This window comes from Heloderma suspectum, chromosome 3 (assembly GCF_057233095.1).
Source record: "Heloderma suspectum isolate Gila_16-S chromosome 3, 16-S_ref, whole genome shotgun sequence".
Taxonomy (NCBI): domain Eukaryota; kingdom Metazoa; phylum Chordata; class Lepidosauria; order Squamata; family Helodermatidae; genus Heloderma; species Heloderma suspectum.
This window is the reverse complement of record NC_139460.1, coordinates 265958833-266012014: the sequence shown is the minus strand read 5'-3', so window position 1 is coordinate 266012014 and position 53182 is coordinate 265958833. Positions and strand designations below refer to the sequence as shown.

General features: G+C 43.8%; 3 protein-coding genes across 5 annotated transcripts in view; 1 reads left to right on the top strand and 2 right to left on the bottom strand.

The window, feature by feature from the left end:
- Window positions 1-3287: 3287 nt before the first annotated feature.
- Window positions 3288-17114, top strand: ILKAP (ILK associated serine/threonine phosphatase). The gene is made up of 12 exons (XM_084846833.1): window positions 3288-3407; window positions 4186-4251; window positions 5494-5550; window positions 7174-7293; window positions 10188-10314; window positions 11446-11552; window positions 12386-12479; window positions 12951-13038; window positions 13475-13596; window positions 15697-15816; window positions 15960-16041; window positions 16822-17114. Exons 1-12 carry the CDS (start codon window positions 3353-3355, stop codon window positions 16960-16962), a joined length of 1179 nt encoding a protein of 392 aa, XP_084702959.1. The 5' UTR covers window positions 3288-3352; the 3' UTR covers window positions 16963-17114.
- A 2782-nt stretch (window positions 17115-19896) lies between these two features.
- Window positions 19897-33308, bottom strand: ERFE (erythroferrone). 3 transcript variants are annotated; one of them, XM_084846834.1, is made up of 9 exons: window positions 33009-33308; window positions 32462-32667; window positions 30419-30538; window positions 28413-28533; window positions 25342-25559; window positions 23981-24089; window positions 23220-23310; window positions 22763-22874; window positions 19897-22310 (listed from the first exon to the last, which is right to left on the bottom strand). In XM_084846834.1, exons 2-9 carry the CDS (start codon window positions 32636-32638, stop codon window positions 22212-22214), a joined length of 1047 nt encoding a protein of 348 aa, XP_084702960.1. In that variant the 5' UTR covers window positions 32639-32667; window positions 33009-33308; the 3' UTR covers window positions 19897-22211. The 3 variants fall into 3 exon arrangements, with proteins under 3 accessions (XP_084702960.1, XP_084702961.1, XP_084702962.1); XM_084846835.1 differs by having other exon boundaries at window positions 22763-22841; XM_084846836.1 differs by having other exon boundaries at window positions 22763-22841; window positions 32462-33308.
- A 9178-nt stretch (window positions 33309-42486) lies between these two features.
- The window catches only part of KLHL30 (kelch like family member 30), a 16191-nt gene continuing 5495 nt past the window's right edge, over window positions 42487-53182 (bottom strand). Inside the window, exons 3-7 of the mRNA XM_084842001.1 lie at window positions 51949-52035; window positions 51452-51607; window positions 50252-50440; window positions 48118-48263; window positions 42487-44081 (exon numbers count right to left, since the gene is read on the bottom strand). Of these exons, the coding sequence (XP_084698127.1) occupies window positions 43833-44081; window positions 48118-48263; window positions 50252-50440; window positions 51452-51607; window positions 51949-52035 (827 nt within the window). The 3' untranslated portion in view covers window positions 42487-43832. The remainder of the gene's footprint in view (window positions 44082-48117; window positions 48264-50251; window positions 50441-51451; window positions 51608-51948; window positions 52036-53182) is intronic.

Below are 53182 nucleotides of genomic sequence, written 5' to 3'. Positions count from 1 at the left end.
ATGACAGAGCAGTCCTGCTTCAGTGTTATTGTTTTACTAATAATCCTTGCATACCACTTAATATAATAAAAACTGGAAGTGGTTTACATACAAAAGTATAAAAAATTACTGCTAAGATACACTGTTAATAAACAATTACGACTGAAACACAGACAAACAAAAAGAAACATTGAAAAGAAACAATAAAACAGAGCAGCAACATGATAATCAGTTACAATCCAGGAAAAGCTGGCGTAAACAAGTACATTTTCAGGAGGTAAAAACAATGAAGGGTCCTGTGACTCCACAAAGACTAACGAACTTATTCTGCCATAAACTTAATTTTCTTATTCATCCTTAAAGTGCTGCAAGACTCTGTTGTTTTTGCCGAGATAGACTAACATGGCTACCCTCTAGAAATTCTCAGGAGGTGCTTCCCTTGTCTCCTTGCCTCAGGGTGACAGAATGGCTGCTGCCAAGTGACAAAGCATGAAAGCGTATAATGACCCCAAAGCCTCAGTGCTAGTCAACACAAGAACATCAGCAGCAACAGCAGATATGCATGTGACAGCTGAGAGGCAAGATTATTATTCCCATCAATTACAGTTGCTGCCTTTGGGAATGGTGAGGAATGCTGGTTTTTGTAGTTTTTTTGGTCTAAACATATGTAGGATTTCCCCCTTAAGGAATCTAAAAGATACCGTGTTGGGGTGCAATCCTATGCATGTTTAGACAGAAAAAAGTCCTACAACTCTCAACATGCTGCAGCCAGCATGGCTGGCTGGGGCCTGCTGGGAGTTGTAGGACTTTTTTCTGGCTAAACATGCATAGGATTGCACCCTTACTCATCTTTTTTTTTAACAGGACCCCTGTGCTGTTAACAGTGCATGACAGATAGCAGCCCATCACCTCAGCTTCTCATGGTGGAGAAAGCTACACTTGCTGCATTTCAACTTGTCAGGGAACTGTTCAATTCAAAGCACAAATTCCAGAAAAATATATGGTAGCTTTGTCAGAGCAAAGATAATAAGAGTCCTCCAGCTTCTTAACATGTATGCCAGAATAACCTCTAGATTCTACTAAGGAAAGTCCATTAAGTTCAATAATGCTTACCCAAGCAAATGAGCATAGAACTGCAGCACTAATAGCACAAACCTATGCATGTTCACTCAAAAGTAAGTCATTGTATTGTATGGGATTTACTCCCAGCAAAGTGTACATAAGCCCATATCTGTTAAATCTTAAGTATGACTGAACTCAGTAAACATGCCCAGGATAACACTGCATGTTACCACTGTTGTTCCTGAACATTTGGAACTCCTCTATATGGAGTTAGACCATTACCTAATCTAGCCCAGCCTTCCCCAACCTGGTGCCCTCCAGATGTGCTGAATTGTAACTCCCACAATTCCCAGGCAGCATGGCCATTAGAGGGCACCAGATCAAATGTATTTGTATATAGCAGGGATGGGCAACTTGTGGCCCTTCAGATGTTTTGGCCTACAACTCCTATCAGCCCTAGCCAACATCAACAATGGTGAGGGATGATGAGAGTTGTAGGCCAAAACATCTGGAGGACCACAAGTTGCCCACCTCTGGTAGACCATCACCAAACAAACATTTAAATAGATATCAATGGAAAGAACATTTACATAAAGCTAACACAAACCCAAATTTGAGGGCACCATGTGGGGAAGGCTGAGGTAGCTCTTCTAGGCTGCAGTTCTCCAAAGTCCCAGCAGTGGTACTTTTTTCCAGCCCCACAACCATAAATCCTCCTTTAAAACTGGAGATGACCAGGATTGGACCTAGGACCATAGAATCATAGAATAGTAGGGTTGGAAGGGGCCTACAAGGCCATCGAGTCCAACCCCCTGCTCAATGCAGGAATCCAAGTCAGAGCATCCCTGACAAATGGCTGTCCAGCCTCGTCTTAAAGGCCTCCAGTGTGGGAGAGCCCACCACCTCCCCAGGTAATTGGTTCCATTGCCGTATTGCTCTGACACTCAGGAAGTTTTTCCTGATGTTCAGCCGGAATCTGGCTTCCTGTAACTTGAGCCCATTATTCCGTGTCCTGCACTCCGGGATGATCAAGAAGAGATCCTGGCCTTCTGCTTCAGAAGCACATGCCCTACCGCTGAGCAATGGGCCATCTTGTTAATATTAATTTTGAAAAAAAAATCACAAGCGGTGCTGCTGCTGGAACGAGATGGCAACCCTGGCAGCCAGTGGTATCTCTGGATAGACATGGTGATGAAGTACAACATGCCACTTTTTTTATTTTTACCGTGACTAAGCAGCATAAGCAGCACAAGGGATGTTGTTATTATAACCAATCCGCCGGAGGGAGTGGGTGTTGTTCTTAACTCATTCTTGGTTCCTCCCCAAAAGCATAATACCCTCAGGCTGCAGCTACTGGCTCTTTCATATTGTTGTGGCTACTTTGAAGGAAAGGCACTTTTTCATGTTCAAATTATAACCATTATAATTTGAATCATAATGACTTTCATTATATCATTCTGACATGTCATATACCCTATCACAACAATATCAGGCATCATATTTATATCTACTATATCAAAGCATAGTGAATATGTCATATCATCCAATACGTCATTTGTTATATCATAATATAATGATAATATATACAAAAACTGGATTATAAACTAGCAATCAAAATCTTAAAACCGGCCGCAGTTCGAAGCGTGCTATTTAAAAAGTGACCTCCATCAAACCAACGGGGATTACTTCAAAGTAACTTCATTTGGAGTGGGAGTATCACGGGGAAACGCGCCACTATTTCCCTTTCGGAAACGTAGCGTGGGACAAGGCGCCCCCCCTTCGCCCACCGCCCACAAGCGCGCCGCGCCCCCTCCCCCACCTTCCCTTCTCCTGGCGTAAGCGCCGCCCTCCGGAAGCAGCGAGGGGGAGGACACAGAGCGCATCGCGCATCATCCGCGCCTTCGAGCGAAGGACGACCGAGCCGGGCGAGCAGCGCCTGCCCGTGATTGGCAGGGGACAACTCCTCCTCCTTGGTTGGAGCCATAGAGATAAGAACTATGGGGGCGGAAGACGGCTCGTACAAGTCTATAGCTAGAGCTTTCTAGCCCCGCCCTCCCGAGTGACTGACCTATCACAGGGTCACCTTTTCCCTCCATCTTCCCGCAGAGATAGAAGGCTGCTCTGACCACGCCCCTTAAGGCGAGCTGGTCGGACGTAAGACCTAGGTGACACCGCCTCGAGGGCGAAGGGCAGCCAATGAGAGCGGGATTCAGCCCCGCCTTACAAGGATGATTGGCAGCTAGGGCGGCCTTTGCGAGAGGAGGAAGCGGCTCGGGCCGGCCGCCGCCGCCGCCGCCGCGTTTAGGGCTGGATGGACCTCTTCGGGGACCTTCCGGAGCCGGCGCCTCCGGCAGCTGCAGCAGCAGGTGAGCGTGCGGCGCCTTCTGGAGGCCGGCCTCCGCCGTCCGCCGGGGGGCCTGGAGCCTTGGGCTGTCGGCCTCAAGCTCCGGCAGATGGAAGAGCCGGCTCCGAGCTCAGCCATCCTCCTTCCCGGGAGCCTTAGGCTCTTCTGCGCGTCCAGGAGGACACGCGTCCGCTCAGGGGCGTTCGCACGACCGCGTCCCCCTTCTCCCCAGGGGCCATCTGGCTGCAAGGGCGTTCTGTGTGTGGCTGTTGTTGGTTTTTAATTAAATAACACCCAGGATTAGCCCCCCTTGGCCAAACACGGCGCAACACGCATGCGCGTGTGAACCCACAAACACGCGCACGCAGATGCACGCGTCGCGTATTGACACTCAGGGGTTCGCCCGGCACGAGCTGCGTCTTCCGTTTGGCGTGCGGGGAAACAGGCACGCAGGTGGCTACTGCTGCTGTTGTAGCGATCACCTACCCAAACTCCGTGGAGCAGTAGGGACTCCTGCCAGTGTTGTAACGGTTGGCTGCTAGGGGAGGAGGAGGAGGTTTGGGGTGGGGGACACAATTGATTCGGGGAGGATGTTTAGACCTAAAAAAGTGCTACAATTTCCAGCATTTCCCAGCCAGCAACCCCCAGGGAGTTATGAGACTTTTTCAGTGTAAACATATATAGGATTGCGCCTTCGGTCAGGATAGAATCAGAGTTAGGATTACTTCCCTCCACCCACCAAAAATAAAAAAAATCTGGCCAGGTATCCCCTTAACTTTGTGTTCTGATGTGATTTTTAGAGAAAGAAGGACAGAAAGGACCTTTGCTTTTTGAGGATCTTCCATCACTCAGCAGTACTGATTTGGGTATGATTTTTGTCTACATCCTTTTATCGATCAAGTTGGCCCTTGCCCAAGGTTTCCCTGTGTGCGTGTGTGTATGTGAACTGCATCCTCCTGGTTTGCCTGTACTTTTGGCCTATCCCAAACACTTGCCCATGGCCGGTACTCCACCCCTGTACCTCTTTTAAGAAAAGAACAGAAGAGCCCCTCTCCTTGAGCTCTTCTACTTTTTTATGGCACTTCACCAAACCACACTTATTTTCTCTTCCAACCCCGTCTTCCTCCTGATAGGTAGGCCCTCACTCACAAGTAGGCCTTTAGTGCTGGGCAGGCTATAGTTCCTGCCCTTGCCTGGTGAAATATTTGCCTGAAGTGCCAACAGCCTCATGTTCCCCTCCTCTAGCCCATGATCAGCCCTCAGAAGTTTTTGTGAGGGGTGATCATGAAGACTGAGGCCGGAGAGAGTTAACACACTACATACATTTTAATTTGCTGTTATGACTTGCTAATGCCACTTATTTTTATGTATTTTAAATATTTTTATACACCTTAAGCCTTGGGCACGGAGAGAATAACAGCATAATCCAATACATGTTTACTTAAAAGTAAGTTCCATTGATTTTTATGGGGCTTATTAAGTGAGTGGTTGTAGGATTGTAGCCTAAGGGCGCAATCCAATCGATTGTGCCCTCAGTGATTGGAAGCCCCTGAACTCGGAACTTCGCCTCCCTGCTCTCCTGCCCTACATTTTTTGGTAAACGGGCTTTATCACCTGTCTAGCAGCGGCGCTTCAGAGGGCGAGGGAAGGAGGCTGGAGAGGCCTCAGGATAGCTCATACCCTGCCCTCTCCGGTCTTCTCCCCTCTCTGCCCACCGAAACACTCCTCCCCCCCGTTGATTTTCGGAGCTCGGAGGCCAGCTAGAGCAGTACTTTCTGTGCCAGCTGCAAGGCAGAGGGGTTCAAATCTCTGACCCCCCCCTTATGAGGTCGACCTTGGAGGGGGAGAGTCCCCAGTATCCTATGGCCCCTCAAGACAATGTCTAGGGGTCATAGGATTGCTCCCTAAGTGACTCTCCCTAAGTGACTCTAAGTGAATAAAACATTCCTGTTTTATGTGCTAGATTCCGTGGAATGTCCTGAACAGGCAAAACTTTAGGCAGTATTTTATCTTGGCAGAGTGGAATTTTGTTGATTTCTATGAAACTATCTCAGAATTCTGCTTGCTGTGGAATATGTCTTCTGGACATGTGTTCTCTTGTGTTTTAGGGGCAGGGGGCTCTTTGCTTTTTGATGATCTCCCACCTGCCAGCAGTGGATACTCAGGTGAGTAGTTGTCCCCATGTTTCTATTTTATCATTGTTTGCACTAATATAATTGGGCTACAGTTGAGAGTTAAGCATGTTTGAATCCCACAAATGCTGGTTAACCTTAGGACTGCACCAGATGCTCACAGGTTTACAAAGCATCCCCAAAGTAATGCTTTGAGGGAGGGTGAAATGGCCTTTGAAAACCACCCCCCTTTTACTTGCACTTTTAGCTCTTATTCATTGGCAGTTCACTTATCTGCTGGCTACTGGTTTAGCACCACTTTTTAGCTGAGACTGGAGCTGGCTCTTCCTGACTACATAATCCCAGCCAATCAGGGATCATATAGTTCAGGGGTAGGCAACCTAGAGCCTTCCAGATGTTTTAGACTACAACTCCCATAATCCCCAACCATTGGCCATGCTGGCTGGGGCTTATGGAAGTTGTTGGCCAAAACATATGGAGGGCAGATGTAATCAGTATGATAGCCTCACGTTGCCCAAATTAACTGTGCACTTAAGCCCTATTGAAATCAGTTGGGTTTAAGTTAGCTGGGCTTCTACGTTGTGCTCTAGCCTTGAGATTCACATGAGCTCGCTATCCTGTTTGGCTAACTATGACCTCTCTTTGGCTCTTGGACCACTATACTGTATGTAACATTGCCTCAGATGTGCTTCCAGAAGTTAATGTATGTCCCTACTTCTGTATTTGAAAAACTGCAAATAACAGGGCTTTTACAGAGGCTTTTTTAATTAGGAGAGTGAAGATAATGGTTATCATCTTGAGCCGTAACTGTTAAGGTTCTGAATAAGAATTTGGATGCACTGCCTCAGAAGCATTGCTGCTTGAATTCAATCCTGGCTGGGATTAGCTTCTTCCTGTTGTTGATGGCCCAAGGCATGCTCATACACGCAGGTGAAATCTATAGGTTTTTGGGAACTTCATTATCTGTGTGTTGATAATCAAGGGAACAATGTACTATGAGTTCTTTGCCTGTCAGAGGCTAGGTAAGGTGTTTGAATCCATTTTCACTGTGAATCCCTACATGCAAGGTATAATTGATAAGATATATATCTTTGATAAGGACTGTGCAACAAAACTATGCTTATGCCCTATTCTTACACATTTTCACTGAGAAGTAAGGCCCAGTGATTTGAATGGGGCATATTCCAAAGCCAGAGCTGGACTATACATTATGTGTGGACAGAGAACCCTAATGTACTTCCTTTGGAAAAGCAGCTTGGAGAGAGGATGGCTTAGTGGAATCACTGTGGGCAGGGAATAAGTTAAGCACATGCTCCAACAGCTTGCCCATTCCAAATTCACCTTCTCCTGAGGTTTTTTTTTCTTAATTTAGTAAAAAAAAAAAAAAAAATCTGTCTCATAGCTCATCCCTCCATGTCCATAGGACTGCAGCCTTAAGTTACAGGAAGTTCAAAGGCCTCAACTTTGACTTCAGCCTAATAATAATAATAAAATCAACATGAATTTTAAAGAGAAAGGGAATTTAGTCTAAAATAGTAGACTAGTAGAAGTAGCAAGAGTTATTCTATAGTTTTGTGGCATTGGAATTGAAAAATCATTCTAAATATGTGAGAGCAGAAGGGGATCCCTGATAATGGACAACATTTTGTTTTCCAGCTTCACATCCCACAGACCAAGTTTCCCTTCCTGTGAGCCATGGGAAGGGAGAGAAGAGGAAGTCCACTGAGGGAGAGAAGAATGGGAGTGAAGAACTTGTGGAAAAGAAAGTTTGTAAAGGTTTTCAGACAGTCTGAAGCCAAATATTTTTCTGTTTTAGGTCAAAGGTGAAATTGTTTCCTTAGGACAGTCCTGCTTGTGGTCATCCTTAGGAATGGGAGGGTGCATGGTTAGAGCCCTTTCCGAATGACCCACCTCTCTGAAGTGTGGGTTTCTCTCTCCTTAAAGGCACTACTCCAAGTCCTTTTTACTCCTGTGTTACTGTGGTGCCTCTGTTATATTTGTAAGCTACACTTCCTCCAAGGAGCTCAGGGCAGTCTACTGGGGGGAGGGGGGGTTATCCCCTTTTCTCCTCACAACGGCCATGTGAGGTAGGTTAGTGGTATCTTATTTTTTAAAATTAAATGTGTGGGTTGCCTTTCAACCAACTTGGTCCTCAGTGGCTTGCAGTAACAAACTAATATGCACAATTCAGAAGAAGACATCGTGGCTTACCTATATTGCCCAACAAGCTGAGTGGGGATTTGTGTGCAGGCCTAAGTATGATTTCCCTGTCCTCCCTGCCACACAAATGCTTTATGATGCCAAATATATATATATTAGTGTTGTAATATAGCCTAGCTGCCACCAGGCTGTACACGTTCCACCTGATTCTTTGTCTTCCCTCCTTAAGCATGTCTGGCTCATGGGGGAGGCTTCTTGGTGGATCTGAGCCAGCCTAGAGTGTGGAAGCCGAAACGCTGTCTTTGAATTTCCTGCCTGAATTGTGGTGTGATTGTGGTAGCCTGGTTTTAATTGCATCAGCTGCATTCACAGCAATAGTGGGAACGAGCGCATGTGTTTTCTGGTGAACCTGCGTAGCGTGGTGGCGAACAGAGTCCTGTCACAAGCTTCAGGAGTTAAGCATATTTAGTGGGTGGGTTCTAACTCAGTTGAAGAGCTTCTTATAACGTCGTATCCTGCCCACCTCTTTGCAAACGCCTCTTGGGAGCATGCCTACCTCAGAGCAGGAAGTTGCTGTCAGTCTTTTATTTTGTTGGCATTTTTACAGTACTCCAATTGCTGGTGTGTTCTGTTACATGACTTTTCAGAACCACAGGGACACTTCTGATGTTGCTGTCACATGATACGTCTTCAGCCACAGATGCCATATGTGGAGTGGTTATACAGTCAGGGCCAGAAATATTGGAACAAGGATAACTGTTTTGGCAGTTGGCCTCTGTACACCACCACATTGAAGTTGAAAGGAAACACACCCAGATGGGAGTGAAGTCAGGACTTTCAGCTGTAATTCAAGGGGTTTGGCAAAAGTGGGGCACTAACCATTCAGGAAGTGCAGCTAGTGGCATACACACACACCCCATTGTTGGTGGCTCATAAGTATTGGAATGAATGGCTGACAAGCAGCTGCATGGCCAGGTGTGGCCTGTTTCCTGGGTACCCCATGACCAGTCAAGCAGATAAAAGGCCTGGAGGTGGTTCTGAGTGTTAACATTTGCATTTGGTAGCAATTCACTCGAACTCCCAACATGAGGTCCAAAGAGGTGTCCATGCGAGTGAAGGAGGCCATCATTAGGCTGAGGAAACAAAATAAACCCATCAGAGAGATAGCAAAAACAATGGGAATGGCCAACACAACAGTTTGGAACATCCTGAAAAAGAAGGAATTAACTGGCAAGTTCAGCAACAGCAAAAGGCCTGGCAGACCACAGAAGACAACTAAAGTGGGTGACCACAGAATTCTGCTCATGGTGGAGAGGAACCCTTTCACAACATCTAGCCAGGTCAAGAACGCTCTTGAGGAGGTAGGCATGTCATTGTCAACATCTACGGTCAAGAGACAGCTTTATGAATGTAAATACAGAGGCTTCACAACAAGGTGCAAACCACTGGTAACACTCAAGAACCGAAAGGCAAGATTAGCCTTTGCCAGGAAACCCCTAAAAAAGCCTTCCCAGTTCTGGAATAAGATTCTTTGGACCGATGAAACCAAGATTAACTTGTACCAGAAGGATGGGAAGAGAAAAGTATGGAGAAGGAAAGGAACAGCTCATGATCCAAAGCATACCACATCATCTGTCAAACATGGTGGAGGCAGTGTTATGGCATGGGCATGTATGGCTGCCAGTGGAACCAGGTCACTGGTGTTTATTGATGACCTGACTGCTGAGAAAAGCAACAGGATGAATTCTGAAGTGTATAGGACTATACTTTCTGCTCAGATTCGGCCGAATGCTGCCAAACTGATAGGATGCTGCTTCATATTGCAGATGGATAATGACCCAAAACATACAGAAAAAGCTACCCAAGAGTTTCTCCAGGCAAAGAAGTGGGATGTTCTTCAATGGCCAAGTCAGTCACCTGATCTCCACCCAGTAGAGCATGCTTTTCACTTACTGAAGACAAGGCTGAAGGCAGAAAGACCCACAAACAAGCAGCAGCTGAAGGCAGCTGCAGTAAAGGCCTGGCAAAGCATCTCGAGGGAGGACACTCAGCATTTGGTCATGTCCATGGGTTCCAGACTTCAGGCAGTCATTGACTGCAAAGGATTTTCATCCAGGTATTAAAGGCAATCCTTAAGTTTGAAATGATGTTGGTTTGTTCCATTACTTATGAGCCACCAACGACGTGTGTGTGTGCATGCCACTGGCTGTCCTTCCTGAATGGTTAGTGCCCCACTTTTGTCAAACCCCTTGAATTACAGCTGAAAGTCCTGACTTCGCTCCCATCTGGGTGTGTTTCCTTTCAACTTCAGTGTGGTGGTGTACAGAGGCCAACTGCCAAAACCGTTATCCTTGTTCCAATATTTCTGGCCCTGACTGTAGTTTAAATACAGTTTGTGGTCAAGAGGTTTTCAGACTCCGTCTTTAACTTCATTAGGTAACCATTTTGTTTTGTTCAAAGAAGGCTCAGGGATTGAATCCTGCATGTATCTTTGCTTTGTCTCTCTTTAGACTCTGCAGGTATTCTTGGTCTGAAGGGTTACGTGGCTGAGAGGAAAGGTGAGCGTGAGGAAATGCAGGATGCCCATGTTATTCTGAATGATATCACAGAAGAGTGCAGCCCCCTGCCCTCTCAGATGTGAGTCCTACACTTTTATGTACTTCCCTTACTAGTGTGCATGTGTTCCCTTCCACGGTCTGCCAGGATGGCCTTTATGGCCTTTTGCGGAAAATGATTTTGAAGTTACTTTTCAATTGGTTTGATGACTAGAAACGGTCAGTGTGGGTTTTTTCTGCAATGCTGTAGTAATGCCTCTCTTGGCACTTGTGAGTTCAGCTTGGATTTGTTTCCCTGGCATTGAATGAGAGCAAATTTTTCAGTTCCACTAACACTCTTAACAAATTGTTTGTCTCAGATATTGCTAATTTTGGTAAGCACAACAGAAAATGAGGTCTAAGGAATCCGAAAAATCACAACAGAAATATCTTTTTCACTCTGGTTCCTCCTTAATGGACAAGATCTGGAATTCCGTACCTCTTAAGATTTCCACCAGTATCTCAAGACTGAGCCTAGGAACTGAGTGATCTGCTGTGTTTAAGTATTCCATGACTCGGGATGTAGTTTATTTGAAAAGGATTTCTGTTATCCTAGAATTGTAACAGTGAATTATTGGCTGGTTTCAGACTAACTTATCCTTTCAATTACCCCTTTATTGTCATTAGCTGGGTCTTCTGATGTTGACTGTGAGGGCTGCTTCTCACCCCAAATTCTGAAATAGAAAGTTCTTCCCACACGGAAAATAAATGTGAACCTCTATGTAGCATTGTTTTGCGTTTACAGTCTGCAAATGTGTTGTCTTCAAATTTCATGTGTGGGCTTGATGTACTTAACACTCCCATTCATCTGCATTTGCTTTGATTTCACCATCTTTGGGGTGGGGCTTGGTGGGGAGAAAACTGCCCCTGTTGAAGTACATGCTGAAGCGTAGAGTTATACTGCCTTTGTACAGATGCTGATGCCTTTCTGTGGCTGATGTATCGAAGGAGACTCTGGAACTTAGAAATATGAGATGTGCGTCCTTTGACTTGCTGAGGCTGGGAGTCTCTCTTGTTCATAAGTGTGGGCTACAGAAAAGATTAATTGTTCACAAGACCAATGGGAACGATGCATTTGAGATGAGTGGATGTTGTGCTTTCTGCAACTCTGTCTTCAGTTTCTTGGCCGCTTCCAGAATGGGGACAGTCTGTCAATGTGTATCTTCCCTTACAGTATGCGTGTCTCATACTTTGCTGTCTTTGATGGCCATGGAGGAGTTCGAGCTTCAACCTATGCAGCACAGAATCTGCATCAAAATCTGATCAGAAAATTTCCTAAGGGTAAGAGGTGGGGGAGCGCAGTGGTGCACAGTATCATTCCTCGAAGTCTCCCCTGCTGCATGCTCACTGGAAACTTGTTCTCACATAAAGCAGGGTTGGTGTTGCACATTGGAAGTGCCTGTAAATCACCGTGGTGGTTTTTTTGATTGGGCAGAATTGGTCCTGTAAAATTTATTATAAGAGTTTATTACCTGCTTTTCATTACAAAATAATCCCAAAGTGGGGTATAAAACGCAGTAAAATCATACAAGTATCGACCAATAAAACACGGGAGAACAGAAACACAGATGAATAACAGTGTACAAGATGCAGCAACACACATTCTTTCAAAGCCCTCGGTGAACAAATCGGTGTTTTGTTGGTGCCAAAATCTTGTAAAACTGGGTGCTGACAAGATATGTAGGGGGAGGGATTTCCACAATCAGGGGCCCTGTACTGAGAACACTCTCTCAGGTTGTCACGTATCAAATCCCAGGCAAATGCAGCACCGTCAAGGGGGCATCCCCACTAGATCTTAATAACTGGGCAGCTACATCAGGGAGAAGGTACTCCATCAGGTATCTTGGTCCTAAGCTCAAGCACCTTGCAGCTTGAATAGAAGTGAAGTATATCACTAAAAATGTGGGAGGTAATGAAGCTGTAGTAAGCATTCCCTGGAGAATAGATTGGGTAAAAACTGAGACTAAGCCGTTAATCTGAATTTTAGAGCTCATTAATTCCACAGTCATAATATGTGCTGAGAGCAAATTTGGCTGTGTTTAATACCTGTGCATGGCCTGCTATCAGGCAAGTGGGAAAAGTTACTGATCACTTGTCTGGGGTTTGTATAACAGGAGAAGTGCCCAGTGTGGAAAAGGCAATAAGGAGATGTCTTCTGGACACCTTCAAACACACAGATGAGGAATTTCTCAAGCAGGCTTCCAGCCAGTAAGTGCAACCTTGCCAAGTACGCGGGTGCCATGCTTTTGTCAGGGATGTTTGGGGCTGTATCACTTCAGAAGGTGTTGGGGTGGGTGCATCTTTGAACGCTTCCTCTATGTCAAACATTCCCTGCACATGGAAAGGTAGCATATCAAGAAGGGTTCTAACCTAGCCTTTTACCTAAATTGTCAACTAGCTTTCTGTTGGAAGGCAGCCTTTAGTATGTTTGTGGGAGAACGGAGGGTACTCCAACTTGCAATCCTCCATGCGGACTCTATTCCTTCAGAATGCAAGGAGAGCTGTACTACTTATGTTATCTGAACATGTGGATGGTCCTTGAGCCCTAATTCCAAGGTGTGCTTTCCATAATTCTGCACCTGCCCCCATAACTGTGCAGTTGCAATCTTGAATAGTTTGAAACCTGCATCAAAGAAGGTTTGGGCTCACCTTTTTGCCCCCAATTTCTGATGCCTGCAGGAAACCTGCCTGGAAGGATGGCTCGACAGCAACCTGTGTGCTGGTAGTCGATAATACTCTCTTTATTGCCAATCTTGGAGACAGCAGGGTAAGCAGCACTGGATGTTGTGGGTTCAGCTTGGATTTGCGTTCAATGAAGGTACCTTTCAGTTCCACTGACTACAGCAACTGTACTGTACCCACAGCCATTATCTTGCCATAGGTTCCCCAGGCGCCTAATCAGCTACCTCAGACGCTTTGTTGATTGCAGATATGCCTTGGAGCATCTCTGTGCTCCTTTGGATTTTCTTGGTGAACTCTAGGTGGTGCTATAGGCTCAGTGGTGGTGTCCTCCATTACTTTCTCAACTCGAGCTAACTCAGGAAATGGCTGGTGGCCATAGTATCCATCTATATGTTAACCCGGAATGTATGCAGTACACTATGCCTCTTAGAGCTTACTTAAGGGAGAGCTGTGTCCTTTGTACCCCAAGCAAGAGACTGAGCTTGCAGTACTTGCTCACGTGGGCTCTTCTGTCAGTGCAGGCGATCCTATGTCGTTACAATGAAGAGAGTCGGAAGCATACAGCCTTAAGTCTCAGCAAGGAACACAACCCAACTCAGTACGATGAGCGAATGAGGATCCAAAAGGCTGGAGGCAATGTCAGGTAACGAATGGAGGAAGCACAAAAGGAAGGCCTGGAGGGGAGTCTAGGGTCCCATTCTTGGAGGGACTTCAGTGTTCCAGTAGCTGCTCAGAAATATCCGGATTTCTGAACAACAGTTGAGACTTGGCGGGGAGGGATATCCCCCATGATGAATATATTCTTCTGTCATTTGGTGAATACCTGCTAATTGTATACTTTGTAGTGGTGCAGCTAGATAATTTCAGACCCTGGATTGAATGGTCCTACAGGGGGGCCCTTTAGGCAGCCATGTTTATTGCTTCAGTTGTAAAGCACATAACATTTCTCTCCCCCACCATGCGTCACAACTTGTGATATGTTAGAGCAAAAATCCCAACCCTGATGAAAAAGAAATACTCTGAGCACATGCAGTTCCTCATTTTAAACTCACTTAGGTCATGGCACCATAATGACCACAAGAATAAACTCATGCTTTCTTCTGCTACCCTGATGCTAAACACATTTACTTGGGAATAAGAACCATTTTATTGTAGAAAGAGGTAATAGATTTTTAAAAGTAAAAATAATAAATTGAGCTTCTGCAACTGTGTACATGCCTGGTTACCCACCCCAACAAAACATGTTTTAAAAAATAGGAATATAAAAGGGTGCTGTGGTGACCAGTATCCCCCCTGTTGGCCCCAGCACGCCCCCATCATCTAACGCTCTCTAAGGCCCCACCTGCAGCACTGATACAATGTGGGTTTGGGTTTTAAAAAATTGTTAGGAGCCATAATTTTAAATATGTCTTCACTTGAGCATATATAAGTAGTAATAACTGGGATGGCAGGTTAGTATGAAGATGTATGGTACCATAAAAGTATGTGTGTGGATGTATACATGTAAAATGGTCCTCACAATACATTCAGTCTTTTGGGCAAACAAACTAATTTTAAACGTTGCCCAAATAGCTTTAATTTAACTAGTTAGAAGCCAAATACATTGGTTTTTTTCTTGATGAGATACAAATCCTCGCTTTTCATCGAAGGTGTAAGTTAGCCTTTCCCAACCTGGTGTCCTTCCGATGTGTTGCTCAAGACATTAGCCATGCTGGCTGGGAATTATGGGAGCTATAGTCCGACACATCTGGTGGGCACCCAGTTGGGAAGGCTGGTGTAAGCCATGCTGCTTTTGAGTTCATTACATGACAGACAAGGCCAGAGATATTGCTGTGCCTTCTGTAGTAGTGCTCCCATGAGGTTTAAGGCACTGCCTCCTAATCGGTTAGGACAATGGTACATCTAACCAAGTACCGCTGCTTTGTGAAAGGAAAGAGCTCTCCAAGGACTGGAACAGAGTTCATGGCCAAACCTGGTGCTGGCGATTCTTTAAAAAAAAAAAAATGCCGGGGTGGGGGAGAGTACAGGATCAAGCATAGCTTTATATGTTTGTACATGGGCTTTCCTTATAGATGGAAAGCCCGTGTGCTACCACCAGGTCATGGCCCATTCCTGCTGACATTTGGTCTCATAATAAAGGATTTTCTATGAATTTGTGAGAGCTTCTCAGTAAACATGCTTAAACCCTATATATTTCTCTTGAGGAAGAAAATGCCACTTACACAAGACTGCTGTGTTGTTGCTTCTGCCCACCCCCACCCCCCCGCAAGCATCATCTTGGCCACACCAGTAGAACACGGGCACCCCACACACACACACCCAAGTTAAATGCCAGTGGGCTAGGAGACTGCTATAATGCTAAACCATTCATAAGCCAACCTTAAGCTACTAGATAAAAGAGCAGGGATTAATTTGTATTCTTAAATGTGGCAAAGTACTACTTTCAGATCAAAGTGTATTATTTTTTACTTGCATTCTAGCAGTAGAGTGTACAATGGTGAAAGGAATTGTGGAAGCCACCTGTGAATCATACAGGCTGGGCTGGGCTGAGCCTGGGTTGCTTTCTCCAGTCCGATGTTGGGCTACAATTTCTGTCATCCCTAGTCATTGACTATCCAGGCTAGGGATCATGCCTAGTGTTCTAGTTCAACAACATCTGGGGACCCAGGTCTGAGAGCCACTGCACAGCGTTAGGGTTTTAACCTTTTGACATGCTGAACCATCCCCTCTCTCCCCTCTTCAGGGAAGGGCGTGTTTTGGGTGTCCTGGAGGTCTCCCGTTCCATTGGGGATGGACAGTACAAGCGTTTTGGGGTCATCTCTGTGCCAGATGTCAAACGCTGCCAACTTACACACAATGACAGGTAAAACTGAACCAAACCAGGAAATGAGGAAAATATGAGTGGTTTCTCTCCATTAGTGGCTTCAAAAGAGCAAGCACCAGATTCTAGAAACTTCTTTTGTCTTAAGTATTTTGGATAAAATGTACTGGCAATTACTCTTCCAGGTTTATCCTGTTGGCTTGTGATGGTCTCTTCAAAGTCTTCTCACCAGAAGAAGCTGTGAACTTCATCATGTCTTGTTTAGAGGTGAGCGGAAGCTAGGGTTGTCCAGTCACTTGACTGGGAGATGCCACTACTTCTTAGGAAAGGGATGTGGAAGAGGAACCACACTTGAATCTGCATTCACTGCACTTGAAGGGATAACATGTCTATTCTTCCTACTTTATCTGCTTCCTGTGGCATTACTTCACCACCTCCTTACCAATAACTTTTCTTTGCTATTTGTTGAAGGTTTACACTTAAGTTTATTCATTGTAGCAAGTAATTATTGAGAGGCTGCTCACCTCTCTGGTCTTCTCCAGTTGCTGCCACACTTACGGTATCTACACTAGCAAGTTCAAAGCCTTGGAGCCAGTCCAGGTCTTAGCCTCTTTTGGATGTGAAGACTGAACAGTGGTCAATCCCTTTCCCTTCCTAAGGGCTCTGAGGCTACAAGCACAAAATGGCAGAACATGCAACCTCTGTAGCACACCTTTGTGGTAAAGAGGGCATTAGTGCTGAGGCTGCAGCATTGGCTATTTTATCTTCCCTCTATAAATGTAGAGGGGCAGTTGCTCTTTCAGCCTAGAAAAGGGCACAAGAGACCACATTGCTCTGTCTTCATCATAGGAGTGTGAGTGGGGAGGATCTTGCTTGTGGTGAGTTTTTAAAAAGCCTAAAAAACTATACGAGTAACTTACTGCAAGCCTGAGTTAGGAACTCTGGAAATCATTAAAGATACAAGTTGTCGGGACTGGTGGGGATATGTGCATTATCTCAGTAAAATAAGTAGAGGAAAACCACCCTGTGTGTTTCACTTCTCAACAGGACAAAACTATTCCTACAAGAGATGCCAAATCGGCCGCTGACGCTAGGTATGAAGCAGCCTGTAACAGGTTGGCCAACAAAGCAGTGCAGCGAGGCTCAGCAGATAACGTCACTGTGGTGGTGGTCCGGATCGAACAGTGATGGAAAGAATATGTGGAAGGGAGGTCCTTAGCAGCATGCAATGGATTTAATAGAATAAGTTAGTGTGTTTGTGAGTGTGTGTGTATGTAAGGTTTTGGTGGTCCCCCCCCCCCCGAATTGCCCTTATTTGTAAATAAAAGGTTTTTTTCTAACTGTTTAGATCAGTTCATTGTTTCATAGAATTGGAGCTGGATAGGGCCACCTAACATCTTCACTAGACAGACATAGACTATACTACAATCATGCTTAGCAGGTCCCCATACTACTGTCTCACTTACAAAACATGTTGTACTTCAGGTTCCAATACTCCCAAGTACAAAATAAATGCATTTTATCTTGGTTACAGAGGGGAGAGATACACTTAAATTGCAGCTTCCTTTAAAACACATGTGGGCAGGGGGGGGGGCCTGATCTCTTCCCAATCACTCATCAAGTATATTTTGAACAGAAGCTGCAATTTAAGCATGTCCACCTTTCATAACTGCCATGGGTATGTGTGTGGGTTTCTGGGTGTATACATATTATTCTCTGGTATAGGAACCAAAGTAGAACATGACTTGGAAGGAACAGCTTCATGAAATCCCCAGGAAATGAGATGCTTCCAACTTTTCTGGTGTGTTGTAAAAAAAAAAAAAAAAATCAGGCTTGGTGGAAAAATGATGGCAGAGAACTCAACGGAGGGTTGGGGGTTTTGTGATAACACACGAAGAGCAGTCTGAACAGAACATGACTCTGAATTGTACTGTGGATGAAGAAGTATGTGTCTTTGGCCACCTGCACACTTACTGTGAAGGAATTCACGAGGCTTGGATTCAGGCTGAATGCATACAACTATTTGTACTAAGTATGGATTATGGCGCTAACATGCAAAGCTGACTTGAAGTCCATTGGATTATGGAAAGGATTAGATTCTAGAGGCATGGACTAAGTAATCAAATATGGCACTGATGAACTTTTAAGGCTGCAGTCTTTATAACTTGAACGTAAATTCTGTTGAAGTTAGACTGATTTCTGAGTAAACAGAATTGGGCTGTCAATGCAACTGTCAGGTTGAGTTGGATCCCATATAGAGTAGAGCCATTTAAGTAGGACTTTGGTTATATCCCATTTATTTCAGTAGGTCTACTTTAATATGACTAAGTCTGTGTCCAACCCATTATGAATAACACACACACTCTCTCCTCCCTAGAATACTAGAATCCCCTAATCTGAACTGTACTAGCAGTAAATTGCTATCCTGTCTGAGGTTAACCAGGACTGAGCGTAAAAACAGAGTCCTGATACCTTCTGGCCAGTCATGCCCATAATGGCACAAAAAGGTTTGTCGGGAGAATACAAAAGTGATACTAATTTGTCTAAAGAGGAAAGAGCTGATGTACGAAGACTTGTGCCTTATAAGATTGCTTCTGAGTTCAAAACACAATGCTGTTTGCGATAACTGGCTATGAGTTTTTCTTTTCAGCAATTGCCCCTGCAGATAGTTTTAAGAATCAGTGTGGAGTTTTTAAAAAGCAGCTGTGGTTTTTACATGGAAGCTACTAAAAAGGGATTAGTCAGGAAAGTTTTGAGGTGCACACTTATACGCACACACAGAGAGAACGGGAACCCTGCTGGATCATTCTCTGCGCCTCTTAAATTGAAATAGTGTATTTTTTCTCCCCTGTATGCCTGTCAAAAGGTGACCATCAAAAGCTACCTTGCTAAACATAATGAAAGCCCAGTATGTACCTTATCTGTGATTTGGCAGTATAAAAATCAAGGTTATGACTTGATTAAGGGCTGGGTGTGCCTGATCTTGTCTGATCTCGTAAGCTAACAGGGTCAACCCTGGTTAGTACTTGGATGGGAGACCACCTGGGAATCAGGCTTCTTGCAATGAGCAGGGGGTTGGACTCGATGGTCTTGTAGGCCCCTTCCAACCCTATGATTCTATGCCTAATAAGTATCATTGCACTCACTACTTCATAAATGGGAACAACATCAGGCTATTCCTACAATATACACGTTCTGAGACCAGATGGTAATGTGGTTTTTTTACACTTTAATGTGGTTTGGGGTGGGCAGAGAGCACGTTAAGACACACTTCTGCACTACTGAATCTAATCATACAATCCCCATATGGCATGAAAAGAGTATCGTTAACAACTTGCAAGGATTCAGTCTCCCAAAGATTATGAAAAACAAATTTTGGGAAGTTCTTAGGGCTGGTTTACACATACATGTGTGTGACTTGAGATCTCTGCATGGCTTCGTTGGCGCCTGAATATGAACTGTGTGGAAAGCCATTGTGGATGAGGTGATGTATGTTGTTGTTGTTGTTCAGTTGTTCAGTCGTGTCCGACTCTTCGTGACCCCATGGACCATAGCACGCCAGGCCTTCCTGTCCTGCGCTCTCTCCCGGAGCGTGCTCAAGTTCATATTCATTGCATCCGTGATGCTATCTAGCCATCTCATCCTCTGCCGTTCCCTTCTCCTTTTGCCTTCAGATGTATGTTACTGGACCAATAATGGCTCACACATGCGTGTCGGCACTTGATGCTTTTAGTCAAATGACAAATATGCAAGTGATAATCAGGCCTTGGATTCTGAGTTCAGTTGTTTAATATCATCTGTGATAGCAGACCTGGTGTTGTCTTAAACAATTCACAGTGGTTGCTCTAGGCCTGGAAGTCAATGAACTGGGGAAATCATATTTTTTATTAGAAAATGTGTTCTCAAAACAACCCTTTCTCCATCGGAATTACAGAAAGCAGACTTCTGAGCTACAGAAGCCAATCAAATGAAGGGTACATAGAAATCTGAGAATGTGGGAAGAACCACAGTAACTCTGAAACCAAGTGGATGTCCCATGACTCATTTCCACCAAAGGTGTGCTGTGTTGTGACCTTTCCCCTGCATTTTGTTCTGTATTGCAAATCCACTAAGCAAAGACACTTTTTCTTGTGTTATAGCCTCTCTATTTTGCATATTCCAAGTAAATAAAACACATTTAACAGCAAGTGCATAAATATATATTCCTTAATATAGTACAATAAATAGAGCCGCTCATAAAATACTTCATAGCATGTAGATATTACACATTTGTGCATAAGGATTACAAAAGAGCTGCAGTATGAAGGCTAATACTGATCATGCTGCAGGGCAGGGCACCACCTTGGCCTTATCAGGCTCAAGGGCACTTCCAGAGCGAGAAGGGTGGGTGCACAGCTTACTCAGAATTTGCCATTTCTGAAACACATAGCTGTATCCAATAGCTTGATATGTTTGGCTGCCTAGAACCCTTTAGACCAGGGCTGGGCAGAAAGTAGCTCTCCAGATGTTTTGGACTTCCAACTGCCAGAAGCCCCTGCCAGCATGGCCAATGGTCAGGAATGCTGGGAGTTGACGTCCCAAACATCTGGAGATCTACGTTCTGCCACCCCTTTAAACCAAGGGAAGGGAACCTGTGGCCCTCCAGATGTTGTTGGGCTAAAACTCCCACCATACCTGACCATTGTCTATGCTGGTTGGGGATGATTTGAATTGGGAGTCCAACAACAACTGGACTGCCGCAGGATCCCCACCTCTACTTTAGGCCTTTTCTATTGGTGCTTCTGTCCTTAAATATACAAATTGGCTTTTGGAAAAACTGTCTTCCCCTGTTCTTTATGTTGCAAAGAATAATGGAGAGAAGCTTGAATATTCCCCAGCATTAAACAAAATCCTTGCATGTAGAAAGTTGGATGTTAACCAGTCTTCGTGGCTTGATAGCTTTTTACATGCAGGTTGTTTTTCACAGCGGGGAGTATTTAAATGTGCAAGTCCCCTCTGCATTCTGTAGCTACTCAATGCCTGGAAGGCAGTGCAACATGATTTTTCTTAATTGACTCCTTATAAGAAATAGCATTTTTAGAGCCTTGCACACTGAGGCTCTGAAAACAAATCTTGTTCAAGCTGATTTGGTGCTGGCACTCTACTGGAAGTTCCTCTTGTATCAACATTTCACAGGGTACTTTACTGAAAGTTTTTTTAATGATGGCTTGTAGGGAGTGATTATGTAAAATAGAGCAGCTGGGGAGACCTGTTACACAAGTATCTTCTCAGGCTAAAAGAGATAAGGGTGCGTGTGTGCGTCCGTCCCCCCATCTCTTTGGAAACTTAAAAAACAAACAAACACAAGAACAGGTCAAATGCCTGCCTACGTGCCAGGCTGGCTGTAGCAGTAGAGGGTGGTGCTGTGCTGTGTTAGATTTCTTGGATATCGTGCTGCAGTTCTGGCAGCCACAGAGAAAATAAAGACAATTACTAAGAAAGGGAAGTACCCTTCTCTTCCTCTGTCATGGCACCAGTGGATGTCTAAGCACATAACTTTATAAGCAAGCTCTGATAAAACTCTTAATCAGGTTCAAAATGAGTGACAAAGTATATTCTGCCTGTGTTTATGGGGCTTTCTGTGACTAGGACAGTGTTGTCTGACGGACTTTTAAGGTAAAAGAGATGAGTGGGCTAGCAGTGGACTTTGTAAACAACCCTCTATAAAACCTGACCCAGACTTGGTAGGTGGCAAATCATGAACAGTAACCTATTCCGTGTTGTTCGGAAGCTAAAGATGGCTGATATGATGCAGCACAAATCAGTAAGGGCATTCCACTTCTGGATTAGAAAGTACCAGACAGGTAGAAAATCCCACGCAAAGGAAAATCCGTGCGTGCGTGCGCCCGTCTGTCTGTCATCCTTAGTGGAATACCATGAATCAGTAAGATAGCAAAATGTCTTTAAATACATGAACTGGCTTTTGGAAAAACTGTCTTCCCCTATTCTTTATGTTGCAAAGAATAACGGAGAGAAGCTTGAATGTAAAATAGTCCTTTACAAAGCCTATTCTGCAACTATACTTCTAGAACTAAGACAGGTTTGAGACCCACCACTGAAAATAGACTGTGAAACTGAAGCATCAAACTGCAAATACTTAGTAATGGAGGGATTTCTAGGTTAGCTGCATCAACTCTGTATTTTATAATTCTGTATCCTATCATTCTGTTCAGTATGCGTTTGCTCAATTGTACCATGTGCTGTGCCAGTTTTCCTGAATGTGATCCCTCACCTTCATATGCCTAGCCAGTGAGCAGCAACATGGGTTTGCTTGCATAAACAGGAACTGTGCTCCTTATTAGTGTTTCCAATTCCATGGATTTCGTTGAAGGGCCAAGCTTAGCTTACGGCTGATGAAAGGCAGAGTTTCAGCATAATGATAGGCACCTGTGGACCAGTCAGTTGCCCAAGAGGACAGCTCTGAAGTCTGACCCTCTTCGCACAGTGAGGGAGGATCCTGTTGCATTATCTACAAATACCGAAGCATACTGACCAGCCTAGAACAGAGAAGCAAAAGGTGAGTCAGCAAGCTAAACAAGATAAAATAAATTTGGGTACTGCACTGAACACCAACTTTAGGATTAATTGGATTCATCTAGTCCCTACATGACCTTTAAAAATGTTGCATGCTTTACCCTTAGTAAATTGATTGATCATTTGCTTCCCCTAAAGATCTACAGTTGTTTGGTGGCTAAAAGAAGTTAGTATCTGTCGTTTAGGTTCAGGAGAGAGAAAAGCATAGATAGATGTTTGCAAGATTCATGCCATTAAGTTGGCCTCTGCTGTCCATATGGCATAAAATTGTCCCTGCATCTGTCCAAATAGGCAGCTCTCCTTAAGTTCTCTCCACTACCCTCAAGACTACCTCAATTCTTGGCTTTCCATTATGGTTGTTGGCCATTGATAGTGTTCACATATGTGCTCTTTTGTTGTTGTTGCAGATACTCACCTGTAGGAAGAGAATTCCATTGACTGAAATAGTGAAACGTTCGCTGTTTTTGTCCAAACTGCTCACTGTTTCCAGAGAACTGAAAATGAGAATACCAGTATCTTCATCAAAACTAATGGATACAAGAAAAAGAGATATCTCCTCTTTAATCCCTTAAAGTAGCCCATGTCACTTTGCTCCCAATAGCTGTACCAGTGGTCACTTGCTGTCTTTCCTTTACAAGTCTGATAAGCTGCATGTTGTCTGGGTATGTCCCTTTCACATGAGACGGTTATTGATTAGCTCTCTTCGGAGACATCACTTAAGATTAATATATATAATCATGTGATGTCCCAATCATAGCTAATCACTAGCTGCCCCATTTGAAAAGGACATCCAGGCTGATATGCACCAGAATTGAGTAAGAGAGTTGTAGCTATCTGCTTTCCCTGACTAGACTACTGCCAAACGTACTCACGTGTTTCGGCGGCAGAGTGACTGGACACAGATCAGCAAGCGCAGACGATCTCTGGCACGAGGCTGGTTCTTCTTTGGATGATCCCTAAGAACTGTAACAGGCAAGAGCTAATCAGGCTGAAACACAGATAAGTGCCTACTGCTAGAAAGAAATCTTTGGCTCCTCTAGCTAGACGTTATCTGACCTCATTGCTTTAGGGTGCAATCCTATGCATGCTTAGACAGAAAAAAAATCCTACACCTCCCAGCATTCCCCAGCCAGACTTTAACCTACATATTGCTCCAGTGCCTAAAAGCCCCATCCAAGTTTCAAAGCTGAGTTCTACTGCACTATACAACACACAAGCTAGCCTGTTGGCCTTCCTGTGACTATTTCGTTGCTGCCAAAAACTCTGAACAGATATTAGAGGTCCACTGAATAAACTGATAGGCACATTCCAACCCAAAGAAAGTACCACCTAGCCAAGTGGCATACATTTTATGAATTTTCCATTGATCCTTTCATAATCCTGCTAAATTTCTCCTTGCATTTTGGGTTCCATATTACCCAAAATTTTTACCGGAGAAGAATTGATAACTTCAGACTGCATTTCTTCTAGATCCATATGTCCAGAGTGTACAGAATTTACTTCCCCATATATATTTTTTAAAAAGAGAATGTTTGTTTGGTGAAGTGGAGGAAATGACCCACCAGCCCTTGGTTGCCTAGCATTCCTATGTTGACAAACCCAATTTTGCTTGCTCTTTGAGCTGGGTACTTACCAATGTGCAATGTGGCAGTGAAGATGTAGTATCCGCTGAGTGGCGCTTTGTATTGACCATTGTTAAGGTTTAGCCCTAGGCCACGGTGGAACATCTCCTCTTTTTTAGGCTAATACCAAACAGACAGAAATAATAACAACATGTGAGAAAATCATTCCAGCTTTCATTATTATGCATGGGGGAGGAGGTCTAAAGTAGGCCCCTCAAGTAATACAGTTCAGACACTAAGGGCACAATCCTATGCATTTTTAGACAGAAAAAGAGTCCTACAACTCCCAGCATGCCCCAGCCAGCATGGCTGGCTGGGGCATGCTGGGAACTGCAGGACTTCTTTCTGTCTAAACATGCATAGGATTGTGCCCTAAAATGCTTATCAAAGAGAAGAGCAACCAAATGTGAATCGCTCATTAACATACATTTAGTGCAATCCATCACTGGAGATAGCAAGTTGGATCCAGATTTAGTCATGCTTAGAGTAGACACACTGAAACCAATAGGAATTAAGTTAGTCATGGTTGATTTCAATGGGACTACTCTAAGCTTGACTAAGTCTAGATCCACCGCAGTGAATAGCAACGCGTCAAAGTTTTACAGTGGGGGCAAAGGGCTAGCTTTGTCCAACAGGAGTAAACCTAGAGCTTAAAGGTCAGAAGTCTCTCCATCAGTGATGTCAGCACTCAGCGTTTGTATTAGGCATTTTTTATATTTTTTTCAGAGGCTTCTTAAATTCTAGAAATCTAGGGTTTGGTTGTTTACTGTTTTTAATTTAAAAGAATCTCCAGTTGGAGAATATGCTTTAATAGGCTAGAAAGCAGAAGGCAAATTACCTATGATTATTCGAGGACCCTGACTCTGGTTTTATGAAGTTGGTTGTCTTGCTTTAGGGCAGAGGTAGGGGACCTCTTCCAGCCCAAGGGCCAAATTCAATTTCAGAGAAGCTCTTGGGGGCCACATTCCAATGGTGGGCGGGGGTCAAAGGCAAAAGGCGTGGGGTCAAAATACTAAAAATAGCATATTTTAGCTTAAAGCGCTTGCTGCCAGTAACGAAACCTTAGGAAATGCATTTCAACACTTTAGAACAGGGAAAAACCTGCCAAAGCCAGGAAACCACCAATCAGCAGTTGGGGAAAAGGGGTGGGGCCAGGGAAAGGGGTGAGGGCCATCTCAGGAGCCCTGGAGGGCCTGATTGGAACCCTAGGAGGGTCTGATTTGACCCACGGGCCCAAGGTTCCCCACTCCTGCTTCAGGGGTACTCAGGCAGAAGCCATCTTCCCTTTTCCTGACATTTGTAGACACTGGCTACTGCAAGAAAAATTGCACCAAACCAAGTAGAGATAATTCCTTTTCCCTCTTCTACTCACTATGTAATAGAATTGAACCTCTTGCATTGATCGTCGTTCAACTGAAATGTTTTTCTGGGTCCGGCAATGGAATGCTGCCTCCACTCGACCTTGCTCCCTGCTTTCTAGCAATGGCCCACTAATCTGGACAAGGAAGTTATCTTCTCGAGCTCTATCTTCTTCTTCCTGGCAGTTTTCACAGGCTTTCAGATTAATCCATTCCCGCTCCCTGATTATTCCTGAGTGACCAGAAACACAAAGCTACATGAGTGTGATAGGCCCAATCATGCTGTCTGCAGAATATCAAAACCTCACTCACTCATCTTCAAACATAATGAGAGAAGTGAATAAACTCAACATGATAGACTGTAACCTAGTACAAGGCGCAATGGAATGTGTTCACCTGTTTCTGAAACAGTAAGAAAAACAGAGTGGGAAGCATATTGGGCTCCTGATATCTCTGGCTCAGGCCCAAATGACACTGGGGAGAAGAGGTGGCTACTTTTCACCCACACCTACTCTCTAGTAAAAGATGCCACATGACATCATCCTCAAAGCAGCCTTGTACTCGCCTGGTAGCCACAGGCATAGAACTCCATGCAGGCAAGTATGTGGGCTGGTGGAGGAGAGATGGAGTGCTTGACCCTGCTTTGCACCCAGCACAGAAACCAAGTGAGCTGCTAGAGGAGAGAAACTGTATCCAGTATAGAAATATAGCTCTCCATCTCTCCTTTGCCAGCCTCCAGCAGGCTCATAAAGGTTTTTGCAGGCATAGTATGTGAGTTTATAAGGCTGCTCTCTAGAGTTCCTCCAATCTGCTTCACTTCATTGGCTGCTGCTTGGTGGTGGTGATGGTGAATCTTAAGTGTGATGATGCTATGTCTATAAAACAGCCTTCCTCAACCTGGTGCCCTCCCAGATGTGTTGGACTGCAACTCACATCCTGGCTGGGAATGATGTTGGCAGTCCCAACACATCTGGGAGGACACCAGGTTGGGGAGGGTTGCTAAAAAAGATGGAAAGTGCCATTACCAAAGACTTGGGGATTGGTGGGTGGTCTGCATCCCTTTAATACAGTGCTGTTCAAATGTTTTCAAGTGAGAATAAAACTTACTCAATCTTTTGCAACCCACCTGTAAACTAATGGCACCTTTCGAGCCCCACTTCCCCCCTTAACAGAAAATGCAAGAGAATAGCCCATCACTAGTGAACATTTCTGTTTTACTTTTCATTCTTAATGTTAATACAGGCATATATACAGGTAGTATGTATTCGAGAAGAATACAAGCATGACATAAAGGGAGGGAGAAAGTGAGCCCGTCTCTTAAAGGGGTTGTGGCAGATCAGGCAAATTTTTCCTGGTTTTGACCTTTAAAACCCTATACGGTTCCGGCCCATCCTATCTCGAGGAGTGCCTCCAGCAACACCAGACAGGCTGCTCAACAAGATCAGCCTCGGATGGCCTCCTCTCTGTCCTATCAGCCAGGACAGCTAGGCTGATGAGGACAAGGGAGAGGGCCTTCTCTGTGGTGGCCCCCACTCTGTGGAACTCCTTCCCTAGGGAACTCCGCCATGCCCCCTGTTTAATGAGCTTCTGCCACGCATTAAAAATGTGGTTGTTCAGGCAGGTATTTGGGGTGGCTTAGGGTATTTTTAGAAATATGATGTTTTAATGTGGAATTTTATTGTTTAAACTGTTGTATTATTGTACATTGCCCAGAGTGGCCGGGTGACCGCCCAGATGAGCGATTAAGAAATTTAATAAATAAATAAATTCATATTTGCATCATCAAACTATTAAGCTTGCTCTATGATGGTCTCTGGTTTTGGGAGGGCTTTAAATATATGTGGCTAATCAAGTAGCCCAGGGTTGCCTACATACCGGTAATGTCTTTTGAGAGAACCTCTGAACCAGGACAAATGCCACAGGGCCAGATAAAGGCCCACCTCATTGTGTGACCTGCCCAGAAACATGTCAGGAACACAACTCAGAGTTAGAAAAGCACCATTGCAATGTCTGGTTTGGCTTCGTTGTTCCTAAGTGCTAATGGCACAGCCTTCTGAAGTTATAATGAAAAGCCACCGCAGAACAAATAGGCAGAGGACTGGCCACCAACAGAGAAGACATCTTGTTGCTACCTAGATCAGGCAACTAGAACAGCTTCTTCAGCCCAAGAGAATGAGAAGAATGCCAAAGACCCAACTTAGAAGAATATGTAGTGAGCTATAATGGAGGCCATTAAAAAACTGGTTTGGAGTCTGTATGAGATGTTGGGAATGGCCCCAAGACATCTACAAGCAATGATTCCTTCATGGCACATTCATTTGTGGATGACAATATATTTATTATGGGTTAGATCCAGTTAAAGTTGGTTGCACTTAGGTCCTATTGAAATCAGTGTGAAAGGTTATTCATAACATAATTCAAGTCACATCGATTTCAATGGGAACCAAGTGCAACCAACTTAGTCTAGATCAAACCCTATATGTACAGATTGGCATGCCCAAGGGAGTCTTGGTTTCATTGGCCAATAGTTAACTAATTAGTTAAAAAACCAAAGATAGTTTATGTAGTTGGATCTATATTTTTCCACCAGAAAAGTGATGTGGATGTATTGGAGAGCATTGTATGGCTCATATCCTTTTTACAGCAGAGCCTTCTAACTCAGATATCACAGTCTTGGATGAATATTCTCCACTTTGTCAACGTTCACAATTTAGTGGCAAGTTTAGGGTGCAATCCTATGCATATTTAGACAGAAAATCATCCTACAACACCCAGCATTCCCCAGCTAGCACGCTGGCTGGGGAATGCTGAGAGTTGGAGGGCTTTTTTGGAGTTTAGAGAAATCTAAAATCATGTGACTTGGACAAAAATATATATGATTTCATATGCTTTAAGAGCATCTTAATCCTGACAATAGAACTGAAGAATTCTAAAACTAGAGTCTCAGAACCCAGAAGGCATATTATGTTGACCATAATATCAATAAAGTCACCTATTATTTTGGGCATGATTCATTCTTCTATGCATATAGGCTTAGTGGTAACACAGTATGTCTGTTTGGTGTGCAGTGGTTTCCATTCCTTACCTTTAAGTAGCAATCGGAATTCCCTCAGCAGCTTCTCCTGGGTGATTATGGCTCCAGGAGGTCCTGGTGGACCAGCACGCCCTGGTGGACCAGCACGCCCTGGTGGACCTGGAATGCCAAACTAGAACCCAAACACAGGACAATATTTTAGATATATGCCCCTGCTACCAAGCCTATTATCTGCCTAGTTGTGGTCAACTGTCCATGTCTATAGCTCCAAAGTTGCCACACATTTAATTAATCAGCTTGAAGAGCTACTGCAATCACTCTAGTATAGGAAGCAGGGCCAGCCCAAAACATTTTGCTGCCTGAAGCAAAATACAAGATAACACCCCCACCCTGCCAATTCCAAAAAGCTGAGTGGACTGGCTCAATAGTTGTGACAGGACAGCATTCTCCACTGGACCTGAGGCCAACAGGGTAGCTTAGGAGGCTCCAAGGCAGGTCACGTGGCAAATACAGTTCTATCCATTCTGTGCCATTCAGCATCTCCTGCCTGAGATGGCCACCTCACTCTTTTTAATGGTACAGCTGGCCCTGACAAAAAGGGAAAAGGGCCATTTCCAGTGTGTCATTTTTATACTGCAAAAGGACATAAGTTCATAAGTTACACAATGTGACCTGTAATGTCACAATGACTCCGCTCACCACCTCAACCACTCATGAGTTAACTAGTATGCCGAGAATCTCAGAAGTGAGAGAGCATAATGTGTCCAAAGGACTCTGAGACACAGGTGTTAGTCCTTTTGTAGATAATCTTTGTGTGAAACTAATAATGTTAAAAGCCATGGTAAGGGGCTAACTAAGCTACATGTTTCATGCAAACATATGTAACTGAGCCCCAACAGCATTTTTTCAAAAGCTGCTTCAGGAGGGGAAGAATTTAGAGCAGAGAACTGGTGAATGACAGGGAGTGGATGCTTAACCCTTTGCCTGCCATTTCTCTATTCTAGATCACAGACACTCCAGTGACTCCCTCCCTGGGTTCCCAAAGCACATATGTATTTGAGTGTAATGTAGCTAGCATTATGAAAAGAGGAGGAGAAATCAGGTTCCAAAGTAACAAAACATTTTAAAAGAGGAAAAAGAAACATAATCCAGGTCAATGGTTTTCAAACTCAATAACTATAAATTTTGTGCTGAGGGGGTCTTTTGGAGCATGGAATCATAGCAGAAAACTCCCCTTAATAAATACAGGTAGTCTATTGTGTTCAAAGTTAATTTAAATTATATTACTTCTTAGTGTGCATTTAGGTAGAACACGACTTGCATGTTTTTCCGTTTATCTCCACAAATAAGAGGGCTAGAGAAATTTGCTTTTTAAAAAATAAATAAATGAAAATTCAGAGAGGCAGCCTGGATTATTCCCAAGGGGACCAGATCAGTGGAGGCTGGTGGCTCCAATGTCAGTGGGGTAATGAATCCGCTCTGGGTTTGAGTCAGAACTCCAAAGGAGATATCCAAGGTGTGAAACGGAGTGGATTCACCACTCCACTGACATCAAAGCCACCAGCCTCCACTGGACCAGACCCTACAGGCCTCCCTGTGGCTACAGCCCTGGTATGAAGCGGGTTTTCCTAAAATACTAGACGCTACTGGGTGCTTTAGAAATAAATAATTCTGATAGTGCCCTTTCCCCATTGTATATCTTAATTTGGCAAGGACATATACCGTGTCAACTATCGTTCCTTCAATTTATAACATACAGCAAGCTTCATCCCTCTCTTGTACTAGAGGGCACTAGTACCACAGGGCATTTCTTCCTTTTTTTGCAAGGTTTTCATTTCCCTGCTGTAATTCCTCTGTGCTTTTTAAAGCACATGTGGCCTCAAACCACTGGTAGGCAAACTAGGCACTTTAAATAATCTTGCTTACATTTAGGGAGGCTCCAACGGTTTTTGTCAAGAGTTAGGGAGGCTTGCTATGTCAAAATATAAGAATCTCTAATCTAGACTGACTCTGAAGAAAGGCTGTGTTGAGACAAGAGAACCATGACTATTTCTCACCTTTAACTTCTGGGGTTTGATTTTGCTCTTGTTTTTGTTCACCCCATTGTTTGATTGCTCCTTAAGGAGCATCCAGGCAAGCAGGGAATCATTGCTGCTAATCTTTCCTGTAGGAGTTTCCTTTATGTAATGAGAAAAAAAGGCAAAGATAAACATAAAAATAAAGCAGCAACAGAGCTGGAGTGCAGAAGACAACCTGGGAACATATACAAAAAAAGATACAACAGTGTTCCAAAAAGCACTGTGGTAGTCCACTTGGTGGATTATTTTGGCTCAACATCTTCATGAGGTTTGCTGTATCCTGGTATCAACCACAGTGTTTCCTTCAGTCTACATCATCGGCATAGCTTGCAGCATACGATCATTCAGAAGAGCTTTGCAATCACATCTCATAACAAAGACACAGTGAGCTGGGTTTTGCTTCTTTCTCTCGCCCAAAGAGGTAGATACAGCTGTCATGCTTGACTATATGATTTCCATATAAACCAGTGCTGATGTCCTGGTGTTTCTCCCATACCTGAGAAAGCACTTCCGTTGAAGAGTTTCCATTAGCATAGTTTAATTATTTGTGACACTGGTTTGGAAAGTGGTTTCCTTGTCCCTAGCACCTTTTCAGTGGTGGCCCTCAGTCAGAGAGGCTCACCTGGAGCCTACATTGAGGTCATATCAGCATCAGGTAACGACTTTAATATTTTTTCAGGCTTTTCAGTGTTAAGAACATGTTTGGGGGCTTTTTAGACCTTGGGCACAACTGTTGCTGGATTTATTTTGATGCTGCTTTGGCTTATTTTTAAAGGTTACGTTTGTTCTTATATATTTTATAGTTTAAAATGTTTTCTGTATACTGTCCAGAGAATGTATTCTTAATGGATGGTATAAAGATGCTGATAACCAATCAATAATAGGATTAAGTGTGGTTCCACTCTTTACCCTCTCTTCCAGAACCACAATTGCTACAAACAAAGACAGATCAAGCTGGAGTACCTCCATGTTATAGGAAGAGGTAGTACTGGCAAAAGGCTCTCTATCTCCTTCCTGCTCAAGCACATATGTTCAGATAACCTGATCTACAGTTCTGGGTGTCCTTTCCAAATTGCAGTATTCTTCATATTTCCTTACTTAACAAAAGGTAAGCACTAGACAAAATATAGCTACTATGGGTGTTTCCAGACAAGGCTTTTATGGTGCCTCTTATCCTACCTCTTTCAGAGAATTTTATGGGTGGGTCCAGGCATCATTGCCTTCCACTTGTAGCCCTTCCATGTTTTCCCACTGCTTCTTCTGCCTTTTCATTTACCGCAGATAATCCATTAAGAAAAAAAGACAAAATAGCTGCACAATACCATCTCATTGGTAGTGCTAGGAGCCCTCTGTCTGGAAGTACCCTAGGTCTCAGAACAGCAGTCATTTAATCCACATTGAAATGGCAGTCTACATAGTACAGAAGTAAAATAGACTACTGCTACAATGTCCAGTGCAACCCTATGCATGCTTAATCAGACTTAAGTCCTACTGAGTTTATTGGGACTTATTCCCAAGTAAATGAACATAGGATCTCATAGGAGCAGACTATGGATGCTTCCAACTCCTAGTGCTAACAATCAAAAGGCAAGCAGCTTTCCCTTTTTTTCTTCCTTAATGGATTTTTTTCTGGTAAGAAAAAAGATGGAAGAAGTGGTGGGAAACAGGGGAGGGTTATGAGGAACAGAGAACATTGTCTGGACTCCCCATAAAATTCCATAAATGAGGCAGCGTGACTACACAATAAAAGCTTTGGCTGGAAGCACTCTGTGACACTTGAAAAGGTAAACTGAAACACACTTACACTTCCAAGTGCAAATGTTCCTCCACACAACATCCCAAAGCTAAATTCACACCTCTCATTGAGCACAACTTTGTTTCCTCTACTGTCTACCTCCATTTTAGCTCTGTGCCATGTTGTTGTAGAGCTAAATTCAAAGGGGAAGTTTCAATTATGACTAAGGGATGGGCACTCCAGAAGAAGCCCTGAATTAGTGATCTGAGAGTAGCCTATATACTTACCAGGTCATTGGAAGCTAACAAGGGCAGGCTGCCGGTTTCATTTGATTGGGATTTCTTCTCCTGGGACCTTCTACTTCCACGTTTCTCACTTTCCACAGAACCAGTACAAAAAGTCACTGCCAGCAGTCCCACGGCCAATAATCGAAGTGGACAGCTGGAAAGGAGGGGCCCAGACATCCTCTGGCACACTGTCGCACAGTTAGTTTCTATAGAAACAAATTCATGGCATTAGGCATTGCCAGGAACTTCGCAAGAGCAGAAAGAAACTTTACAGCTGTGGTCGTTCAAATGGGCAGATATTCCTAGGGGGATTCCACAAAGGAATATTAACTGCAGGAAGAAATTATCCAATATATCCTCAGTTTTTTTCACAGCAGACCCATTCAAAGATATCCAGCTTCTTTAAAAAAACACACCACAGGTTTAAAAAGAACAAAAATGGGAGGGGAAACCTCAGCTGAGCACACACAGCACACCAGGTCAATGCCCTGGTGTTTTCACTGGATCAGGGGCAAGGGTGGGAGAGGTTATTATGAGATGGCCTCACCAGCGGCCCCCTGTCACGTGGGAAATTTTAAAGCAAGGATCTCAGGGAGCTTATCCTTGGAGCAAAAAGCTGCATCCAGAAGGAGCAATTTCCACTCTTGTTCCTGGATCCTCTGTTAGAGCTTAGCTAAAACTCTGTATCGAGACTCCAGAAATCCTACGGCTCTTCCATTCACAGCTTGGTTGCCTGGAGGACACCTGGCCCATCCTCTTTACAGCATTCCCTGTTTTTTAGACTGTGGACTTGTGGCCTCTCAGAAGTCTCCTGGCTGAATGCACCACTGTCCCCCTGCTCCTGACTGAATCTCTTTCCTGGCTTCCCTCCCTTTAATAAGCTTGAATTCCCCGCCTCACAGGAGTTGCCTCCCATTCGCATGGTCGCTTTAGAGAGTTTAATTAGAGAGCCACCTGTTGGCATCAGCTGCAAACTGCAACAAGCTCAGGCCTGCAGAGCCCACCTTACATTATTATTATTTATCGTATGGCACATTTACATCGCATTACAATAAAAACATTTGTTGTTCAGTCGTGTCCGACTCTTCGTGACCCCATGGACCAGAGCATGCCAGGCCTTCCTGTCCTCTGCTCTCTCCCGGAGCGTGCTCAAGTTCATATTCATTGCATCGGTGATGCTATCTAGCCATCTCATCCTCTGCCGTCCCCTTCTCCTTTTGCCTTCAATCTTTCCCAGCATCAGGGTCTTTTCCAGGGAGTTTTCTCTTTGCATTAGGTGGCCAAAGTATTTGAGCTTCAGCTTCAGTATCTGTCCTTCCAATGAGCAATCAGGGTTGATTTCCTTTAGGATGGACTGATTTGACCTCCTTGCAGTCCAGGGGACTCGTAAGAGTCTTCTCCAGCACCACAGTTGGAAAGCATCAATTCTTCGGCGCTCAGCCTTCCTTATAGTCCAGCTCTCACAGCCATACGTTACTACTGGGAAAACCATAGCTTTGATTATACGGACCTTTGTCGGCAAGGTGATGTCTCTGCTTCTTACTACGCTGTTTAGGTTTGCCATAGCTTTCCTCCCAGGGAGCAAGTGTCTTTTAATTTCATGGCTACAGTCACCGTCTGCAGTGATCTTGGATAAATATGAAATATAAAATATAGACAGGAATATGACAAATGTATGTCTAGGTTACAGATATAGCTTTTTACTTCAGTTGTCACAGCCAGGAACCCACCTTACAAATGAGAGGATACAAAGAGACAGGTTTGCACAGAGCAGGTCACTCTCTTAAGTTTAAATGGAAAGGTGCAGGCTGGAGGAAAAAGAAAAGTATGAATGGAACCACTAATGCTGCATTTCTTCCACATAGGGAGTGTACTCAGGTGGGTACTGGGAGAGATGTGGATTAATTATTGGGGTTTAGTGGCTGAAGGACTCTGGGAGATGGGACTACACTGGTATCCATTCTACATGGCTTCCATTTTTGTGTATCCTAATGATAACTAAGACCTTTTCTGCAATTTCCATTTTTGTGTGATGAACGAAATAGGTGTTTGTGCATACTTTAGTATTTATTTATTTATTTATTTCCCCACATCTTAATGTTCATTCCCAAGGCAGCATATGACATTTTAAAATCCATACAGCAAATAAAGCCAAGAAACAATTAAAGCAAAACTGCAGCAAAAAGAGCAATAAAAGCAGCAAAACTACTGTCACCAGCAGCAAAATGCAAAAAAAGGAGAGGGGAAAAAAAGAATACCAGGAAAAGTAGCAGCATACACCAGAAACTTACAACAGTTCACATATCTTCCCTTGAAGTTGAACCTTTTTGGCAGGAACATCACATTTTGCAACACCCAGATTACAAATGGCTTGGATCCTAAACTAAGATAAATTAATTTAGGACACAATCCTACGCATGTTTAGACAGAAAAAAGTGCCACAATGCCCAGCATTACTGAGCCAACATGTCCTGTCCATGGCTGGCTGTGGAATGCTGGGAATTGTAGCACTTTTTTCTGTCTAAACATGCATACGATTGTGCCTTTAAGGAAGTAAACAGAAGGTTTCTCCCCCCCCCCCCGCAGCTATGTGCAGCCCCCAAAGAGCCTCTCTAGAGGGTTCAGGGCTTCTCCTGAATAATGTCAGATGATTTCCCCTCCCCCATCAGCTCCCTGTACTCCATCCCACAATATTCAACTCTGTATTTTCCTGTATCTTTACAGCCCCCTTCATGTGCTACTGACAGAAAGGGAGCTCCATGTGTTGAAGAAGCTGCAGGGCCACATTACTTCCCTGGTTCTGCCAACATCCATACATTGTGCATGGATGTCTGCAAAAGATATGTGTGTAGACATCTATGGGGTACGGATCCCTGCACATGTTGAATTCCATGGAAGCATACACGAGAAGGCTTCTCTTTTGCAGATGTCCATGCTCAATGCATTGTGCACGCAGGGACAAGCCCAGGGAAGCCATGTAACCTCAGGGGTGGGCCCAGCCCCTTCAATGTGTGGACCCCCCTTCACATATGTAACGTAGACGGCTTATGGGGTGCCCAGATTGGAAGCAATGTTAGAATAGAGCAAGCAATATTCTGAACAATTAGCTGCTTGCCCAGGTCCTCCTCCAGAAAACACAGAGAAAGACAGGCAGGCAGAGACAGAAGTCGCTTGCGCACGAAATTGTCCCCCATCCGACACCCTGTCTCCTGGAGAAACTGATGGAGGCTCCGTGGGTCAGATGGAGAGCCTACACAGGCCAGAGCTTCTGCATCCCTGCTCTACGCCTTGCAGTTTGAGAGACAGAAAGGGGTGTGTGAACCTATGTGACTTGTTCTTGCAGAGTGGCCATGTGTTCTAGTCTGTGGAGGATGGCGCTCTATCTGAATCAGAGGACAATCCTTGTAATATTTGCAAGATTAAAAAATGAGCAGCAGAGACTAACTCAGAAGGAACAAACTTTACTTAGCAGTGTACTGCTAACCAACTGTATACAAAACTGAAAGTAGTCAGTCACTCCTTAGCTTCCTTTCCCTGCCGGTCCCACCTAGACAGGCCCTAGGATAAATGGCACCCTGGGCGAAGAGTGCCTTTGATGCCTCCCCCCACAGTCAGTTTCACAGGACCACCCAGAGGATTTATGGGGCCTGGGAAAGGTTTGATGTCCAGAGAGAATGACATTGCTCAAAACCCTGATCTCTCAGCCACTGTACTACAGTTTCCACAAGCCAAAGTTCAAGAAGCCATATTCTGAGCAGCGGCCGTGCACTATAGGGATGGTGTGGGCATCTGGTTGGGGCTTGAAGCTCAGTGATTTCTTGCTGGCTCAGACTCCCGGACACCAGTCCGCAGACCGCTGCACTTGCCTGACACAGCGTGCATCAAGTTGGGCAAGTGCAGCAGGCCCCACTGTTCCGCCAAGCCGCCATTTTGCGCAAAATGGCAGCTCGGCCTTTTCCATAAGGGCTGATTTTATGTAAATAGTGGTCTTAGAGTGGCCATTTACGCAACATAATGTACATAAATGGTCCATTTATGCCTGTAATGTTGAGAAAAAAGGCTGCTTTATGGCTGCCATTTGCATAAATGGCCCTTTACGAATAAGGTCAAGCTGCCATTTTAATGCAAAATGGTGGCTCAGAGAGGGAGTGGGCGGTTGCTTCCAGGCATCAGCAGACTGCCTGGTGGCTCACCAGGCATAGCAAGCAGAGTCTGGCAGCCAGTAGGGGTCTGGCACACGGGGCTACGGTGAGTTCGCCCATCCTACTGCACTATGCAACACAGCAGAGCTATCACAGGTTTTACTTATATAACATTTTTTGTTTTGTAGCAGTTCCTATCTTTGGGGAAGCATTCTTTATTTTAGAACATCCATTATTTTTATCTTTAAAAATAATAAAGAAAAGTTATAAATAAAAAAGGTATCCAGCTGACCTCTTACAACTTACGGCTTTATTTTATTATTATTATTTCTATAGTGCTTATAGTTACAGTATTTGAAGGACTGCTGATGGTGCCTCAAAGTAAAGCTGTGGTCCACTGATTTTTACCTAGTGCAAATGACATCAAAGTGGAAACTGAAAAAGAAACATACTTTAAAGCTGATTGAGGGACCATCGTTTTTGTAATTAGTACCCAAACAACCTGTAGAACCTTGAAAGAAAGGTTACAGACACTTGCTTTTTGCCACCCTAGCTCAGTGCAGACAGTACATTAAAAAAACAGCCACTGGGCTCAGCTTGGCGCCCCCCTCAGCTTGGCGCCTTGGGTGACTGCCCAGCTCGCCCACCCCTAAGGCCAGCCCTGCACCCAGAACTGATTCTCTTCATGAAACCATTCCTCATTCACTTTAGTTCCTACTCACATTACAATCTGCTATTTAAAGGTGTCCTCTGTTTGAAGCTCTGACCCATCCAAATCAGGTTTAAAGATAAAGAACCATAAGAAGAGAGAGCAGCAGGGGCATGGAAGTTGCCCGTTAACCGTTAATGCCTGGGCAGCAGACTGAGCAGGCACACAGGTCACCTGGTTGGTCTTTCGCACTACGGTGAGATGTATTGTATTTCTATTTAAATTTTAGTCATTATTTCTAAATTTGCATATAGATACATAAATTAGCATATGGACATTTTATAGAAATTGCTGGCCTCTTTTTCTCTTCATTTTTGGTGATGTATAAGTGGCAATCCTAGGAACTAGGAGTCCCTGAGTTTGTTCATTCCTGCTGGTATTTTCAATGTACAGTCATGACTGATATATGTATAAGCTATGGATGTCCATCACTTGAAAATCCAGCCCTTTGGGGGCTCAGTGGAGTTGATAATTCTTAGGTAAGCATTCTAAACGATCAAGAAGCAAGGCTATTATGGCTGAGCTTTGGCCCTTCTTTCTCTGAGGGTCAGATTTTAGGGACATTTTGGGAATTCTATGACTGAATATACACGTAGAACTACAATGGAAGGGAGGGGGAAGAGGAATCGTCTCTCGCTCTCCTCCACCCGTTCATGCTTGAGTGAAATCTAAGCTTCATTCTTGAACTCTCATGTCATTGCCTTGGCCCACTGTTCCCAGTAGAGTGATGCAGCCAAGCTGTTCTCTTTCTCTCTCTCGCTCTCATTCTCTTTTCCTTGAAGGGGAGGACCATGCCGATGAAGTCATGGGAATGAAAACTCTATCTGTTCTCAAAAACAATGTAATGCAGAAGGGAAGTCGATGCCTATGGTTTCCATGGTAACAACAGCACTCATCTTCCGTTGCCTGAAGACTATAAACCCAAGCTACGTCAGCCCTATCTAATCATTTTACATGACTTCTTCATTATGTGGTGGAAATGCAGGGATGGGGAACACGTGGCCCTCCAGATGTTGTTTGACTTCATCTCTGCTCACCCCTCACCATTGGCTGTCCTGGCCAGAGCTCATGGGAGTTGCAGTCCAACAACATCTTGAGGGCCACATGCTCCCCGCCACTACAGTACGATGAAGTCCATAGTCGCATGCTAGTCACAATGACTGCAATATTTATTATTCAATTTAAAATATTTATATTCCACCTTTCTGCCTGATGGCAGGCTTCCAAGGCAGCTGATTATATCAAAAGTTAATACATAATACAATTTTAAAAAAAAATCTTATTGAGGCAGTGATAACTGTTGAAAGTTCTTGTGGGACAATGATGTAAAATTCCCAGTCTTCAGGACTTAGTTGTTACTGCTGCTGCTGCTGCAACTGTTCCTCTTTAAAGTTTCCATGATAACCATAGGGGGAAATCTCCCCCAGCGGGAAGCGTGCTACCTAGCAACTAGGGCCAAGTAGCACCAGATGTTTTGGTCTCTAAGGATCTGGGCATCTCCTCACTCAGGCAGCTGAGCCCCTGGCTCTTCCTGGTAGCAGGGGCACCTGATGAAAGCTCTGTAAAGATGATGTAAAATATCAACTTCCCAGGCTGTCAATCCTGCTGCTGCAGCTATTCCAACTCAACAAGTCAGTAATAACAAGTGATGTGCAAACATGTGTGAGTTCGCCCTAAGATAAGAAGCAAGATGTATTCCAGTTGCAGTGGACTGTGATTGTTGAGTTGTCAGTGGGATAGCACAGCACAGTGGAAAACCTTTAACTGGATGACATCTTTGCAGCCATCTTGTGGCCGGCCACCTTTTATGTGCTATCTACCATGGACAGGATGTCCTTCTCTCTAGCATTTTGTTCAGTATTTTAAGCTTTGAAACAAGGGCCTAGGGTGAAGTGAAGCGGTGCAGGAGCTCTTATCCATCCAGATATCCTTTGACTCCCAGAGGGTAGAGAAAGATAGTCCATGCCTTCTGCCTGCCAGAGGCTTCAACTGCTGTTCACCCTCCCTTCAGGAAGAACATAGCTAATATTTGGAAGTATTTAAATAGTTATACAGTCTCTATATATTTAATAGAACATTAAATTAAGCTTCTGATTCAATGGTATATGACTTGGTTAAGATTGTCTAAGACAGGGGTAGGTAACCTGGTTCCCTACAAATGTTTTGGACTACAACTCCCATAATCACTGGCCACTGGCCATGATGGCTGAGGCCTATAGGAGATGTAGTCCAGAACATATGGATAGCACTAGGTTGCTTATCCCTGGTGTTCACACTGTGAAAATTGTAAGGATGTTTTTCAGACGTGTAGGAAGGAAAGAGTGTACATTGCTGGTGGAATTGTTCTGAGGCAAAGCAGTTTTGGCAGGAAATTATTTTTAATATTGGTAAGATTTCGTGAGGCATAGTAGCATTCTGAGGGACTCAGTATAAGAATTTATATAAGTATTCAATATAAGAATTTACAAAGAGCTACCCAAGTGCATTTCTAATCCAGACTTTCATAGAAACACCTTCTAGATTTTGTTCCAGGCTAGATAAAGAGAAATGCTCCTTTTTTGCTAGGGTGCCATCTGGCCCACCGAGAATTGACATTTGTTTTTATATTGCATTTCATTCTGCTGTTCTCAACCCCATTCTCAAGTTTATCAAATTCATTCTGAATTCTAATCTCCTCCTTTGCCTTGTTTGCAACTCCTCCACCATTTGTGTCATCTGTAAAATCTTAGTAAGTATACGTTCACCTTGAATATTTCTGTTCATGTTACTAGCAAAAATATGAATAGCACCAGGCTTATACCAATCCCTTGCAAAAGTCCAATATTAAATGTTATGGATTTATTCATGATTAATAATTATCAGAAGGCTACCAGACCTGTCCATTTCCTTCATGATTGTTAGTGAAGGTGATATTTAATGTAGACATAACCAACAAAAATAAATTCAGCTACATGTACTAAAGCAGCATCATTTCTCAGAGAAATCTATGCTAATTAAAATCACAGAAAAGACAGGAGAAAGTAAGATTCTGAGTGTGAGTCTAACTACATTTATACATAAGCCCCACTGAAATCGCTACTCATGAAATGTGGGTTACATGAACCTACTTGTGAACTGATGCTTATAATGAAAGCCTCACGAGGCACAATCTAATAAAAGTTATTTGCACTGAAATCAATAGAGCTTCACTTAGTCACAACCATCTCATTTCATTAGGTCCTTTGCTGCATTGTGCCCATTATGCTTAAAACCAACACACCAATAAACTCTGATCTTTCTAATATACTCAAATGCGTCTAAGGCTGCAATCCTATGCTTCATATACTTGCTTGGGAGTAAGTTCCATTGAGAGATTTAGTGCCACGTAAATATGCATGGGATCAGGCTGCATGTAAATATGCAGTTCTAATTATCTTACTAGTCAGCTATGAAGAATTTGCTGATCTATAGAACTGACTAGGATTCCCCTAGTTTTGTGTCTGAATGAAAGTCCCCTATTATTAGGCTGACCATACGTACCCTTTTAAACGGGACAGTACGATTTTTTTTTCATTTTTCCCGACCGTCCCATCATTTTAATATAAATGTCAATTTTGTCCCGTTTTTAATTTTTTGTAAAAAACTGAACGCGTTTATCATAAGGCTCTATGCTAATCAATGCTTGCAGTAAAACTACTAGTGTGACAAAAGAGGAAGTTCCATTTACTTTATCATGCTTCTTGAGCTAGCGATGATCAGATGCCACCCCCTTGCTTGTCTGCAGTGGCGGGGAATTCAAGAGGCGGTTGCTAAGCCCCATTCAACATGTGGGAGCCAGGAGGGTGAGCCTTACTGTTATTTCTACCATTATTCTGCCCATTGAGATTCTTTCTGCCCTACATTCAGTTCGATTCGGACTTTTCAGACTCATATTCATGGTACGATCGTGGTGAAATACAGTCCCCCTCTATGTCTACCTAAATTTTTGTATGAGTTCTGTCACTGAAGAATAATTGTTAGCTCAATATGTTCATGTAATAAAACCTTTGTTATCGTCTTACTTTTTCATGAATATGGAATATTACATAACCCCGTCCCATTTTTGTCATCCCAATATCCCGTTTTTGTCTCAAGGAAATATGGTCAGCCTACCTATTATCAATCCAGGTTTGATCACCATAACCTCACTACATCATACTACATTCCCATAATCTCAAAGAGGCAAATGTTTGTCTCTAGGCTGGTTGTGTCTGCTCCGGCTCGCTATAGCAATTTCATTAAGTTCTGATCCTCTAGAGCAGTCCTCACCAATCTGGTGCTCTCCAGATGTGTTGGACTATGCTGGCTGGGAATTATGGACTTGTAGTTGGTGAAGGCTGGTCTAGACAATTATTGTGAATCAAGTTTAGGTCGTGATGGCACAGCATGTTACTTTCCGATACATTAATTTTTTAAAAGATCTTTCCAGGATTCTCAATGCCACTACAGTATGAGTACTTAAAAAGCTCACAGCTACCTTGAGAAGACGATATTATGTAGGCTACTTTTAGCTGATGGTGTGTGAACCCATAAACTGCTTTTTTGCTGTCCCTAAACAAGTAATTTCTGTGCGTTGGATCCATGATCTGCCTTCTGTGAATGGAAGGATCTCCACTCAAGGAAGGTACCTCTGCCTTATTTATGAAGGTCCCCCCTCCAGCCACACCACAGCTCACCCTGTCCAGCAGGCTCCCCCAGCTCTCTGTGTAGTCATTTCAGGGGGCTGGAGGGACTGCTGTGGGGAGGAGAGGGTGACGAAATCAGCTTCCACCAGTCTAGCGGGACACATCTAAATTTGGATCTAACATGAATTTTGTGGTCACTAATCACCTACATACACCTACATACAATCACATACATTTTCATTCACATTCTCCAGAGGTTTGTTGGACTACAACTCCCATCACCCCTGACCACTGGGTGTGCTGGCTGGGGCAGATAGGAATTGGAGTCCAACAAACATCTGGGGGTCCACAAGTTCCCTCCCTTCCCAGATATAAATCTGGGAATTATGGGACTAGACAACTATCGTGAATCAAGTGTAGGTCATGACGGCACATCACATGGGTTAAAGAGAACTTCTATGACTGTCCAAGATTTAAAACTTACCTAAAAGAAAATATAGTTACTTGCGCAAACTTGCGCAGTTAAAATAAAAAAGGACTACATAATTTATTATAACAAAATGGAGTTATTCTCTGAACTCTTGATCATAGTGACTAAATTGTGGTGACCAACAGGAAGAAGTATATGAACATGTCCACCTCTACTTCATGCTAGAATGTATACAATACATTCTAAAAATACAAAACAATACACAAGATAATTAAACGGAGCAGGAATGTGCTTCATTAAATACAGAAATAACCTAGAGCAATAAAAATAGCTATATAAATAAGAATCCCAGATTACCCAGGGAAACATCTCTTCCACATAAATGAATTGCTTATATCACCTGTCAGCATTAGCCACTGTGATCTCAAGTTAACTCTAAGTTCTGAGTTAGAGCTGGCTCATGTTACTTTTGGCCCACTTCAGACCCTGGCCACAATCCAACACAGTTAAGCAATCAATGAAATCAATAGGCTTATGCTCAATTAGCTCTGTGCAGGATTGGCTCCCTTATCTCATGGAAGTTATCTACTTGAGTATAATATGAGCATCATATTCATAATGTTTTCTGCACTGGAATCTCACATATCAACTGTGGCAACTTTCTAGAACACTGAGCCATTTTAGAAACTGCAGACATTTCCACAGCTGAGTTCTGTACACCCCTGTTTCACACATTATCTTGGTAGGTACTCTCATGAGCGAAGGCAGAAGCTGCAAGTAACATGTGTGACCTAATCCTTAGCCTCACTGGCATTGCGTGCTCTAGTGCTTTATGTTTAGCAGTGTAGTTAGTGTTAGTCCTGGTGGAGGCTGGTGACTCTGATGTCAATGAGGCAGTGAATCCATTCTGGGTTTCAGTCAGAACCAATCAGAACTCTAAAGGAGCTATCCACACCTTGGATAGCTCCTGTAGAGTTCTGACTGAAACCCTGAGCGAATGCACCACCCTACTGACATCAGACCCACCAGCCTCCACAGGTTAATGCTGTGTTTTGTTTGAGGATATGCTCATTCTAGGGCACCCTTCCCCAACCCGGTTCTCTCCAGATGTGCTAGACTACAACTCCCATCATGCCCAGCCAACCATGGCTGTTCTAGGGTCTTCATTTTCACCCCCATTCCTTCTCAGTTGCATAATCCTATCCTTCAGTCTTTACCACTGGTGTTTTAAATGCTTCTGACATGACCAGTTATTCGTCCTAATCTGGGGGCAAGTTGGGTAAACCCAATAGGGGATGTAGTGGGAAAACAATTATGCCTGTAAAATCGGACAAGAAGGTGGAGGCAAAAAAAAGTGTGAAAATGTGATATTGAAAAGAAGTCACTTCTTTTTCCACATTTGTGGTGGAGGCAGCTGAGCTGTTAGGCCTCATTCCATCTTCTCCTGTCACAGACCATTTCTCAGGAAAGGTTCCCTCCACTTTGAAGTATCCATGAAGATAGAAGAGGAGCTATGATAGAGCCATAAGCATGGCAGGGCTCCTTCCCTTGTCCAGATATCCTTGGCACAGTCATAAATTTCCATCTCCACCTGATAGTCGCCATCCATACCTTTCCAGTAGCCACCTGTGACAAAGAGTTTACCTCCAAGAGGTACCATCCCTCCATTTTCATGCAGGGTGTGAAGCTGTTGCACCTGCAAACATAGAATTGACATCATTCACATTTAGTTTATGTATTATATGGCAGGTCATATAAAGTCACAATATATTTTATACATACAGCAGCAATAGCTATGGATGAGGAAACGGATTGTCAACATACAACTTGTATCTAGTTGCTGGGTGGGACCATATGGTGGTTGAAAAAACCAGATGGGGCCATCTGGTGGCTGAAAATATACTGCAAGTTAATATCATCAACCCCCCCCCCCCGGCCCATAATTAACATCATTATTAATTTGTACTTCCTATTTTATTTATTTTCTTATTTACAATTTATTAATCATCCCTCATCAACAAGACTCAAGGGTAGTATAAAAGTGTGAATGTGTGTGTATATATATTTGGTGGATGATCCTGAAGGAGAGAGAGAAATGAATGACTGGCGTGAGTAGATCCTGTGTGCTGGGAGTGTAGAGTATGAGAGAGAGTGAGGGGTGTGGTGTGTGTGTGAGAGAGAGAGAACTGAGGGGGGCGTTCAAAGGAGGAGCTTTGTGTTTTGCAGCTCAGTCCCCACTTCTGCCCTTTATTCAGGATGTTGGGCAAGTTACTTGTCTTTTAGCCTCTGTTGTTGTTGTTCAGTCGTTAAGTCGTGTCCGACTCTTCGTGACCCCATGGACCAGAGCACGCCAGGCCTTCCTGTCCTCCGCTCTCTCCCAGAGTGTGCTCAAGTTCATATTCATTGCATCAGTGATGCTATCTAGTCATCTCATCCTCTGCCGTCCCCTTCAGGGTCTTTTCCAGTGAGTTTTCTCTTCGCATTCGGTGACCAAAATATTTGAGCTTCAGCTTCAGTATCTGTCCTTCCAATGAGTAGTCAGGGTGTTTTGTGACTGGCTGTACCCACTATGGCAGCCATTTTGTAAATAGGCATCCCCCTCACATAGCAGCCATTTTGTGATGGTGCCCATGACACTTTTTCAAAACTGCAAATGTGTCTATTGGCCCAAAATGGTTGGCGAACTTGTCTATTCCAACCAAGAGTAACAGTGAATTGGATCCAAACGCAGTCAGAATAGACTCAGAGCCAAACTACACATTCTCCTGATCATGCAAACTGTAGTCAATGGAGCCTTTTCTCTCTCTTTTTTAACACCCACCCCCTCCGCAGGGTGCAGGTGGAATTTCAGGAAAAAAATGGAGGAAAGGTTTTTAGAAAACTCTCCTAGAACATTACGGTCCTGAATCAGGGCCATGTGGACTTACACAAGAGTAAGGAAAACTATCACAGATAGCTACACTATACATAATTAGGATAATATTTTAAATGTGATTTTAATATTTATCATTAACTGCTGAAGGATTTTATTATATTCAACAGCATATAGCTGTCACAAATAAACAAACAAATGCTTAGTTTGGCCCTCTTTGAAATCAGTGGGACTTAGGTTAATCACTAATTTAGTCTACTGGGTGTTGGACGCGATGGTCTTATAGGCCCCTTCCAACCCTACTATTCTATGATTCCTTGATTCTACTCTAAGTACGACTAAATCTGGATCCAAGTCAGTATTTGCCTTCACCTCGGCTGAGCTGATACCTGAGTCAATGAGAAAGCAAACAAGAAGATGGGGAGTCACAAGTTAACAGGACATGATGGCAGCCATAGCCTATGAATCAGCTTTACTGCCACAGAACAGCACGTAGGGCACCATTATTGCCAACAGTGGCAGTAGACAACCCATAGGATGCTGCTTAAGGGCATATCATGGTCCTCTTCTGCTCTGAAATATGCCCTAATGCTGCACAGCGGAAGAGTGCCAATGAAGTGCCACTTATAGATTTCGCAAAGGCACTTGGGCTGTGGTGAGCTCCATCAGCTGGAGTGACAGGAGTGTGGAGATGTTGCCTTCTAGGGATGCTGGTGGGACTGTGCATCCAATTTCTATGTTACCGCTGCTGCAGCAGCATAGCACTGCATTGTATCAGGATACAGGTCCTAGATATCCATAGCTACTCTAAAATATCTTGCATTCAGGTTTGGCATACTGGGGGCAGGGGCGGGGGAATGTGAGCAACAGCCATGAATTGCTAACAACAGTGTCTTCTGTCTATTAAGTCTAGAACATCTGAAATAAATGCTACATATTCTTGCTATGTATTCTTGAGCTCTTGTTGCTATCACTCACAAACCTTCCACTTCAACAAATCTATATATAGAAGCCAGGGACATTCCAGCCCTGATAAAGCATAGGCATGGATAGCCAACCTAGAGCATATGAACCATGCAAGTGGCACATGCAGCAGGCATTTGTGGCACATCTGAAGAGGGCCAGGTAGGCCCTTGGACACGCCCAAGCCATGGGGTCAGGCCTGTGCTCCAGCCTGCCTCTTCAGTGTTACACTGTTGTCTGCTTCCCAGCTCAGTGGACAAGGGGCAAAACCATCCTGAAGCATAGAGACAGGCTGCACATGAACTGTAATGCTTACACTAGAGGGACTCCATCATACTTTGGACTTGATTGATCATGGCACACCTACCAAAAAGACTGGTCGCCAGTGGTGATGTCCCTTGAATTCTAAAAGTCAAACTCTTCTTTCTGCCTACTAAGCATAGTGTACACTGGTAACCAAGGCTGGGTTATGTTCACTTGTCTTAACTCCTGTTTACCTCTCCTGGAGAACACAATTAAAATAGCAACGGGTGAGTTTGTGCATGAATAGCTCTTGGGTACAAGCCAAGAACAGAAAGACTCTCCGATTAGCTATTCCCTAGGAAGAGAGAGATGAAATGGAGAGGAAAATTATGGTGTGTGTGTGTGTATTTCAATACAGAGATCTTGGCAAAGCAAGGTGCTAAAGAAGAATCTATAGCTCTTGGGCAAAAGACTTGCTTGCAGAGAAACTGCTTGATGATAAGATGTTACAATGAAAGTGTTAAAGAGGCCACTAGCAAAAGCATAACCAATGGATGACCAGAAACTGACGGCACTAACCATTATTCATAAATGTACAGAGATGAAGAGGCTGGCAGGGTATTCTCTGCACCTGTCCTGAGGATTGGAGTGGGCGCTACACAGTCAGCTGAGTACTGACGCCATGTGAACAGCTGCAGCAGGATTTCAGAATGACGCTGCGTAAACCAACCCTCCAACAACATTACACACATCTTCACTAAAGCCAACAGGCCAGGGGAACAAGGCCATGCTGTGCTGCTGTCTGGGATACCCTCACTCAAGGAACGGGCTTCTTGCCATTCTGGAACATGGACACTTGTCTGTACATCAAAGACCACAAAGCCTGTTTCGATGATATGAGACAATTCTACTAACGCAGTGCAAAAAATGTTTTATATATTTTATATTGTTTTATTGTGTGCTCTTCGGTTTTAATTTTTGTGAACCGCCCAGAGAGCTTCGGCTGTTGGGCGGTATAGAAATGAAATGAATGAATGAATGAATGAAAGAATGAATGAATGAATGAATGAATAAATAAATAAAGTGTGTGTGTGTGTGTGTGTGTGTGTGTGATGTCTTTAACACCTCCTCAACCAGCCTCTAGACCACAGAAATATGCAGGCACTTTAATGTGTACTATAGTTACATATCCTCCTTGGAAACATAATGAAGAAATGGCTATGTGGTATTGTCGTTTTTTTGTGAAGTAGCCTACTTTTTAATCAAATGTGCAACAGAAAGATGTGACCATTCACATCTACCAAAAAAACAACAACAACATATGGCTTCAATTTAATTTTCTCTTTTAAAAAATGAAGCTAGTGGGTATCTTTGCTTGTTTATTATATTTTTATCCTGACCTTCCACCAAGAAACAAGGCCATAGATATTGTTTCCATCTCCTATTTTACCACTGTTTTCATTGTTTTTGTGTTCCACATTACTTTGTTTTAATCTTTGTTCTTTTAGTATACTAAATTCTTCGGTTTGCAGCTTTTATTTTTTATGCAAGCCAATTCAACCTGGGAAAAGGCAGGATAAAAATAAACAAGTTTGTTCCTTCCAACAACCCTGTGAGGTAGATTAGACTGATATCAGTCCCCCCCTTTACCCACCTTCTGCCATATGTTAGCATCTGGATCATACACATAGACCTTCTTTGTGTTGTCACCAATAAGGTAGATGGCTCCATGCATAGAGGCACAGCGGGGAGCAGACAGGTACTTTGGGATGAAGGGGGATGCAATTACACTCCAGACGTCTACCAAAATAATAATAATAATAATCCATCATTTTCATGAAAAGTTTCAGCATCCTTGAACAAAGATTACATTTTCATGTATTAAAAAGATTAAGCTCAGAGAAAAGCTAAAAGGAAGATGGACTAGAACTGGAGCAGGATGGAGGTGTGAGCTGCAGACACTGTTCAAGCACAGTGGTTCGATTCTTGTTATCATTTACATAAGCAATCCAGATCAATCCTGCAAATGTCAATAGAGTTGTTTACATATAAAACCAGTGTCAGGGAGACAGCAAGCTGTCTTGATTTGAGCCTGTCCTCCAATTATGACTTACATGTGGGTTTATGTGAGTTTTCAATGCAGTACATCGCCCTAGTTAAGAACATAAGAAGAGCCATCTGGATCAGACCAAAGGCCTGTCTAGTCCAGTATTCCCAACCCTTTAGCATGGGTTCCTAACATTCCACAACGCTTTAGCATGGCCAAGAAACAGAACTGAAGATGGGGCTGCCCTGTGGATAGGAGCAGGCATCACTCTCGATGGCTGGTGTCACCACGGGCTGGGGGAAGATTTATTCACATCATTCCCAGTCACCTTTGTCAGGCTAGGAAGCAAGAGGAAAAACAGCTTACTCATCCCTAACAGTCACTCAGGGTGTGCTGTTGATAACAACAACAACAAAAAAAGAGTATGGGCAGGTCTCTGGTAGATGACAGGGTAAGAAGCAGTGAGTAAAAGACACATGTAATTGGGCAGAGAAGTAGGAAGCCCAGAAGCATGATCAACATTTGGTATATAACATGGTGAGATGGGGAGGAGCACAACCAACACGGCATGTTGACCAACACCGTCTTTGCTATATAGCATCTCATGAGATGAAAATGGAAGGCGCTGCCGCAGCTATTTATCGTATGACACGTGCATATCCTATGACTGTTATCCAAGAAGGACCCAAGGCCCTCCAGGCAGACTAAAGCTGAGTCACATTGCACCTAACTGCAAGGAGCAAATGGATACTTGCTGAGAGTTTCTAAAAGGTATGAGAAACGAATAGCTTGAAAGTCTAGCAAAGGATCATCGCAATGCCCATGCTGTTGGCAACTGTACGTCAACTGGATAAACAAGCATTATGAGCAACCATGGGAGTTGAGTTGAAATAAGAAATGTAATAGGCTTTGCCTCCAACAGAAAGAGGCCAACAATTTCTAGCACTCACTAGACGATACACCCTGGGCTGTGTGCCACTGCAGGAAGTCACACGCCATAAAGCTCCACCCTGTATTTTTTTTGCTCCTTGCACACTGAAATAAATAAAAAGCCATACAAACACAGTAGGGTCCAAACATGCCAAGCAGGTCACAGGCAATGAAGAGTAAGTCCATTATTCATATCTACATACATAAGTGCAAGTTCCCAACATTCCCCAACTCTTTAGCATGGCCAAGAAACAGAACCAAAGATGGGTCTATTCTGTGGATAGGACTAGGCATCATTCTCAATGGTTGGCATCACCAGGGGCTGGGAGCAGAACATAGTCCCCACTTCACTGGTGTACCTGAATACACACCTTTTACTTAAATGAGAGAAAGTATGGTTGGCATTCACTCCTAAGGGGAAAAGTTAAGTACTGTACTTAGGGGACACTTTTGCAATGAGAGCAAAATCTGCTATCGTGACAATAGGAAGCCCAACCCTCACTGACAGCAGATTTCATGGGAGGGAGGGGAAAAGGAATGTGTTTCTCCCTCCACACACACCACCTATCATCATGGCAGACATTTTGTAAGTCTTGTGTATTCCTCTAGGGACATGTGGGAGGAGGTAATGGGCTTCTGTTTCAATTCCAATGATGACCAAAAATATCACATTTGTAAGGAGGTTAGAAACTGCTCAAGGGGCCTGTTTCAAAGGTTGCAAAACAAAAAGGATCTTACAGCTCAGTGAGCCTATGACCTGGTTAGTCTAGAAAAGCTGTTTTCCCGCAAGGACCTCTCTGATCCTTCTTACCAATAGCAGGGTTGTAACACTGCAGGGTTAATGCGTTGTATTTGATAGCACAAGAGCCAATGAGGTACAGCTTCCCAAGACACCCGGCTATGGCAAAGTTGCTGACGTACTTCAGGGCAGGGCTGACAAAGCACCAGCTGTTATTATAAGGATCATAGCACTCCACCTCCACAACATCCAGCGTTGTGCCTACAGACCATGTGAGAAATATAAAAGAAGGTTTGTGTGTAGCAGAGGCCTACAGAGATATTCCCTGTGCAATATGGGTGGCCTAAATAACCCACAGGTCAATGTGTTTCCCTGTGATCCTGGTATGTAAGGGGTTTGTGTTTATTTCAGCCCTACAGAGCCTGGCTCTTCTGTTCAAGCTAGACCTAAAATGGCTGGAGGGCACATGATGCTGTTATATTGCTCAGGCTAAGCAGGGCTCATCCTTGTTAGTGCCTGAAAGGGAGATTCTGTGGGAGCCCCAAGCATTTTGCTCCATACTTCCCAGAGAATGGTCTTCTATTGCGGCTGACATGTCTTCAGCTTGGATAGCCACACAAATTATTTTTTCCTCATTCCTACCCCCTGTAATCAGTGGGCACTTTCTGCAGCCTTCATAACCATCCTACAGAAGAAGAAGCTTCACTAATCATCAACCTTCCCCATGTATGCATCCAGTAGAATGCTGCTCTGCGTTTCCCCAGTGATGCACCACACATTTCCAGGAATCTTCAGCCACTTCCAGCTTATGGAGAAGTCACTTCCTGGAAGTGCAGCTGGCGCGTTTTTGTAGGTTTCTCTCATGGCCATCTAACGTTCCCAAACCTGTAGGGCAGGAGTATAGAACCTCAGGCTCAGGGCCCTAATCCAGCCTCCCTAGGCTTTCAGTCCAGCCCTCTGGGGTTCCCCAGAATGCTCTACTCCCTTTTCCCCAACCACCGATTGCTTGGTGGTTTCCTAGCTTTTGTGCAGTTTTTTCCCATTCTAAAAGGCTGAAATCCCTCTCCTAAGGTTTAGCTACTGACAGTATGAGCTTTAAGCTAAAATATGATGGTACTTTTGACTGTGCACTTTTTGCCTTTGGCTCTGCCCGCTACTGGAATGCAGCCCCTGATAGCTTCTCCAAAATGGAATTCAGCCCTCAGGCTGAAAGAGGTTCTGCACCCCTGCTATAGAGTGAAGATTCCCCAGTTTTCAGATCTCTTTCCCTACCACCAATGGCATAGATCTCTCCATTGAGAACAGCGCTGGCATGGTTTGTTCGGGCTTTCAGCATTGGAGCAATGGGCTTCCAGGCACCCTTCTTGAGGCAGAAGCACCAGGACTGGGTTGTGGACCATGTGTCATTCTGGGATCCCCTAGAGCCACCTGAAAATAGAAATAGCCAACAGTGTCACATGGAGGGCTTGGATTATTTTTCTGCCAGATTAAAGCACTTCAGTATTAAAGCTTACTCAGTCTAATTAATTTTGCTTCTGATCTTCTTGCAAACCTTCTAAATTTGAAGAATTAGTGGGCAAAATAGATCTGTTTAAATGGTGGAACTCAGTTAAATTTACCTTTTATCATCTGACTATGAGATTTGGGTGCCATAATTTAATTTCTCTGTTTCACAGCAGAAAACAATCAAAACCAAGGACCCACCAGAAAGTATGGTAACAGGCAAAAAAAGGTTCACAGGTTTGGTTCAGAAAGAGCACCATCCTTACCTGTGACATAAACATTGTTGTTTAGAGCAATCATAGAAAAGCCCCATTTATTGTAATCCGGAAAATCAGGGAGAGCAATCCATCCTTCTGAAATGGGAAAACCAAGTTTGTAAGTGGCCCTCAAACAATCGTAACCAGTCAAGCGCTCTAATTTTCCTGTGGTTCTTGCCTTGCATGACATCATGAAGGTGCATCTGCACAGACACATTTATTCTTGGGATAGAAGCAGCAATTAATGTGGATTGCATTTTTTGACAGAAATCTGTAATGTTTTTCTGCTGTTCCATCCTTATCAGTGCCTGCCCTTTTCCCATCACTGATCAGGAGACAAGGCCTCTGTGCACGCTCCCTGAGCTGTGCCCAAGACCTAGAAGACAGGGCCCCAGGGAAAACAATGCTCATAGCTCTTCTTGCGCATACCCACGTTACCTGACCTTTGATCTGCAGCTTAGTAGTGGCCATGTTAGTATGCATGCCTCAAGCAACATCCAGTGTAGGAGAGAGTGCCCTCAGAAAGGTGGCTCCCAAGGCTCGTAGGCACCTATGCTGCCTGATCACGTGCCCTCAGGAATACAGATGCCATTTCTTCCTCATAGCTACTTTGGTCATGGCTGATGAAACTCTTCCCCTGCAGGGCCTGTCGGTGGGGGGTGAACCACGACCAGACTGACAATGATACGGTTAAAGCAAATGCTAGGTCCCTTTACTGAAGGGACCTCCCAATCAGCCATGCTTGTTTGGAAGGAAAAATTGAGCATTTTTGTATTGGAACAGTCTCATCTATACCCACATATGTTTGGAGGTAATTATCTATGGTCGTTATCTGTTTCTATGTTCACACTGTTGTCAAAACGCACTTCAATTGCATCATCTTGCCCAGATTATGCCAGAGGTGAAAAAGGTCTCTCTCAGATTTCTGTCCCCTCCTTTAAATTAGTTTCCCATCAGCATCACCACTACCACTACCAACCCCATGCAGTGTTTGTAGGCCAGCCTGACGGCTTCCGCTCCCAGTGTCAGCCTAGGATGAATGCAGCTGCTCACAGTGACAAAACGCCAAAGGAACACAGAGCATTACATCATCTGGAAATCTCTTGTTTGCCAGTGGCTGCATAACTCTAGGTTGAAGTCCAAGATGTGGTTGCTTCTGCCCACACTAGTGCATCTATTACATAAAGTGGGTTTGGATGATATAAAGTGTTTTGATGTGAATGGTAACGGTCTAAATGGTAAC

Coding starts and splice junctions, on each gene's coding strand:
- ILKAP (XM_084846833.1), top strand. CDS start 3,353: ATGGACCTCTTCGGGGACCTTCCGGAGCCGGCGCCTCCGGCAGCTGCA. Junction 5,551..7,173: donor TGCCAGCAGTGGATACTCAG/GTGAGTAGTTGT, acceptor TTTGTTTTCCAG/CTTCACATCCCACAGACCAA. Junction 11,553..12,385: donor GATCAGAAAATTTCCTAAGG/GTAAGAGGTGGG, acceptor TTTGTATAACAG/GAGAAGTGCCCAGTGTGGAA.
- ERFE (XM_084846834.1), bottom strand. CDS start 32,638: ATGTCTGGGCCCCTCCTTTCCAGCTGTCCACTTCGATTATTGGCCGTG. Junction 28,534..30,418: donor TCAAACCCCAGAAGTTAAAG/GTGAGAAATAGT, acceptor TTTGGGTTCTAG/TTTGGCATTCCAGGTCCACC. Junction 25,560..28,412: donor ATTCCGATTGCTACTTAAAG/GTAAGGAATGGA, acceptor CTGGTCACTCAG/GAATAATCAGGGAGCGGGAA.